The sequence below is a fragment of the Leptodactylus fuscus genome, chromosome 6 (genome assembly GCF_031893055.1).
Source record: "Leptodactylus fuscus isolate aLepFus1 chromosome 6, aLepFus1.hap2, whole genome shotgun sequence".
In the NCBI taxonomy this organism is placed as follows: Eukaryota; Metazoa; Chordata; class Amphibia; order Anura; family Leptodactylidae; genus Leptodactylus; species Leptodactylus fuscus.
This window is the reverse complement of record NC_134270.1, coordinates 9,994,124-10,066,212: the sequence shown is the minus strand read 5'-3', so window position 1 is coordinate 10,066,212 and position 72,089 is coordinate 9,994,124. Positions and strand designations below refer to the sequence as shown.

General features: G+C 42.4%; 2 protein-coding genes across 2 annotated transcripts in view; both read left to right on the top strand.

Moving 5' to 3' along the window:
• Positions 1-16,260: 16,260 nt before the first annotated feature.
• On the top strand, positions 16,261-42,134 carry GPR142 (G protein-coupled receptor 142). The gene is made up of 4 exons (XM_075279346.1): positions 16,261-16,290; positions 34,437-34,495; positions 34,940-35,107; positions 41,251-42,134. The coding sequence occupies exons 3-4, from the start codon at positions 34,963-34,965 to the stop codon at positions 42,126-42,128; spliced, it is 1,023 nt and encodes a 340-aa protein (XP_075135447.1). The 5' UTR covers positions 16,261-16,290; positions 34,437-34,495; positions 34,940-34,962; the 3' UTR covers positions 42,129-42,134.
• Positions 42,135-66,879: 24,745 nt separating this feature from the next.
• GPRC5C (G protein-coupled receptor class C group 5 member C) overlaps positions 66,880-72,089 on the top strand; it is a 13,148-nt gene continuing 7,938 nt past the window's right edge. The window contains exon 1 of the mRNA XM_075279328.1: positions 66,880-66,933. The gene's annotated coding sequence lies outside the window, so the exon portion shown is untranslated. The remainder of the gene's footprint in view (positions 66,934-72,089) is intronic.

Sequence of the window (72,089 nt, the reverse complement as noted above, 5' to 3'; positions counted from 1 at the left end):
ATTAAAGCAATAGTCCTAAGAGAGTCCATTTAATGGTGTATTAACCCAAGTGTATTTATTCCCTGCACTGGACGGGGGATGTTTTTCCTAAATTTTCGAGAAAATAATCAACTTCCTCTAATTCGGAAATGGCTGATAATAGGGAACAAAAGATGGAAGCCATAATATACTCCCCCTACAATAAACCTGTTCTCTTGCACTGCCGGTGTCAGTCTTCACTGCAGTTCTTGCATTCTATTCATAAACCAGGAATATTTGGAAGAAAATCTGCAATATAAAGCAAGACCCCCCCGTCAACACGCAGCAGACAGATGGGGCAGGAAGTAAATCTGTGGACTCCAAATACAATGTCACAGCTAAGAGGCAGCGGATACTGAACCGATACATGGCAGAGAGGGACTTAAAGGGGCAGTCTGCAGGAAACCTAAATACTAGTGCCAGACATGACAGCGGGGTCTGGTTATACCTTAAGATTAAGGCTCCACGCAGCGAATTGCTGCAAGAAAATGCTGTGGTGGAAACGCATTGCGGATTTTTTGGCAATGTTTTTCGCGGAGGTTATAGGTGAAACCACTGGCGATTCTGTAGATCGAATTAACATTCTGTGATTTACAAAAATGCATTTTTGCAATGTGGGGCCTAAAGTGTTATTCCAACCACAAACTTCCCCCCGGACCATATACCAGTTATAATACCAGTGTCTTATGTGGCATAGGAGTTTTGTGCCCCCTCATATCCCAGACTGGGGCATACCCGCTACCTCTGCGCCCCTATAGATAATCCTCCGATGTAGGTGTGATGGATAACATGATAAAATCCTAATCCACGGTGACGGTGCGGGGCACAGCTGTACACAGGAGGCCGCAGCAGATGGAGCTCACACCCCAGGGGGACAATCTGGGTCATCTTAGGATCATTGTCTCCTGGGACTGAGCTCTCCTCACACAGACAGAGCCGGCAGCGTGCTCAGGGTGGCGCCACGTCCCATGTCTCTAGCCAGGGGGAATGTCACACAACGACAGATATTTGCTCTGCCATTAATTCAGCTCTCCGGCGGGGCGTGAAAATGTAATCAATGTCCTCTGCATGAGAGACCGTCATATGTCTGTATATAATATATACTCTCCTGTACTTAAAGGGGAACTCCTGCTTCAGGAAGGGAAGCCATAGAGGCAGACCAGACACATACTAAGCGGTGCTGTGAGCTAGCTGTAAAGTGGTGCGGCCCCCTTTATATAGTACATGATTTGCAAATGAGTTACATCCTGTATTATACTCCAGAGCTGCGCTCACTATTCTGCTGGTACAGTCACTGTGTACATACATTACATTACTTATCCTGTATTATACTCCAGAGCTGCGCTCACTATTCTGCTGGTACAGTCACTGTGTACACACATTACATTACTTATCCTGTATTATACTCCAGAGCTGCGCTCACTATTCTGCTGGTGCAGTCACTGTGTACATACATTACATTACTTATCCTGTACTATACCCCAGAGCTGCGCTCACTATTCTGCTGGTACAGTCCCTGTGTACATACATTACATTACTTATCCTATATTATACTCCAGAGCTGCGCTCACTATTCTGCTGGTGCAGTCACTGCGTACATACATTACATTACTTACCCTGTACTATACTCCAGAGCTGCGCTCACTATTCTGCTGGTGCAGTCACTGCGTACATACATTACATTACTTATCCTGTATTATACTCCAGAGCTGCGCTCACTATTCTGCTGGTACAGTCACTGTGTGCATACATTACATTACTTATCCTGTATTATACTCCAGAGCTGCGCTCACTATTCTGCTGGTACAGTCACTGTGTACATACATTACATTACTTATCCTGTATTATACTCCAGAGCTGCGCTCACTATTCTGCTGGTACAGTCACTGTGTACATACATTACATTACTTATCCTGTATTATACTCCAGAGCTGCGCTCACTATTCTGCTGGTACAGTCACTGTGTACATACATTACATTACTTATCCTGTATTATACTCCAGAGCTGCGCTCACTATTCTGCTGGTGCAGTCACTGTGTACATACATTACATTACTTATCCTGTATTATACTCCAGAGCTGCGCTCACTATTCTGCTGGTGCACTCACTGTGTACATACATTACATTACTTATTCTGTATTATACTCCAGAGCTGCGCTCACTATTCTGCTGGTACAGTCACTGTGTACATGCATTACATTACTTATTCTGTATTATACTCCAGAGCTGCGCTCACTATTCTGCTGGTACAGTCACTGTGTACATGCATTACATTACTTATCCTGTATTATACTCCAGAGCTGCGCTCACTATTCTGCTGGTGCACTCACTGTGTACATACTGTACATTACATTACTTATCCTGTATTATACTCCAGAGCTGCGCTCACTATTCTGCTGGTACAGTCACTGTGTACATGCATTACATTACTTATCCTGTATTATACTCCAGAGCTGCGCTCACTATTCTGCTGGTGCAGTCACTGTGTACATACATTACATTACTTATTCTGTATTATACTCCAGAGCTGCGCTCACTATTCTGCTGGTACAGTCACTGTGTACATACATTACATTACTTATCCTGTATTATACTCCAGAGCTGCGCTCACTATTCTGCTGGTACAGTCACTGTGTACATACATTACATTACTTATCCTGTATTATACTCCAGAGCTGCACTCACTATTCTGCTGGTACAGTCACTGTGTACATACATTACATTACTTATCCTGTATTATACTCCAGAGCTGCGCTCACTATTCTGCTGGTGCAGTCACTGTGTACATACATTACATTACTTATCCTGTATTATACTCCAGAGCTGCGCTCACTATTCTGCTGGTACAGTCACTGTGTGCATACATTACATTACTTATCCTGTATTATACTCCAGAGCTGCGCTCACTATTCTGCTGGTGCAGTCACTGTGTACATACATTACATTACTTATCCTGTATTATACTCCAGAGCTGCGCTCACTATTCTGCTGGTGCACTCACTGTGTACATACATTACATTACTTATCCTGTATTATACTCCAGAGCTGCGCTCACTATTCTGCTGGTGCACTCACTGTGTACATACATTACATTACTTATTCTGTATTATACTCCAGAGCTGCGCTCACTATTCTGCTGGTACAGTCACTGTGTACATGCATTACATTACTTATTCTGTATTATACTCCAGAGCTGCGCTCACTATTCTGCTGGTACAGTCACTGTGTACATGCATTACATTACTTATCCTGTATTATACTCCAGAGCTGCGCTCACTATTCTGCTGGTGCACTCACTGTGTACATACTGTACATTACATTACTTATCCTGTATTATACTCCAGAGCTGCGCTCACTATTCTGCTGGTACAGTCACTGTGTACATACATTACATTACTTATCCTGTATTATACTCCAGAGCTGCGCTCACTATTCTGCTGGTGCAGTCACTGTGTACATACATTACATTACTTATTCTGTATTATACTCCAGAGCTGCGCTCACTATTCTGCTGGTACACTCACTGTGTACATACATTACATTACTTATTCTGTATTATACTCCAGAGCTGCGCTCACTATTCTGCTGGTACAGTCACTGTGTACATACATTACATTACTTATCCTGTATTATACTCCAGAGCTGCGCTCACTATTCTGCTGGTACAGTCACTGTGTACATACATTACATTACTTATCCTGTATTATACTCCAGAGCTGCGCTCACTATTCTGCTGGTGCAGTCACTGTGTACATACATTACATTACTTATCCTGTATTATACTCCAGAGCTGCGCTCACTATTCTGCTGGTACAGTCACTGTGTACATACATTACATTACTTATCCTGTATTATACTCCAGAGCTGCGCTCACTATTCTGCTGTGTTTGGCTTCTGTGCTGCCATGTTGCTTGGGGTTCTGTATGCGCACAGCTCATCAGACTCAGTTTACGGTCAATTTTGCAGTTCAGCCTCATTCAAGTGCAGTCCCAGACACAGCCTGGTGAGAAAAATGGCGCTGTGTTTGTTTGTTTTTTGAACAAGTACAACCCCTTTAAGAAAACATTTTAAGAAGAAAGTAAAGATTATGATTCGTTCTCTATCCCCTCCCTCAAATTTCCTGATTCCTCGTTGGTCTGGTACATGTAAGGGTTAATGGCCTTGTCCTCTGTCGCCCTCCATCGCTGAGTGCTCCATTGATCAGGCGCTGTCAGATGTGGCTGTCCTCCAGGCAGTGTTTGCTATGCCAGCCACAGCTACACAACCCAAAGCAGACAGCTGCTCTCTGTGCCTACATGGCAGCACTTCATAGATGCCAGCTGGTGAGACGGGCGATGGGCAAACCCACCAGTCAGGTAGAGAGACGAGGTGACGTCCAGGGAGATGATAAATGGGGTTCTGTATTGGGGGAGTTAAAGGGGTTTTCTCACAATACCCATACCGGGCAAGTCACCCACTCAAAATCCCCTTAAAGGGAATGTGTCACCAGTACCAGCATATCACCCCAGCCCTGCAGATAGATAGGTTACTGTCACCAGACCAGCATATCACCCCAGCCCTGCAGATAGATAGGTTACTGTCACCAGACCCAGCATATCACCCCAGCCCTGCAGATAGATAGGTTACTGTCACCAGACCCAGCATATCACCCCAGCCCTGCCGATAGATAGTTACTGTCACCAGAACCAGCATATCACCCCAGCCCTGCAGATAGATAGGTTAGTGTCACCAGAACCAGCATATCACCCCAGCCTTGCAGATAGATAGGTTACTATCACCAGAACCAGCATATCACCCCAGCCCTGCAGATAGATAGGTTACTGTCTCCAGAACCAGCATATCACCCCAGCCCTGCAGATAGATAGGTTACTGTCTCCAGAACCAGCATATCACCCGAGCCATGCAGATAGATAGGTTACTGTCATCAGAACCAGCATATCACTCCAGCCCTGCAGATAGATAGGTTACTGTCACCAGACCCAGCATATCACCTCAGCCCTGCAGATAGATAGGTTAGTGTCACCAGAACCAGCATATCACCCCAGCCCTGCAGATAGATAGGTTACTGTCACCAGAACCAGCATATCACCCCAGCCCTGCAGATAGATAGGTTAGTGTCACCAGAACCAGCATATCACCCCAGCCCTGCAGATAGATAGGTTACTGTCACCAGACCCAGCATATCACCCCAGCCCTGCAGATAGATAGGTTAGTGTCACCAGACCCAGCATATCACCCCAGCCCTGCAGATAGATAGGTTAGTGTCACCAGAACCAGAATATCACCCCAGTCCTGCAGATAGATAGGTTACTGTCACCAGACCCAGCATATCACCCCAGCCCTGCAGATAGATAGGTTACTGTCACCAGAACCAGCATATCACCCCAGCCCTGCAGATAGATAGGTTACTGTACCAGAACCAGCATATCACCCCAGCCCCGCAGATAGATAGGTTAGTGTCACCAGACCCAGCATATCACCCCAGTCCTGCAGATAGATAGGTTACTGTTACCAGAACCAGCATATCACCCCAGCCCTGCAGATAGATAGGTTAGTGTCACCAGACCCAGCATATCACCCCAGCCCTGCAGATAGATAGGTTAGTGTCACCAGACCCAGCATATCACCCCAGTCCTGCAGATAGATAGGTTACTGTCACCAGACCCAGCATATCACCCCAGCCCCGCAGATAGATAGGTTACTGTCTCCAGAACCAGCATATCACCCGAGCCATGCAGATAGATAGGTTACTGTCATCAGAATCAGCATATCACTCCAGCCCTGCAGATAGATAGGTTAGTGTCACCAGAACCAGCATATCACCCCAGCCCTGCAGATAGATAGGTTACTGTCACCAGACCCAGCATATCACCCCAGCCCTGCAGATAGATAGGTTACTGTCACCAGACCCAGCATATCACCCCAGCCCTGCAGATAGATAGGTTAGTGTCACCAGAACCAGAATATCACCCCAGTCCTGCAGATAGATAGGTTACTGTCACCAGACCCAGCATATCACCCCAGCCCTGCAGATAGATAGGTTAGTGTCACCAGAACCAGAATATCACCCCAGTCCTGCAGATTGATAGGTTACTGTCACCAGACCCAGCATATCACCCCAGCCCTGCAGATAGATAGGTTAGTGTCACCAGAACCAGCATATCACCCCAGCCCTGCAGATAGATAGGTTACTGTACCAGAACCAGCATATCACCCCAGCCCCGCAGATAGATAGGTTAGTGTCACCAGACCCAGCATATCACCCCAGTCCTGCAGATAGATAGGTTACTGTCACCAGAACCAGCATATCACCCCAGCCCTGCAGATAGATAGGTTAGTGTCACCAGACCCAGCATATCACCCCAGCCCTGCAGATAGATAGGTTACTGTCACCAGAACCAGCATATCACCCCAGCCCTGCAGATAGATAGGTTACTGTCACCAGAACCAGCATATCACCCCAGCCATGCAGATAGATAGGTTACTGTCTCCAGAACCAGCATATCACCCGAGCCATGCAGATAGATAGGTTACTGTCATCAGAACCAGCATATCACTCCAGCCCTGCAGATAGATAGGTTACTGTCACCAGACCCAGCATATCACCTCAGCCCTGCAGATAGATAGGTTAGTGTCACCAGAACCAGCATATCACCCCAGCCCTGCAGATAGATAGGTTACTGTCACCAGACCCAGCATATCACCCCAGCCCTGCAGATAGATAGGTTACTGTCACCAGACCCAGCATATCACCCCAGCCCTGCAGATAGATAGGTTAGTGTCACCAGAACCAGAATATCACCCCAGTCCTGCAGATAGATAGGTTACTGTCACCAGACCCAGCATATCACCCCAGCCCTGCAGATAGATAGGTTAGTGTCACCAGAACCAGCATATCACCCCAGCCCTGCAGATAGATAGGTTACTGTACCAGAACCAGCATATCACCCCAGCCCCGCAGATAGATAGGTTAGTGTCACCAGACCTAGCATATCACCCCAGTCCTGCAGATAGATAGGTTACTGTCACCAGACCCAGCATATCACCCCAGCCCCGCAGATAGATAGGTTAGTGTCACCAGACCCAGCATATCACCCCAGTCCTGCAGATAGATAGGTTACTGTCACCAGACCCAGCATATCACCCCAGCCCCGCAGATAGATAGGTTAGTGTCACCAGACCCAGAATATCACCCCAGTCCTGCAGATAGATAGGTTACTGTCACCAGACCCAGCATATCACCCCAGCCCTGCAGATAGATAGGTTAGTGTCACCAGAACCAGAATATCACCCCAGTCCTGCAGATAGATAGGTTACTGTCACCAGACCCAGCATATCACCCCAGCCCTGCAGATAGATAGGTTAGTGTCACCAGAACCAGCATATCACCCCAGTCCTGCAGATAGATAGGTTAGTGTCACCAGAACCAGCATATCACCCCAGTCCTGCAGATAGATAGGTTAGTGTCACCAGAACCAGCATATCACCCCAGTCCTGCAGATAGATAGGTTAGTGTCACCAGAACCAGCATATCACCCCAGTCCTGCAGATAGATAGGTTACTGTCACCAGGACCAGCATATCATCCCAGCCCTGCAGATAGATAGGTTAGTGTCACCAGAACTAGTGTTTTCCCCTTGTGAATCACTGTCCCGTTGATATAGCCATTTTGTTGATGTGCAAATTAGTTCTGTGGATCAACAATTACTCCAAAGAGCTTATTTGCATATTGACAGAAGTGGCAATATCTTGGCAATGGAGGCAGCAATTCACAAGGGGAAAAGACTGTTTGATTTACGTGCCCCTAACCTATCTATCTACGGTACTGGGGTGATATGCTGGTTCTGGTGACAGTAACCTATCTATCTGCAGGGCTGGGGTGATATGCTGGTTCTGGTGACAGTAACCTATCTATCTGCAGGGCTGGGGTGATATGCTGGTTCTGGTGACAGTAACCTATCTATCTGCAGGGCTGGGGTGATATGCTGGTCTGGTGACAGTAACCTATCTATCTGCAGGGCTGGGGTGATATACTGGGTCTGGTGACAGTAACCTATCTATCTGCAGGGCTGGGGTGATATGCTGGTTCTGGTGACAGTAACCTATCTATCTGCAGGGCTGGGGTGATATGCTGGGTCTGGTGACAGTAACCTATCTATCTGCAGGGCTGGGGTGATATGCTGGGTCTGGTGACAGTAACCTATCTATCTGCAGGGCTGGGATGATATGCTGGTTCTGGTGACACTAACCTATCTATCTGCAGGGCTGGGGTGATATGCTGGTTCTGGTGACAGTAACCTATCTATCTGCAGGGCTGGGATGATATGCTGGTTCTGGTGACAGTAACCTATCTATCTGCAGGGCTGGGGTGATATGCTGGTTCTGGTGACAGTAACCTATCTATCTGCAGGGCTGGGGTGATATACTGGGTCTGGTGACAGTAACCTATCTATTTGCAGGGCTGGGGTGATATGCTGGTTCTGGTGACAGTAACCTATCTATCTGCAGGACTGGGGTGATTTGCTGGGTCTGGTAATCGCCTCCCTTTAAGGGGATTTTAAGTGGGTGACTTGTCACTATAAGACCTGGTAATGGTATTGTGACACAACCCCTTTAAGTCCCCTAAACATAACCTCATATCTCAGCTCCCTGGACCTCTGTGAGTATATTTGGATTTAAACTGGGATTATATGTCAGATTCGGGTGACACTCCCTTTAAGATGGGTTTAGAGCCTTTTAATTGTTGTTCCCCCACTGTTTGTGTATTACAGGAGAGCTCAGTAATGTGACCTGGAGCGCTCAGCAGAATTGGTTGTACATATTAAGAATCCCATCATACAGCGCCCCCTATCTCAGCGTCCAGTCCCACTGTTATGTCCCAATCATAGGAGTCTTCGATCTAGGAATCTTTTCTATAATATATTCACCATATGACCACTAGATGGCAGTAGCTGCTTGGGGAAAATACTGGTGAGGCCTCAGTGGAATATTCCCAGATATTAGAGGGAATTGTAGGAGACGCTTAAAGGGGAAGTGTCAAAAAATCCAAAAATTCTAATCAGTAAATTACCTGGAATTATCCGCGTCTGTAGTGAACGTGTAACCTGTGAACGTCAATGCGGGAAATATGGCTGCAAGAAAAACTGTGCTACAAAAACATTGGTATCAGATTGGGGGGAGTCGACACCCCGGGGGCCCGTCAGTCACCTGGTAAAGAGATCGCTCCACATCTGAGGGGGGCGAAGCATGTGCCAGCAAATTGAGGTATCATAAGGGAGACCTCTAACCCAGACCACTCTGAAACCGCTCATTCCAATCATGTGCCAGCGCACTCTATAGCACCCCAATAGTGGCCGCAACACGGTATCGTACCCTAATGAGGACCCCCATACAATATAATGTCCATCTCACTGTGACCCCCATACTATAATGCTCCACTCACTGTGACCCCCATACTATAATGCTCCACTCATTGTGACCCCCATACTATAATGCTCCACTCATTGTGACCCCTGTACTATAATGCTCCACTCACTGTGACCCCCATACTATAATGTCCCTCTCACTGTGGCCCCCATACTAAAATGTCCTCCCTCCATGTGGTCCCCACAGTATAATGCCGCCCTCCATATGATCCCCGTACTATAATGTCCTCCTCCCTGTGTCCCACATAGTATAATGCCACCTTCCATGTGGTCCCCATACTATAATGTCCACCTCCATGTGGTCACCATAGTATAATGTCCCCCTCCATGTAGTCCCCACAGTATAATGTCCCCCTCGATATGGTCCCAACAGTATAATGCCCCCCTCCATGTAGTCCCCCATAGTATAATGTCCCCCTCCATGTGATCTCCACAGTATAATGCCCCCCTCCATGTGGTCCCCATAGTATAATGTCCCCCTTCATGTGGTCCCCACAGAATAATGCCCCCCTCCATGTGGTCCCCACAGTCTAATGCCCCCCTCCATGTAGTCCCCATAGTATAATGTCCCCCTCCATTTGATCCCCACAGTATAATGCCCCCCTCCATGTGGTCCCCATAGTATAATGTTCCCCTTCATGTGGTCCCCACAGTATAATGCCCTCCTCCATGTGGTCCCCACAGTATAATGCCGCCCTCCATATGATCCCTGTACTATAATGTCCTCCTCCATGTGTCCCACACAGTATAATGTCCCCCTCCATGTTGCCCCCACAGTATAATGTCCCCCTCCATGTGGTCCACACAGTATAATGTCCCCCTCCATGTGGTCCACACAGTATAATGCCCCCCCTCCATGTGGTCCACACAGTATAATGCCCCCCTCCATGTGGTCCCCACAGTATAATGTCCCCCTCCATGTGGTCCATACTGTATAATATCCCCCTCCATGTGGTCCACACAGTATAATGCCCCCCTCCATGTGGTCCACACAGTATAATGTCCCCCTCCATGTGGTCCCCACAGTATAATGCCCCCCTCCATGTGGTCCCCACAGTATAATGCCCCCCTCCATGTGGTCCACACAGTATAATGCCCCCCTCCATGTGGTCCACACAGTATAATATCCCCCTCCATGTGGTCCACACAGTATAATGCCCCCCTCCATGTGGTCCCCACAGTATAATGCTGCCCTCCATGTGGTCCCCACAGTATAATATCCCCCTCTGTGTGGTCCACACAGTATAATGCCCCCCTCCATGTGGTCCCCACAGTATAATGTCCCCCTCCATGTGGTCCCCATACTATAACGCCCTCTCCTGGCTCCTATAAATAAGTACAAGAAATAAATTCCATTTACAGTAATCCTGACATTATTTCTCAGCAGACCGCTCTGTACTTGGCATTGCTGAACTAAGTGGTGACTTTTTTTGCCTAAAGTGAAAGCTTTGTAGATGTAGACGAACGGCCCGAAGCGTTTAGCTGAGGCCGGACACAGCTGCCGACCATACCGCCACAACGTCACATCTGTGTCCCAGGCCCAGAGATGTCACATAAGCCAGATATGGGGACAGCTGAGCCAAAAAGTGAACTACTAAAAAATGCTGGAGGCTTTCCATGAGTCCACCTGACACCAGAGCTCCTGACATACCACCGCTAGCCGTAATATGTGACCACAATGGGGCCGCAAAGAACAACACAGGCGAGTAAATATCATTTCCATCAGGTTTGGTGACCTCTCTGCTGATGACGCGCCGGATCGCGGGGGAGTTATTAAATCTACGGGGGATGAACATGATCTTGTGTTTAACTTGAGTAAACATTTCATTTCTCCCCTCGTTATTGGAGGGTACCACCGCTGTAAGATAATAAATCCTTAAATTGGTCACTTGTGGAATATTCCGGCATAAACCGCATTATCTGTGAGCGGCCCCTGAGTAAAGGAGGCCAAACATGTACAAAACCAATTTTTTTTTTATCACAAAATGATTTGGGGTTGTATGGCGGTATTATTTATGAATTGATATGGCAACTATGCAGTAGTATAATTTAGATGTTGCAGATTATTTGATTATAATAGAGTGGCATTGTGCAGGCTATAAGTAGTAGTAGTATTTTGGCACTCACTAAATGGCGGTATTATGGGGGCATTATGTTGTAGCATTATTTTGGCACTAAATGGCAGTATCATGGGTTTATACGTTGCAGTATTATTTTGGCACTAAATGGCGGTATCATGGGGCTGTATATTGTAATATTATTTTGGCACTCACTAAATGGCGGTATTATGGGGGCTATATGTTGCAGCATTATTTTGGCACTAAATGGCGGTATCATGGGGTTATATGTTGCAGTATTATTTTAGCACTAAATGGCGGTATTATGGGGCTATATATTGTAATATTATTTTGGCACTCTCTAAATGGCGGTATTATGGGGGCTATATTTTGCAGTATTATTTTGGCACTAAATGGCGGTATTATGGGGCTATATGTTGTACTATTATTATGGTACTGAATGGCAGTATCATGGGGTTATATGTTGCAGTATTATTTTGGCACTAAATGGCGGTATCATGGGGCTATATATTGTAATATTATTTTGGCACTCACTAAATGGCGGTATTATGGGGGCTATATGTTGCAGTTTTATTTTGGCACTAAATGGCGGTATCATGGGGCTATATGTTGTACTATTATTATGGTACTGAATGGCAGTATCATGGGGTTATATGTTGCAGTATTATTTTGGCACTACCTGCTGGTATCATGTGAGCTTTATGTGCAGTAATTTGTTGATACTGTCTGCCGGTATTATTTAGGCATTGTAGGGTGGTATTACTTGGATGGCAAATGGTAGTTAGTTGTTTAACAGCAGTATTGTATCACAATGGATGGCAGCATTATGCGGGTACTATATGGTAGTATTTTTTGGATACAGTATTATTTAGGAATTGTATGGCAGCATATGGTATTTTTATTTGACAATAAATGGCAGTGTTATGTGTGCAATATAGGGTAGAATCATTTGCTTACTGTAATACTTAGACATTTGGATACTATTATGTGGCCAATATGTGTCAGTACTACCATGTTATGTGACTTTATTATGTTATTGTAGTATTAGTATTTGGATACCAGATGGCAGTCATATAGCAATAAAAAGATTTATATGGGCAACCTATGACAGTATTACGTGGGCACTGTGTAGTAGTATTATCTGGTTACTGTATTATTTAGGGATTTTATGGCGGTATTATTTGAATAGCAAATGCTAGTTTTATTTGGGCAATAAATAATATTGCACAGGCGATTCATGTCATTGTCACGTGGGCTTTACTGTACTGTAGTATGAGTTGGATTCTATATAAAGGTATTGCTTAGGCATTGTATGACGGTATTATTTGAGGCAATAGATGACGGTATTATGTGGAGATCATTTAGTATTATTCGGTATTGCACTTTTTAACAATGCTTATGTGGGTTTTTTTAGGAGACTGGTTGGAGAACCCTGTGGTAGCCCTAGTTGTGCCATGCTGGTCATAACCCAGCTTTCCAAAGATCGGATATCCCTAAATAACGGCTAATGAAAACCTTAAGTACATGGACATTCTGCCAGCGAAAAATGATGCAGTAAGTGCCTTGTGTGATGGCGGAGACAGAGTTCTCCTGTAATCTCTGATCCACATCTGCGGCCGCACAGATAGCACCGCAGGGATTTACTACATTCATTAACTTGGGGTAGGGGGCGAAAGAGCGGCGTGAAGGTGAGATGTCGTATAGGATGACAAATCCTGCATCTCGGGAAACTATAGAACAACGGGGAGATGAGATTATTCTTACCGCAAGAACAAAACCGTTACACACGTTATGGCGCCCCCCACAGGTCGTTTAATTCCCTCACACCATAATCGAAATGGCTCCCTCCCTTGCATATTTACATAGGTGACCGATATTTTTGTGTCACCAGGTGCAGGGCTAGAACCTACGACGTGAGTGTGATAGCGGTGTTATTTATTAAATTTTTTTTATTTATTTATTTTTTTTTATAATTGTGTCATAATAGATTTTAGAATTTTTTTAGTGGCCGATTTGCCCTGTACCTGGAGCACGTGCGGTCCATCCAGATGTATATAGCTGTTTACTTACATATACTTGGTAGGTATTGAGTTGGGTAGAGCAATCGGGATCGGAAAAGATTGGATCGCAATCGGCGATCGAGCAAATTTCACGATCGCGATCGGGATCGGCTGGAAATCTCAACATCGGCTCATCCCTAAAAGTGACTTTTCCCATAGGAAATCATTGACTAGGGTTGAGCGATCGGGATCGGGAAAGATCGGATCACGATCGGCGATCGAGCAAATTTCATGATCGGGATCGGCTGGAAAATGATTGGAAATCGGATTTTAAAATCAATCCTGAAATCTCAAGATCGGCTCGACCCTAGTGGTGAGAAAGAGTGACTGCGACTGCAGGCCCAGACCTGCTCCGTAGCTGGAGACACAAAACGGTAGATTGCACATGAAGACTTTTGGCCGAGTTCCTTCCTATTTCAGTCCATTTCCTGTGAATCCGGGCGGTGGCGTCTTATCTGGGCCTGTAGTAAAGATGACATTTGCGATTCCTATTAGGAAGGTAATTCCAGATAATTCCGTGTTCATTACACCGCCATCAAGATGATTACCACGACAATGTCAACACAATATCATGGGGGGGGGGGGGATGTGACAGAAATAATACAGATAATAGGGGCTGTGTGCAGATTTTATTGTGTAATTACGGACCGGGAAGTGGACGAATCGCTGCGCTACATGCTAGTTCTGTCATGTGGAGCTTCTCATGTACTTAGCGTGTAGTCTGCTGACACGGTGATGATTTGTGGCCCCCGTAATGGTGCGGCAGATATCAGCACTAAGAATTCGTCTCATTTTGGCTTTGGCCTAAAGATTTTTTTGGGGTCAAGTACGTTTGACATGATCCAGAACTGAAACCTTTAAACTCTCTTGAGACCCCCGAGTGTAACAGGCGGAGGCCCAGAGAAGATGTAAATGATAAAAACAAACAGTTATACTCACCTCCCCTCACCTGCCGGAGTCCTACGCTCTCTGGATCCTCTTCTGGCCTCCTCCAGCCTCCTGAGTGACATCATCTGCTCTGTGGTCTCCATCAAGGCCTGTGATTGGTCCTCAGCCAACTGAGGACCAATCACAGGCCTCAGCAGTGACCACAGAACATGATGTCACCCAGAAAGCCGGAAGAGGCCGGAAGAGGATCCAGAGAGAGCGTAGGACTCCGGCAGGTGAGTATAAATGTTTGTTTGGGATTTTTTACATCACTCCTAGGCCTTCACCTATTATACTCTGGGATCTGAATGATTTCACTTTCGGTGACGAACTCCCAAATTTTTCAGGTTCGGGGCAAACCCAAATTTTTTTTTTCTCACAATGTACATTTTTCCGTATCAGTGTGTCTTTTTTTGAATATGGGATGCAAACAGGGGGAGAACATACCAACTCCTTGCAGATGGTTTTTTTTTTGCCCTTGGCGAGATTTGAACACCTGGACTCCAGCGCTGCAAGGCTGACCACTGAGCCACCGTGAGGCCCCTTCCAATCTGAAATTTTTGGAAAATTTGGATTGCATTTGGTTCGCTCATTTATAGTCGCCACCTTAAATATGGTGCCTGCTCAGAAGACGTGACTATTTAAATTGGCTCCGCCCCCACCGATCCCCCTTCAAGGCAACGATCATCAGCACGATTGAAGGAGTTTTCCACTTTGTACGACATCCAGGAGCCTTCTGAAGGCTCCTAGGCCTATCATAGACACATGTCTGTGGCCGACCTCTACAGTTATGCAGTGATTTTCCCAGAGACTACAAAAGAGGGGATAACAAAAAAATTTCAAAATTAATTTATTTTTTTTAAAAAACCCCACAAAATATAAAAATTCAAGTTAAAATTTCTCGCTTCTCTGTCAGACGTCTGCCCCTCGGACTATAAGGCCTTTTTCCTCCGTTTCTTGTGGTCCTAAAAACCAGTTCCGTTCCCGTCCAAGTCTACTGTTTTAGGTTGTTTTGGTTCAATTTTACAACTTTGACTTAATTTCTCAAAATTTGACAACTTCTGGGAAGGGCTGTTGAGTTTCCTGATACAAAGCTCCAAATCCTCTGCATAGTTATAGAGTTAAATGATATAATTCTGTCACCACAAGAGGGAATCTGGAGTCTACCGCATACATGTATACACTGACCCCAATAATAAATCTGTATACTGAGAGCTCCCCCTAGTGGGAATCCTACACCTGGATGAAAAACTCTACAACTCATGAAGGAGATGGAACATGTAGTAAGATCACAGCTTGTTCTGCTGCCAGGACCACCAGCGTTCACCTGTAGAGACTGGGAAATAAGTATTGAATTTCCCTACAGTGCCTCCTCAGGAGAAATGGGGTATTACACTGATGGTTGTGCTGGGTCCTCCAGAGCTGCGGATGCTGTTTAGGTAGGTACAATTTGGCAATTTGGGGCATCATGATGATATTACAGGGACAACAAAAAATTCTCCACAATTTGACAGGACAGGAGGACTGCGGGCTATTGGGGACTTATAAGATGCGGTGCTTGCTGATCATGGGCTGTGTGTAGCATGTTGTATGAGACCATCCATATGTATAGGGTGTAGGAGCACACCTCCCCGCTGTCACACACCTCTCCTGTCACTACCCCCAGCAGTCACATCCTGCAGCCTCTCTGCTCTCAGCATGCCTGGGAATAATGTGCTCTGACAACCTGCAGCCAGATACAAGCCCATGTCACAGCGGGGATGGAGTGACCCAGGAGGAGAGGTAGGAGGGCAGACAGCGGGGTATCCGGGACCAGGGGGCACAGACTGATCATCGGGTGTCTGTAGATTTATCTATCTCATGTATATCCTATTCTTTCTATATTTATTACAGTACTAATATATATATATACCCTTCAGCTCTCCATCTACTACCGATGTCATGTCCATGTATTATTCCTTCTTTTTCATATCTTTTATGTTTCTATATTCATTTCAAAACTTTATGTGTATGTGAGATCTATCTATCTATCTATTTATCTATCTATCTATCTATCTATCTATCTCCTATCTATCTATCTATCTATCTATCTATTTATCTATCTATCTATCTATCTCATATCTATCTATCTATCTATCTATCTATCTCCTATCTATCTATCTCCTATCTATCTATCTATCTATCTATCTATCTCCTATCTATCTATCTATCTATCTCCTATCTATCTATCTATCTATCTATCTATCTATCTATCTATCTATCTCCTATCTATCTATCTATCTATCTATCTATCTATCATCTATCTATCTATCTATCTATCTATCTATCTCCTATCTATCTATCTATCTATCTATCTATCTATCTATCTATCTATCATCTATCTATCTATCTATCTATCTATCTATCTCCTATCTATCTATCTATCTATCTATCTATCTATCTATCTATCTATCTATCTATCATCTATCTATCTATCTATCTCCTATCTATCTATCTATCTATCTATCTATCTCCTATCTATCTATCTATCTATCTATCTATTGATCTATCTATCTATCTATCTCCTATCTATCTATCTATCTATCTATCTCCTATCTATCTATCTATCTATCTATCTCATATCTATCTATCTATCTATCTATTGATCTATCTATCTATCTATCTATCTATCTCCTATCTATCTATCTATCTATCTATCTCCTATCTATCTATCTATCGATCTCATATCTATCTATCTATCTATCTATCTATCTATCTATCTATTGATCTATCTATCTATCTATCTCCTATCTATCTATCTATCTATCTATCTATCTATCTATCTCATATCTATCTATCTATCTATCTATCTATCTATCTCCTATCTATCTATCTATCTATCTATCTATCTATCTATCATCTATCTATCTATCTATCTATCATCTATCTATCTATCTATTTATCTCCTATCTATCTATCTATCTATCTATCTATCTCCTATCTATCTATCTATCTATCTATCTATCTATCTTCTATCTATCTATCTATCTATCTATCTATCTATCTATCTATCTCCTATCTATCTATTTATCTATCTATCTCCTATCTATCTATCTATCTATCTATCTCATATCTATCTATCTATCTATCTCCTATCTATCTATCTATCTATCTATCTATCTATCTCCTATCTATCTATCTATCTATCTATCTATCTATCTATCATCTATCTATCTATCTATCTATCTATCTATCTATCTATCTATTTATCTCCTATCTATCTATCTATCTATCTATCTATCTATCTCCTATCTATCTATCTATCTATCTCCTATCTATCTATCTATCTATCTATCTATCTATCTCCTATCTATCTATTTATCTATCTATCTCCTATCTATCTATCTATCTATCTATCTATCTATCTATCTCATATCTATCTATCTATCTATCTATCTCCTATCTATCTATCTATCTATCTATCTATCTCCTATCTATCTATCTATCTATCTATCTATCTATCTATCTCCTATCTATCTATCTATCTATCTATCTCCTATCTATCTATCTATCTATCTATCTATCTATCTCCTATCTATCTATCTATCTATCTATCTATCTATCTATCTATCTCCTATCTATCTATCTACAGTCCTATGAAAAAGTTTGGGCACCCCTATTAATCTTAATCATTTTTAGTTCTAAATATTTTGGTGTTTGCAGCAGCCATTTCAGTTTGATATATCTAATAACTGATGGACACAGTAATATTTCAGGATTGAAATGAGGTTTATTGTACTAACAGAAAATGTGCAATATGCATTAAACCAAAATTTGACCAGTGCAAAAATATGGGCACCTCAACAGAAAAGTGACATTAATATTTAGTAGATCCTCCTTTTGCAAAGATAACAGCCTCTAGTCGCTTCCTGTAGCTTTTAATCAGTTCCTGGATCCTGGATGAAGGGATTTTGGACCATTTCTTTCTACAAAACAATTCAAGTTCAGTTAAGTTTGATGGTCGCCGAGCATGGACAGCCCGCTCTCAAATGATCTGAAAACAAAGATTGTTCAACATAGTTGTTCAGGGGAAGGATACAAAACGTTGTCTCAGAGATTTAACCTGTCAGTTTCCACTGTGAGGAACATAGTAAGGAAATGGAAGACCACAGGGACAGTTCTTGTTAAGCCCAGAAGTGGCAGGCCAAGAAAAATATCAGAAAGGCAGAGAAGAAGAATGGTGAGAACAGTCAAGGACAATCCACAGACCACCTCCAAAGAGCTGCAGCATCATCTTGCTGCAGATGGTGTCACTGTGCATCGGTCAACTATACAGCGCACTTTGCACAAATAGAAGCTGTATGGGAGAGTGATGAGAAAGAAGCCGTTTCTGCACGTACGCCACAAATAGAGTTGCCTGAGGTATGATAAAGCACATTTGGACAAGGCAGCTTCATTTTGGAAACAAAAATTGAGTTGTTTGGTTATAAAAAAAGGCGTTATGCATGGCGTCCAAAAAGAAACAGGATTCCAAGAAAAACACATGCTACCCACTGTAAAATTTGGTGGAGGTTCCATCATGCTTTGGGGCTGTGTGGCCAATGCCGGCATCGGGAATCTTGTTACAGTTGAGGGTCGCATGGATTCCACTCAGTATCAGCAGATTCTTGAGAATAATGTTCAAGAATCAGTGACGAAGTTGAAGTTACGCCGGGGATGGATATTTCAGCAAGACAATGATCCAAAACACTGCTCCAAATCCTCAGGCATTCATGCAGAGGAACAATGACAATGTTCTGGAATGGCCATCCCAGTCCCCAGACCTGAATATCATTGAACATCTGTGGGATGATTTGAAGCGGGCTGTCCATGCTCGGCGACCATCTAACTTAACTGAACTTGAATTGTTTGTCCAAAATCCCTTTATCCAGGATCCAGGAACTGATTAAAAGCTACAGGAAGCGACTAGAGGCTGTTATCTGTGCAAAAGGAGGATCTACTAAATATTAATGTCACTTTTCTGTTGAGGTGCCCATACTTTTGCACCGGTCAAATTTTGGTTTAATGCATATTGCGCATTTTCTGTTAGTACAATAAACCTCATTTCAATCCTGAAATATTACTGTGTCCATCAGTTATTAGATATATCAAACTGAAATGGCTGTTATAAACACCAAAATATTTAGAACAAAAAATGATTAAGATTAATAGGGGTGCCCAAACTTTTTCATAGGACTCTATCTATCTATCTATCTATCTATCTCATATCTATCTATTTATCTATCTATCTCCTATCTATCTATCTATCTATCTATCTATCTATCTATCTATCTATCTCATATCTATCTATCTATCTATCTATCTATCTATCTATCTCCTATCTATCTATCTATCTCCTATCTATCTATCTCCTATCTATCTATCTATCTATCTATCTATCTATCTATCTATCTATCTATCTCCTATCTATCTATTTATCTATCTATCTCCTATCTATCTATCTATCTATCTATCTCCTATCTATCTATCTATCTATCTATCTATCTATCTATCTATCTCATATCTATCTATCTATCTATCTCCTATCTATCTATCTATCTATTGATCTATCTATCTATCTATCTCTCTATCTATCTATCTCCTATCTATCTATCTATCTATCTATCTATCTATCTCCTATCTATCTATCTATCTATCTATCTCATATCTATCTATCTATCTATCTATCTCCTATCTATCTATCTATCTATCTATCTATCTATCTATTGATCTATCTATCTATCTATCTATCTCCTATCTATCTATCTCCTATCTATCTATCTATCTATCTATCTCCTATCTATCTATCTATCTATCTATCTCCTATCTATCTATCTATCTATCTCCTATCTATCTATCTATCTATCTATTGATCTATCTATCTATCTATCTATCTATCTATCTATCTATCTCCTATCTATCTATCTATCTATCTATCTATCTATCTCATATCTATCTATCTATCTATCTATCTATCTATCTATCTATCTCCTATCTATCTATCTATCTATCTATCTATTGATCTATCTATCTATCTATCTATCTCCTATCTATCTATCTATCTATCTATCTATCTATCTCCTATCTATCTATCTATCTATCTATCTATCTATCTATCTCCTATCTATCTATCTATCTATCTATCTATCTATCTATCTATCTCCCTCCTATCTATCTATCTATCTATCTATCTCATATCTATCTATCTATCTATCTCCTATCTATCTATCTATCTATTGATCTATCTATCTATCTATCTCTCTATCTATCTATCTCCTATCTATCTATCTATCTATCTATCTATCTATCTATCTATCTCCTATCTATCTATCTATCTATCTATCTATCTCATATCTATCTATCTATCTATCTATCTCCTATCTATCTATCTATCTATCTATCTATCTATCTATTGATCTATCTATCTATCTATCTATCTCCTATCTATCTATCTCCTATCTATCTATCTATCTATCTATCTCCTATCTATCTATCTATCTATCTATCTCCTATCTATCTATCTATCTATCTCCTATCTATCTATCTATCTATCTATCTATTGATCTATCTATCTATCTATCTATCTATCTATCTATCTATCTATCTCCTATCTATCTATCTATCTATCTATCTATCTATCTCATATCTATCTATCTATCTATCTATCTATCTATCTATCTCCTATCTATCTATCTATCTATCTATCTATTGATCTATCTATCTATCTATCTATCTCCTATCTATCTATCTATCTATCTATCTCCTATCTATCTATCTATCTATCTATCTATCTATCTCCTATCTATCTATCTATCTATCTATCTATCTATCTATCTATCTCCCTCCTATCTATCTATCTATCTATCTATCTATCTATCTATCTATCTCCTATCTATCTATCTATTGATCTATCTATCTATCTATCTATCTCCTATCTATCTATCTATCTATCTATCTATTGATCTATCTATCTATCTATCTATCTATCTATCTATCTCCCTCCTATCTATCTATCTATCTATCTATCTCCTATCTATCTATCTATCTATCTATCTATCTATCTATTGATCTATCTATCTATCTATCTCCTATCTATCTATCTATTGATCTATCTATCTATCTATCTATCTCCCTCCTATCTATCTATCTATCTATCTATCTATCTATCTATCATCTCCTATCTATCTATCTATCTATCTATCTCCTATCTATCTATCTATCTATCTATCTATCTATCTATCTATCTCCCTCCTATCTATCTATCTATCTATCTATCTATCTATCTCCCTCCTATCTATCTATCTATCTATCTATCTATCTATCTCCCTCCTATCTATCTATCTATCTATCTATCTCCTATCTATCTATCTATCTATCTATCTATCTATCTATTGATCTATCTATCTATCTATCTATCTATCTATCTATCTATCTCCCTCCTATCTATCTATCTATCTATCTATCTATCTATCTATCTCCCTCCTATCTATCTATCTATCTATCTCCTATCTATCTATCTATCTATCTATCTATCTATCTATCTATCTCATATCTATCTATCTATCTATTTCCTATCTATCTATCTATCTATCTATCTATCTATCATCTTCTATCTATCTATCTATCTATCTATCTATCTATCTATCTATCTCCTATCTATCTATCTATCTATCTCCCTTCTATCTATCTATCTATCTATCTATCTATCTATCTCCTATCTATCTATCTATTGATCTATCTATCTATCTATCTATCTCCTATCTATCTATCTATCTATCTATCTATTGATCTATCTATCTATCTATCTATCTATCTATCTCCCTCCTATCTATCTATCTATCTATCTATCTCCTATCTATCTATCTATCTATCTATCTATCTATCTATCTATTGATCTATCTATCTATCTATCTCCTATCTATCTATCTATTGATCTATCTATCTATCTATCTATCTCCCTCCTATCTATCTATCTATCTATCTATCTATCTATCTATCATCTCCTATCTATCTATCTATCTATCTATCTCCTATCTATCTATCTATCTATCTATCTATCTATCTATCTATCTCCCTCCTATCTATCTATCTATCTATCTATCTATCTCCCTCCTATCTATCTATCTATCTATCTATCTATCTCCCTCCTATCTATCTATCTATCTATCTATCTCCTATCTATCTATCTATCTATCTATCTATCTATCTATTGATCTATCTATCTATCTATCTATCTATCTATCTATCTATCTATCTATCTCCCTCCTATCTATCTATCTATCTATCTATCTATCTATCTATCTATCTATCTCCCTCCTATCTATCTATCTATCTATCTCCTATCTATCTATCTATCTATCTATCTATCTATCTATCTATCTATCTCATATCTATCTATCTATCTATTTCCTATCTATCTATCTATCTATCTATCTATCTATCTATTGATCTATCTATCTATCTATCTATCTATCTCCTATCTATCTATCTATGTCCTATCTATCTATCTATCTATCTATCTATCTATCTATCTTCTATCTATCTATCTATCTATCTATCTATCTATCTATCTATTTATCTATCTATCTCCTATCTATCTATCTATCTATCTATCTATCTATCTATCTCCTATCTATCTATCTATCTATCTATCTATCTATCTATCTATCTCATATCTATCTATCTATCTATCTATCTATCTCCTATCTATCTATCTATCTATCTATCTATCTCCTATCTATCTATCTCCTATCTATCTATCTATCTATCTATCTATCTATCTCCTATCTATCTATCTATGTCCTATCTATCTATCTATCTATCTATCTATCTATCTATCTTCTATCTATCTATCTATCTATCTATCTATCTATCTATCTCCTATCTATCTATCTCCTATCTATCTATCTATCTATCTATGTCCTATCTATCTATCTATCTATCTATCTATCTTCTATCTATCTATCTATCTATCTATCTATCTCCCTCCTATCTATCTATCTATCTATCTATCTATCTATCTATCTATCATCTCCTATCTATCTATCTATCTATCTATCTATCTATCTATCTATCTATCATCTATCTATCTATCTATCTATCTATCTATCTATCATCTTCTATCTATCTATCTATCTATCTATCTATCTATCTATCTATCTCCTATCTATCTATCTATCTATCTCCCTTCTATCTATCTATCTATCTATCTATCTATCTATCTATCTCCTATCTATCTATCTATTGATCTATCTATCTATCTATCTATCTCCTATCTATCTATCTATCTATCTATCTATTGATCTATCTATCTATCTATCTATCTATCTATCTCCCTCCTATCTATCTATCTATCTATCTATCTCCTATCTATCTATCTATCTATCTATCTATCTATCTATTGATCTATCTATCTATCTATCTCCTATCTATCTATCTATTGATCTATCTATCTATCTATCTATCTCCCTCCTATCTATCTATCTATCTATCTATCTATCTATCTATCTATCATCTCCTATCTATCTATCTATCTATCTATCTCCTATCTATCTATCTATCTATCTATCTATCTATCTATCTATCTCCCTCCTATCTATCTATCTATCTATCTATCTATCTATCTCCCTCCTATCTATCTATCTATCTATCTATCTATCTATCTCCCTCCTATCTATCTATCTATCTATCTATCTCCTATCTATCTATCTATCTATCTATCTATCTATCTATTGATCTATCTATCTATCTATCTATCTATCTATCTATCTCCCTCCTATCTATCTATCTATCTATCTATCTATCTATCTCCCTCCTATCTATCTATCTATCTATCTCCTATCTATCTATCTATCTATCTATCTATCTATCTATCTATCTATCTATCTATCTCATATCTATCTATCTATCTATTTCCTATCTATCTATCTATCTATCTATCTATCTATCTATCTATCTATTGATCTATCTATCTATCTATCTATCTATCTCCTATCTATCTATCTATGTCCTATCTATCTATCTATCTATCTATCTATCTATCTATCTCCTATCTATCTATCTATGTCCTATCTATCTATCTATCTATCTATCTATCTATCTATCTATTGATCTATCTATCTATCTATCTATCTATCTATCTCCTATCTATCTATCTATTTCCTATCTATCTATCTATCTATCTATCTATCTATCTATCTATCTATTGATCTATCTATCTATCTATCTATCTATCTATCTATCTCCTATCTATCTATCTATGTCCTATCTATCTATCTATCTATCTATCTATCTATCTATCTATCTATCTCCCTCCTATCTATCTATCTATCTATCTATCTATCTATCTATCTATCTATCATCTCCTATCTATCTATCTATCTATCTATCTCCTATCTATCTATCTATCTATCTATCTATCTATCTATCTCCCTCCTATCTATCTATCTATCTATCTATCTATCTATCTATCTATCTCCTATCTATCTATCTATCTATCTATCTATCTATCTGTCTGTCTGTCTGTCTGTCTGTCTATCTATCTATCATCTATTTATCTATCTATCTATCTCCTATTTTTGTTGACCACTGTATGGCAGTACTTGTTGAGAACTTTACTAGAGCACTGTATTAAGGGGATATTGTCACTCCTTAGGGAGAGACCACCATTTGTTGAGCATTGTATGGCAGTATTTGTTGAGAACTTTACTAGAGCACTGTATGGAAGTATTTGTTGAGCACTATATGGCAGTATTTGATGAGCACTGTATGGCAGTATTTGTTGAGCACTTTACTAGAGCACTATATGGCAGTATTTGTTGAGCACTTTACTAGAACAAGGTAGGGCAGTATTTCTTAAACATTTTCATAGGCACCCTGAAAAGCAGTATTTTACTGTGTACAGTTACTTTAGTACTGTATGACGGTATTATTTAGGTACTCTTACTTGAGTACTTCATGGTAAATTATTTATGTCAGGACTACTTTAGTCGAGTGTTTTTCAATGTTTCTCAGACAAGTATCCTCTGTACAAATAAATTACATAAAAGTCCCCCAATGCTATTATCATAACTGTAGAGGATAGCAGAGGTATTACATGCAGACAGTTTGGTTACCCCCTAGAAACGTATCGTGTATGTCCTGGGGTAACATGTACCTCTATTACTTAGCATGTTATGTCAGTATTCATTAGTCACAACTACTTCAGCCCTCTATGGCAGTACTTTAGTCACTGTTATTTGAGCACTGTATGGTAGGATTATTTAGAGCACTTTATAGCACTTTATTTAAGTACTTGATACTAATATTTTTGGCACTGCTACTTGAGCACTGAATGGCAGAATTATTTAAAATAGTTCATTTTTAGCCCTTTTGGGCTGTGCTGCTAAGTAATTTCAACTTGAGCACTACATAACAGGATATTATGATACTTGAGCACTTTATTGCAGTATTATTTAGAAAATGTGACTTGAACACGACATGACAGGGTTATTTAAGCACAGTTACGCAGGCACTGTATGATACAATATATTTAGTACAGTATGATTTAGGATATGTTCCTAGAGCACCATATTACAGTATTATTTAGGCACTAGAGCACTTTATAGCGGTTTAATTGAGAGGTTTATGGTAGTATTGCTGAATTATTTACAGCACTTTATTGCAATATGAGTTAGCACCATATTCCAGGCGCCTTATTGAAGGACTATAGATGTACTATTAGATGAGCAATTGATGTCAGTTTTATTTAGTCCTTGTTATTAGAGCACTGCATAACAGGATTATTAGGACACTATTATCTGAGAAATATATGGCAGTATTATTTAGTAATTGTTACTTACACTAGATAGCGGGGTTATTTAAGCACTTTTTCTTCGGACATGTTCCTCAAAAACACCATACCACGGTATTATTTAGGCACTGGAGCATTTGATGGCAGTATCAGGCAATTATGTAGAGCACTTTATGGCGATAGGAATTAGCACCATTTTCAGGCACTATATAGCAGCATTGATGTGCAACTGGTGTCAGTATTATTTAGACCTTGTTCAGAGCATTGTATAGCAGTATTATCTAGGTATTTTGGTGTCAGTATTATTTAGACCTTGTTTAGAGCACTGTATGGCGGGATTATCTAGGCATTATGGTGTCAGTATTATTTAGACCTTGTTTAGAGCACTGTATTGCGGCATTATCTAGGCATTACGGTGTCAGTATTATTTAGACCTTGTTTAGAGCACTGTATGGCAGGATTATCTAGGCATTATGGTGTCAGCATTATTTAGACCTTGTTTAGAGCACTGTATGGCGGGATTATCTAGGCATTATGGTGTCAGTATTATTTAGACCTTGTTTAGAGCACTGTATGGCGGAATTATCTAGGCATTATGGTGTCAGTATTATTTAGACCTTGTTTAGTGCACTGTATGGCGGAATTATCTAGGCATTACGGTGTCAGTATTGTTTAGACCTTGTTTAGTGCACTGTATGGCGGAATTATCTAGGCATTACGGTGTCAGTATTGTTTAGACCTTGTTTAGTGCACTGTATGGCGGAATTATCTAGGCATTATGGTGTCAGCATTATTTAGACCTTGTTTAGAGCACTGTATGGCAGAATTATCTAGGCATTATGGTGTCAGCATTATTTAGACCTTGTTTAGTGCACTGTATGGCGGAATTATCTAGGCATTATGGTGTCAGCATTATTTAGTCCTTGTTTAGAGCACTGTATGGCAGCATTATCTAGGTATTATGGTGTCAGTATTATTTACACCTTGTTCAGAGCATTGTATAGCGGTATTATGTAGGTATTTTGGTGTCAGTATTATTTAGACCTTGTTCAGAGCACTGTATGGCAGGATTATCTAGGCATTATGGTGTCAGTGTTAATTAGACCTTGTTTAGAGCACTGTATGGCGGAATTATCTAGGCATTATGGTGTCAGTATTATTTAGACCTTGTTTAGAGCACTGTATGGCGGAATTATCTAGGCATTACGGTGTCAGTATTATTTAGACCTTGTTTAGTGCACTGTATGGCGGAATTATCTAGGCATTATGGTGTTAGCATTATTTACACCTTGTTCAGAGCATTGTATAGCGGTATTATCTAGGTATTTTGGTGTCAGTATTATTTAGACCTTGTTCAGAGCACTGTATGGCAGGATTATCTAGGCATTATGGTGTCAGTATTATTTAGACCTTGTTTAGAGCACTGTATGGCGGCATTATCTAGGCATTATGGTGTCAGTATTATTTAGACCTTGTTTAGAGCACTGTATGGCGGAATTATCTAGGCATTACGGTGTCAGTATTATTTAGACCTTGTTTAGAGCACTGTATGGCGGGATTATGTAGGCATTATGGTGTCAGTATTATTTAGAGCACTGTATGGTGGCATTATCTAGGCATTATGGTGTCAGTCAGTACCTTATAGCAGTCATTTTTATTTTCCTGGGTCTAGTCCCCATACAAAGTTTTGCTGAGGTCCCTCCACAGTTCGGTACACTATATACGTGTTTCTGCACCATGGCGGGCAGATCAATGCTATGGATCGATGTGGATTCTTGTCAGGGAGGAGTAGTTAGGGTTTCGATGGAGGATTCGTCGCGAGTGTATATAAAATTTCATGGAACATCAGCTCTCGGAGATATGTGAGCGGAGTCTATTCCTGCACACTCGGCATTTCATGAGAGTATATATGGCGGCTGTGACAGGAGATATATCATTAACCTCTGCTCTGCCGCACAGCTGGGAATAGGGGGCGACATGGCGGGGTACAGGAGGATGATGAATGGACATTGTAGAATTGCAGCTTTAACACTCTCCGATCTTTCATCACTTGGTTATATCCGTCTCTAGGAAAGCTTGGTGACAACCAGTACATTCATTATCAGATGCCCATAGGGGTTGTCACTCAGCTTTTCTTAATCCTTAATGACAAATCGTGTTGCATATAAGGTAATATATCCTCTGTTCTTGCATAAATAGAAATATTTGCCATTCAGGAGGCTGGGAAAGCTTGGTGGCGTCCAGTATGGTCATTATCATAAATCTATAGGGGTTGTCATACAACTTTTCTTAATCCTGAATGACAAAGTTGGTTGTATATACAGTAATATATCCCCAGTGTTTGCATAACTAGAAATATTTGCATTTCAGGAGCCCGGGAAAGCTTGGTGTTAACTAGTATGATCATTATTACATGTCGATAGGGGTTGTCACACAACTTTTCTTAATTCTGAATGACAAGGCTGGTTCAATATACAGTATTATATCCTCCGTTGTTGCATAACTTAGTCACGTTTGCCATTCAGGAGGCTGGGAAAGCTGGGTGACAGCCAAACTAATGATTGTTACAAGTCCCAAAGGTGATGTCCTGCATGTTTTCCTACTCATGAATGACAAACCTGACAGAATGTGCAGTCCTATATTTCTTGATGTTACATTACTAGGCTATTTGTCATTCAGCAGTCTGGGAAAGCTGGGTGACAACAAATAGGGGCAAAATCGTAAGTTCTGAATGGTGTCACATAGCTTTTCTTTCTCCTGAATGACAAACCTGGGTGAAAATTTAGTAATAAATTCCCTGTTCCTACATAACCAGGTATGTTTGCCATTCAGGGTTATAGAAAAGCTGAGTGACAACCCACATAGGCCTTATAATAGGTCCAATAAGGGTCGCCATGGCTTATTCCTGGCTGAATATTCAGTAACACTTTCCCTATTACTCTTTAACCAAGCAACTCTTCTGTTCAGCATTCTGGGAAAGCTGGGTGGTAGTTTTGATCGATGCCATTCAGCTTAGCAAGGAAACTTTCAGGTGACTTTAGGCTGTACATAGGCATGTCACCCAATGTGTACCAATACTACCTTACAGTATATATATATATATATATATATATATATATATATGATAATGCTACACAGTGCCCACACAATACTGCCATACTGTGCATATATAATAGTGATATACAGTGCCCAAAATTACTACCATACCATACATGTGCAATAAGGTGCACAGACAATACTGCCATACCATGCATATATAATAGTGATATACAGTGCACAGACAATACTGCCATACCATGCATATATAATAATGCTATACAGTGCCCAGACAATACTGCCATACCGTGCATATATAATAATGCTATACAGTGCCCAGACAATACTGCCATACCGTGCATATATAATAGTGATATACAGTGCCCAGACAATACTGCCATACCGTGCATATATAATAATGCTATACAGTGCCCAGACAATACTGCCATACCATGCATATATAATAGTGATATACAGTGCCCAAAATTACTACCATACCATACATGTGCAATAAGGTGCCCAGACAATACTGCCATACCATGCATATATAATAGTGATATACAGTGCCCAGACAATACTGCCATACCGTGCATATATAATAGTGATATACAGTGCCCAGACAATACTGCCATACCATGCATATATAATAGTGATATACAGTGCCCAGACAATACTGCCATACCGTGCATATATAATAATGCTATACAGTGCCCAGACAATACTGCCATACCATGCATATATAATAGTGATATACAGTGCCCAGACAATACTGCCATACCGTGCATATATAATAATGCTATACAGTGCCCAGACAATACTGCCATACCGTGCATATATAATAGTGATATACAGTGCCCAAAAATTACTACCATACCATACATGTGCAATAAGGTACACAGACAATCCTGCCATACCGTGCATATATAATAATGCTATACAGTGCCCAGACAATACTGCCATACCGTGCATATATAATAGTGATATACAGTGCCCAAAAAATACTACCATACTGTACATGTACAATGATGGACACCGGCAATCCTGCCATACCATGCATGTATAATAATGCTATACAGTGCCCACACAATACTGCCATACCATGCATATATAACAGTGATATACAGTGCCCAAAAATTACTACCATACCATACATGTGCAATAAGGTACACAGACAATCCTGCCATTCTGTGCATATATAATAATAACATACAGTGCCCAAAAAATACTACCATACTGTACATGTACAATGATGTACACCGGCAATCCTGCCATACCGTGCATGTATAATAATGATATACAGTGCCCAGACAATATTGCCATACCATGCATATACAGTATAATAATAATAATACTGCTATAGATTTCTTAAATAATACCGTAACAGGCCCCACAATGTATGGTTAGGGGTAGGTTGGTGTATGTTGTCCCATTCTGTTCATCGTAACAAAGAATGGGGGGGGGGGACTTTCCCTGTTATGGCCCCCTATTACCCAACGTCCCGCTATTGGCGGTATTATTTAGGATCTATTTTTCCACATGATGGCGGTATTTTATTTGATAAAACATCCCCCCATCATATCTCAGCTTGTAGACCAGGTAGAACCGGTTTAAGAAAGAGTTAACGGCCCACCCAGATCCTGATCACACATAGGAAACATGAAATCTATTGCGTGTCCCCCACCATGGGCGGCTTCTGGAGCGGAGAACACACATATTAACAGCATCAATTATTGCTAATGTCTTTATTTACTCCGAGCGGTCGATAATAATTTGTGTTTGGGCTTTAATGAGATCAGTGGAGTGCGCTGCGGTGTGGCGGAGTTAACCCCTTCTTCACTGTCGGATATAGCTACAAGTTATCTGAGCAATTGTGGTATCTCACGGTCAGGACATGATATCCCAAATCCAGCGGGACAGTCCCAGATTCCGGGTACAGTCCCACCATCCCGATCGGCAGGAGTTATGTCCCAGATTCAAGTCTTCTGCTTCTGGAGAAGATGCAGGTGAGTTGTATACAGTGGTGAAGCAGGAGTGGACAGCCCCTACCTTACTACTGTGCCCCCTGTGTGCTCCGGCCCGGGGAGCTGTAGGCGCAATGTGATGATGTCACTCACATCGCGCCTGCACCTCCCTGAACACTCCAGAACAAGAAGGGGAGCGAGGAGAGGGGAGGAACTGTGGTTTTTATGTTAAACTTTGGCAGATGAAGAGGGACATTAAACTGTGGGGCAGATGGAGGGGGCATTAAACTGGGTGCATATGAGTGGAACATTAAACAGGGAGGGCAAATAGAGGGGTCATTAAACTATGAGGGCAGATGAAGAAGGACATTAAATTGGGGGCTGCTGGAGGGTGACATTAGACTGTTCCTGCACCAGGAGAGAGACTTGATACTTTGGGATCAATTTGAGGAGAACATTATAATGTGGGGGCATATAATATTAGGGTGACTGTAGGAACATTATCAGAATGCACCCTGACCTACAGTATCAGCAATATCAGACATATTGTGCACTTCCTACAATGTCAAGTCTAGTGTGCCCCCATACAATGCCACCGTAGTGTGCCCATTATTCAGTGCCAGCTATCAGCAACCCCCCTACCATACCTTCCTGTGCCAGAAACCATATGGAGAGACTCTATAAGCAGAGAGTGACACATAGGAGCCTGATTTTAACATCAGCAGATGGAGGTCCTAGCTTCAGATCTGACGTCATGTCATGAAAGTCTACTTTGTGGAAACCCATTTAAAGGGGATCTCTCACATTGCTGATATCTCCCTATCATGTGATAGAGCAGGAGGAGCTGAGTTCATAGATATATAACTTTATAGGAAAATATTAAGAATCACTTGTAATCCATTCATTTCAGTTTATAAATCTGGAGGGCGGAGTCATTCATAACGCGACAACTGTCAATCTGTAGGACCACCCTCCAGACTCAGGGTAAACTCGAATTTTCATCAATGAATGACAAGTTGTTCTGAATCTTTTCCTATAAAACTATATATCGTTACGCTCAGCTCTTCCTGCTCTACAAGATGGTACCATCAGATGGGGCAATATCTTCTACATGACCGACCCCCTTTAAGAGGAACCTGAAGTATTTTTCACCATAGAACTTAATTATAATGTAGAATATTCTCCTTATGTTTTCCCGCAGTGTATACATCAGGATTTCCAGCGCTGCCTCTCATACCTAAACACTCTTAGTCGGACTCATCTTTCTAAGCTTGTTATAGCACAGTCATGCTATCTGGTCAGTCATGTGAACATCCCTTTAATGAGGATAATAAGCTTCCTCTCCGTTCACTCCCCATGGTAGGACCCACCACCAGAGAACGTAACGTAGAACTATAGAAAAATGAGGCTTAATTAGAAGACTTGAGGAAATTAACCATCATCTTAAGACTTTCTATGATCTCCTCTTCCACATAATGAGCAATTCCTACATGGAGGAAAGGAATTTAAAGCTGCATGGGGGCAGTCCGTGCGATGGGGGAGATGGTCTCAAATTACGGAAATGTGCGGCAGAATCTTCAAGAACTTTGTTAATTGGTAATATCTTCTGTTCTCTGAAAACTTATTTGGGCCTACAACACTTGAGATCGTAAGTATGGCAAAGTACAATGAAATCTCTTTGAGATGACCACCCAAAATTTGAAAAAAAACATGGTCTTCTAGAGAGGTGGTCTTCTCAAAGAGGTGGCCTTTTTGAGTTGGCCCACTATATCTGGTCTGTCCACATGGTATCAATCATCCTGAGCCTTGGTTCACCAGATTAAGTATGAAGTCCCTCAAGAAATTTGCTCTAGAATTGTCCCTACGATTGAAAATGGAACTGGAAGTGGTAACTATTGTCTGCCATTTTGGAGATCTGGAGTTGAGTGGTTGTCAGTCTTGTAGTTCTGTTTTTGTTCCTTCGAGAGATGACCACACAAGGTCCTTCTACCTTGATGTTCTGACATAATGGAATCAAGTGGGTTGTGGTGGTACCTTAAGTTCTACCTGGGTTTAGAGTTTCATAATCATGGATGAACCTGTAATATGTCACCTACCCAAAGAGTTGGGCTTTCTCAAACCATGATGGTCAAGAAATGGTCCAGTTTGGTGAGTCTTGTAGGACCTCTCGGATTATCAGAGGATCACTGGCTTGAGGGTTGTGGTGACGTAAACCCTACAACCTGATGGATGAATCTCTCTGGCCAAAGAAGGTTAAATTAAGGCAAGCTGGTCAAACATGATCATGATAAAAAGTTTGCTATAGTTTTGACAATGAGGAGCAGAAGGTCTTGAGATGGGCTTTATGGACGAGAAGGTTGTCCATAGCTACCAACTTTAGGAGAACCTTATGAATTTTGTTCGTACAAGGCTTCCCAGATTAATTTTTACACATCTCCATCGTTTGTCCTCTCCCCCATTGAGAACACGCACACTCAGCCAAGTTTATCTGGCTCTATTATGGGTATCACATGATGGGGGGGCAATGAGGGCAATGTGACCTTCCAACCATACTATACGTTGGTTGGCAGGATCTCCAGTATTGCCTTTATCTGTACATTGAGCGGTATAATTCGGAGTAAAGTGGCGGTTATATTTACTGCGATATCTCTAGATTTCTACCTTTAGTCCACTTGTAATTTGAGGGATGGATGGAGGCGAGCCAATTATGTAATCGCTTCTTGTAGTGTGAAGATAGCGTGAAACAGGCAAGCGGTGGATGAAATGCAAACACTATTAGGGCAACGTACGGGACTCTGCGCTCTATGGGTCTGAGAAATGATAAGTTAAAACGGGAATTTCCACTGATTAGAGATGTGGGAATAGAGATGGAGGAACCTGTTTCCCGGTTTTGGTGGTGGAGGGGTGGTCAATCGTGTGTGGTTACATCGAAGTCAAGGGAGCTCCAAACATCTACTGACCACCTAAAGGTGATTCTAAACACACACGACCACTTCTCCATCCATATTCCCAATGTGGTGCCTCAGAGGTCCCAAAGTTGGAACTCTTACGTCATGTTTTTGGCAAGTTGTTGAGATAATGCCGAAGACTGTTGTGCTTAAATTTTTGTTTTGTGCTTACAGGACTAGGAAAAATATCCTTCAAGATGTGACTGCAGATCTCCAGTACTCAAGATTAAATGGTACGAGAGCTAGTAGGTTGTCGCAAACATTCTGGAGAACATGTCCAAGTTCTTCTACACTTTGGCCTTCTCACTTGCTTCTATCTCTGGAAGATCAGAGGTCGGTGGAGGCCACATCATTATCTTTTCTATCAACCTAGTCCTTTCCGACCTTGGCCATTCTTCATCAACCCTTGTCTAGTTTTTCATGGTTTAGCTTCCACGTGAAATTCTGTCTTCACAAGTCTTCCATGAAAACCTTCTGACAAGACTTCTCTAGACTGTAGATGGTTGTGCTTGGAATCTTGCTCTATCAAATTTGATAGCCAACCAGATTTATGGCTGTACTAGCCTGGATGTTGGTGCTGATCCTCTTCCACCAAGCACCATCGTGAAGCTAAGATACTGTATCAGTCATACATTTTGTGGACTATGATGCCAATCTATCCACTTTTGTCTTCTCAGAGCGGTTCCTATAATGTCTGAGGATGATCCCTTTACAAAATACCAGCGAAAACAAAACATCCTTATTGGCAGCCGAAGAGGAAGGCCAAAAATCAGACCCTTCACCGTGTGTTCTTGGCTATATACCGATTATATATTATAGCATCCTACTTGGTCTTGGCTTACCAGGTGAGTGTACGCGCTAGTGACGCATATACTAACATCTTCTACTCCATGGTCTTCTACACACTGATGTCCTTGATGGGTGGAAGAGGTTGGTATTGTTTGCAAAGGTATCAACCGAGGAGAAACCTACTGACCTAAACTTTATCACAGCAAGAACCTCACCGAAAGAGTAGTAGGGTCTTCTTCACCCACGTCAAAAACATGGAGGTTGTTGAGGCCCTCTTGTCAAAGGCTGTCGAAAGTCTCTAACCAACATTCCCAAGCGGTGACGTGGTCTTGGTGGATCTTCATGTCAGTCATGTTGTATCTTATATACATCTTAACTCCATTGGTGAGATGTATTCAACTATGTCTTTTTCCCATTCCTTCCTTCTTGTTCTCTCTTCTCTTCCGTTTTCTTTCTTCTCTTCCTTTCTTCTCTTTCTCTTCCTTTCTTTTTCTTTATCTTCTTTATTTTGTCTTCCCTTTTCTTAGTCTTCTGTTTTCTCCTTCATCTTCTTCTCTGTGTCTTTTTCATGGCTTCTATTTCTTCATCCTTCTTTCTTCCCTTCCGTTTTATTTTTCCTTTTCTTCTTCACCTTCTTCTCATTCTTCACGTCCTTTCTTCTTCTTTCTTTTCACCTATTCTTCCTCACATCACAAGTTCACCCCCCATTCCACATGCCTACTGCAGTAAGTTGGTGTTGTTGCTGTAAACAGAGCTTCCGGTGTACGTGGGATAGGTTTGTATAATTGACCATTAATGCCGCTCGGCTCCATTGCCGGGGTAACACGCGGCTGGTTACGTGAGGGCGCCTGATAATTAGCACATTATACATAATTCCTTTATTAAACGCCTGTAAAATGTTTCAGGGTAAGGGGCAAAGTATATGTGACATATTATTTGTCAATTTATACAGGAAGCGCAGACCAATGGCTGCAGCCTTGTTAACTCCTCTCAGAGTGGTAATAAGGGGCACTTAACCTTCCATCTGAGCGCACAATGAGTGTAAGGTTCACAACTGCGGTAACCAATCTCTACCACGCCTTGTACGTGCCCGACATGTACAATGGTCAGATATATGCAACAGATAACATTAAAATGTGTTACATGAACTGATGTCAAATCTTCCTACAGCCCCTGACGATTCTGTGTCTGTCGAGATGGTGATGGTTTGAACAATACATTGTTTGTACCAGGCACTGTAGGGTTAATTCTCATGCTTGGCTCCGACTTCATACGTCCCTGACAGTTCAGTGTCTGTACGGATGTTACTCTGATGGTATCGTGCCAGGTACTGAAGGGGTTAATTGTTACCCTTAGGGTTAGGCTCACATCTCTCTGCAGCCCCTGATGGTTCAGTGTTTTCACAGTACAGATGTCAGGAACTATATAATGAATATACATCCTTTGCTCTGAGTTCACATCTCTCTGCAGCCCCTGATGGTTCAGCGTTTTCACAGTGTATATATATATATATATATATATATATATATATATATATATATATATATATATAATATTCACAGTCAGGAACTATATAATGAATATGCATAGGTTAAATTCTCATCCTTTGCTCTGAGCTCACATCTCTCTGCAGCCCCTGATGGTTCAGTATCTCTATAGATGGTGCTTTATTTATTGCATAGATGGGTCACTGTACTATACTCATAGTATAACTACTTCTAACCTATAATTGTAGGTTTAATTCTCATCCTCAGCTCTGACTTCACATCTCACTGCAGTCCCTGATGGTTCTATGTCTGTACACATTATGTTTTTCTGATACCTCCGATATCATGTTGATGTCCAGTACTGTATGACACATAGCAGAACTTCTCTCAGATCTATATTGTATGTTCATTTTTCACCCTTAGCTCTGACCTCACATCTCTGTGCAGGCCCTGATGGTTCAGTATCTTTACAGATGTGCTTTGTCGATTTGACTCATGTAGTATTTAGGTTGGACACTTTATTGCACATTTGGTATTACTATGTTTGTTAGTCACAGGTTTGGTTCTCATCCTTTGATCTGAGCTTGGATCTCTCTGCAGCCCCTGATGGTTCAGTTTCTGTAAAGCTGATGCATTATTAGTGTTTTTGTCAGACACTTTCATATACGTATATAGTATAACTACTTTTGGCTTTAAATTGAAACTTTAAAGGGGATGCCCAAGATATACAGTTTTTCGCAAGGAGGCCAGGGTAGGTGGGAAAAAAACCACACTCACTTGTCCCCGCTGCTCTGGTATCTCTCACCGCGGTCCATCCTGATTCTCCCGGGGTCTTGTCCCATTGCATTTGACTAGTGAGGACAATCAGTGGCCTAAGGAAAGGAACCGGGACGTCACAGATAACGTATATGACTGACGTCCCCTGTACTTTCCTTAGGCTACTGAGTTCTTAGCTCTGACCTCGTACTTCTTTGTAGGCCCTAACAGTTCAGTGTCTGTATAGATTATGCCTTGATGATTCTAGGACTGCAGTGTTTATCCCAGTTACAACATGTACAGCGTAGATCTACTTTGCTGCGGATTCACTTCTAGTTTTAGATCCCTGCTTTTCCCAGCTCTGACTTCACAGCTCCTCGCAGGCCCTGCTGGTTCGGCGTCTGCACAGCTTGTAAGAACCGTATTCTACTGTTCCTATTCTGCATTCTGGATTGTAATATGTCCCTTTATAGTTATTAGATCTAGATAGGTCGGACCCATTCCAATTTTTTGGAATACAAAAAATGTAAGTACTTAGCATAGGACTTGCAGATACCGCTGATGCTTCTTATAAGTTCAGGCTTACTGTAACCCCTGTGACCACGACCGTCTCATATCATACACCTATATCTTTTGCTCATCATATTTGCAGCTGTCTTGATAAATCTCGAAGCTGTGCTCAGACACACAAATCTACTTACGTATAAGAACAGCACAAGCCTTAGGCACTGTGATCCAAGACACGGGTTTGTTGTCTAGGTACGAGGCATAACCGGTACGCTATGCGTTTCTTACTGATTCACTTTGCTCCTGTAATGCAGTTATATGACGCAGCACTGACAGCTCTCCAATATATTCCATACATTGGCCGTGACATGTGGGGCGAATATATCTGCCCCGAGGCTAGTAACAAAGCCAACCTATATTCCGCTTATAGCTGTAAGGCCGTTCCTATGTTTCTCCTATAATCTATGTGCAAGCGTCATCCTACACGTACATGCCATTACGCCATTAGGAGTGTGTCATGAGAAAACAGACGATAAACTGTCAATGGCGGATCGTTTGTATAGGAATTTGCATTGTTAGCTTGCAGGCACGATGTGGGCTGTCATGTGGCCTCTGTATAGGAGTGTATAGAAATAGGTGTATAAAGCGCGATGATGCGACTGTATGAGTAACATGATGAGAAGGGAAGAGGTGAAGTGTCTAGTCACACTTGTGAGTAATTGGGTGACCTAAGGCGACTTTCCAATATATGCCGCCTTGTAAAAAAATGCAGAGTATCATGGCTACCGTGCCTTAGGGCTAGTGATGGGCGAAGCTCACGAGAATCATTCTGCAAATATTTTTGAGGTTGGTCCATAAGTTTCTGTTCTGTAAATGCATTGGAGGGTTGCATAGTATAATAGGAAGAGGCCCGGGGTCGGTCCGGACATTGATGTCCACCATTCCTTACCTCTCCTGGGCCTCTGGTCTTCCCCTGCAGGATCTTGCACCTTCTTCCAGGGTCTTCTCCTATGTCACGTTTCCCAGGCTGAAGCTTGCAATGGTCACATGGTCATCATTACCCATCGGACCTGAAATTTTCGGAAAATTTGTACCAAACCCAACTCATTACGAACCAGTTTGCTCACCTCGACCAACGACACTCAAATAATACCACTCAATACCAAGAGAAATTTGGAGAAGAAATCCACTGTATTAAAAACGCAACAAAATCTGCACCAAAAAAAAGCTGCGTTTCCACAACGTGGGGCCTTAGCCTAAGGGTATGTTGACATGGAGTTTTTGCAGGTTGATTTTGAGGTGGAATCCGCCTTACAATCCGCCTCGAAAAACGCCTCCCATTCATTTCAATGGGAACCAGTAGCGATGTGACTTATCTTCAAGCGGATTCCCATAGAAATCAATGGGAAAGGAAAAAAATGCAATACATTTTTTTTACGTGTTTTTTTAAAGGGAAGTTTCCAGGTCTTCTTCAGGTAACAGAGAGGAGAGATAGTGGGCAGAAACGCCCCATAGATCCCCCCCCAGACCTATGTGCCTGTCCCTCATTTATGTTCATGAGAGAGGGTGTTCATCATCCTAAGGCCCATCCACATAACGGAATCAGATTCTGGGGGCGGATTGTTTTCAATGAGAGGCAGCGATCAGAGCAAGATCCGGAAAAAAATCAGCGTCTGGCTCGATCTTGTCTCGGAATCGGCGGCTCGCAACTCCTCACTGAGTAGGCCCTTCATCTGCCCTGATGGAATTGCCGAAGCTCGGAATGTTCGACTCAAAGGATTCCAATATGGAAGTCACAATGTGTCACTAGTTTCAGTGAAAAATGGTCTTCTAGTGAGTAAGGCTTGGTTCACACTAGTGCTGGGCTCTCTATCATTCAGGTCCACAAATGAAGGAGGGCCTGCTGTTAAAACAGCGGATACCCATGGATCCTATAGACCATAATGGGGTCCATTGGGTGTCCGTCGGGTTTCAGTATAACACTGGTGCAGAGAAAATTTCGATTGTCATCGGAGACTCCAACACAGATGTGAACCAAGCCTAAATAAAATGGTGATCTACTCAAAGAGGTGGCCTTTTAGGCCTCTGCTGATGGCTTAGTATTTCTAGTCTCCTTGTTCTTTAGATCTATGGGGGTCCTGGTGGTCAAACCTCACCTATCATAACACAGTACTAGTAAGAAGAGTGATGTCCGGGCCATCTCAAATTTTGGCAAAGAGAGGCGTAACTTGAGGAGGTGCAATGGATGCCATGACACCTGGGCCCAGAAGCCTTAGGTGTTTCTTCCCAATACAAGAAGACTAGTACTATAAGCAGTACATTATAGTTTGGGGCCCGGGCGCTTCATGTTATACCTCTGGTCAAGGGCGCAAATCGGAAGTCAATTGTCTGCCATGGGCCGCCCCTGTTTTTCTCAACATTCATCAGTACTAGGGACCTCCGTAGTATATGGACACGCGGCTTATAAATGTAATTTTCCATCGAGTAGAAGTAAGAAGTAAAGCAAGCCCTAATGTGTGTACGATCCAGCCAAGTGTGCGCAAATGTCCTCAAGCTGTTTGCCATCTTTACATGGGCACCTGGTCTTGGACATTGGTTATCACTGTGCGTATTTACTTTACAAGATGTCCGGGCCGGCCCATAGCTGTATCTCCATAGTGAATGGTGCAGACGTGACAGCGGTCACAGTGCCGACAGATGCTCTGTGTTACCTCAGTGTATCGACGCCACCATGGTGGACAGGAGGAAATGGATGTTGGATGGATGGAGACTGGATGTTAATGCTTGGACACACTAACACAGTAATGTGCACCTCGCCTGACTACTAGACTAGATCAACAGCAAGACCGCAGAAATTCCTAAAAACATAGACTTGATCCTGACATATAATAAAGACTATATGGTCAGATATTGGGGATTAATACGTGTACGGCTATGGGATCATAAACCGTTACCACCTCCAACCCATTTTCCGTTGGTTCAATTGGTAAGAGAAAAACCTCCCATTGACAATAATGGGGGGCCGTGGATGGGCCATGGATCTAAACCGTTAGGATGTAAGTAAAATATTGTCCGCTACTTTTTGGAATAATCCGATAGGTAATGTAAGGAGTTTTTTTCCCGAAACTGAGCTGCCAAACCATGGACAACACATGGACGCACCACATGGTTTAGCAGATCCGTTTTGGAGCAAAAACCACTCATTTTGATCATCCTGGAGAACCTCTTTAGATATTTGGGATGTCCTGAGGCCTGGTTCACATCTGCGTTCGGTAATCCGTTCGGGGAGTCTCCATGCGGAACAGATTACCAAATGCAGATGTGAACCAGGCCTCACACAGTTGGTTTCCAAGAGTTGACCACTGGGAAAGTTGCCTTAATACCACATGTAAGGAATTGACTTGCAGACTAGATTTTTTCATGATGGCCATGTTCTTCTCTTCCAACAGTGAACATCCTAACGGCTTTCGCCCTCTCAAAGCTGGCATCCAGGACCAAGAAATCCTCCTACTTCTACCTCCTGGCCCTCACCACTTCTGACATCTTGACTCAGATTTTTATCATCTTTGTAGGCTTCATTCTTCAGACAGCCATCCTCCACCGCAAGGTGCCCAACTCTTTCATCCATATGGTCAGTGTCCTTGAGTTCTCCTCCAACCACGCTTCCATCTGGATCACTGTCATCCTAACCATGGACCGATACGTAGCCTTGTGTCTTCCCTTACAATATCGCTCCCTCTCCTACCCAGAACGTACACGTAGGATTATTGTAAGCGTCTTTCTAGCATCATTTGTGACCGGCATCCCTTTCTACTGGTGGAGTGATGTTTGGAGGGACCCGCGAACACCAGGTTTGCTAGACCGTGTCCTTAAATGGGTCCATTGCTTCATAATTTACTTCATTCCTTGCACCTTCTTTTTCCTCATCAACTCCATCATCATCCTTAGGCTTAGAAAGAAGTCCAAGATGAAGAGGTACAAGCTTCGGATTGGCAAAACCACAGCCATACTCATAGGCATCACAACTGTATTTGCTGTTCTATGGGCTCCCCGGACCATTGTCATCATCATTCACATGTATGTATCCTCCGTCCACAAGGACTGGAAGGTCCACTTGGCCATGGACATTGGAAATATGTTGGCTTTACTCAACACTGCTGTCAATTTCTTCTTGTATTGCTTCGTAAGTAGAAGATTCCGGGATACAGTGAAGGAGATTCTTGGGATGCAACAACCTTGTCGCACAATTGAGGTGAAGAAATCCCAAAGTGACAACTTTTCAGACTCGTTGAAGCCCATGGAGGTCCCACAGGCAACATCGATATGAGTCACGAATGGCTTGTCCACCTAGTACGTACCATGATGATGTCAACCAGGATCTGATCACATGCATGCCATAACAGTGTAAGAGCGCTATACATTGAAGACATATATGATGCTGAATGTATCTAGGTAGCGATGTATGTACGTGGTACGGGAAGAAGGTCGGCCACAAAAATATGGTGTCAATGTAAGAACAAATAAAGGAAACCATGAGACAAAAGTGACCTGTCCTGAAGGTGTGGTGTAGTCTAAAGTGGAGAAGACATTCTAAGGCCATGGGAACCCATAGGTTAAATGTGTGTGTCATGTGATTGTAAGATTTGGTCCTGTGATTCCGAGTCTTACATAGGTCGAGACATCAAGCAAGTAGAAACATCTACGGAAGATAAAACTATCCACATGGGCCATTGTGGCCAATTCCTGACCCAAGTCAAACTTATCCCTCCTTTATACTCGCATATTTTTAGGCAGGGGGTAACTGTAGGGGAATCAGAGGTGGTATGAGGGACTCAGTGGCCCTTCTGATGTATAAGAAGACTCCAGTATTATTAATGGTATGTGTGGGGAGTTACAGATTTTGCATTGAAGTCCAGGAAGAGGTTTATACATCTGACCCTGAAAGTTGACAGTTCTAGATAAGAGTCCGGTTCATCTGGTTTAAGGAGCTGCAGGACTGAGAAAGTGAACTTTTATACTAATGCCGTTCCCGCAAGTGCCCCTAAGGCCGCCCCTAGCGCTTAAGTGCTCCCAGCTCTCTGCAATAAGTAATGGCTTCTCCTCCTTCCTGAGTGATGGCCGTAGTAAGGTCATGGTCGGATACAAGGCAGAGGGGAGGGATTGTACTGAGGACAGCCGAGGGCACTCTGTGCAGGGGTCACCCCGGACCAGACCAGCAAACAGAAGGCAAAATAAGTTCCAGACCCCAGACCAGACCCATAAATAAATATAGACCCCAAACCAGACCTCTAAACTAATACAGACCCCAAACCAGACCTCTAAACTAATACAGACCCCAGACCAGACCTCTAAACTAATACAGACCCCAGACCAGACCCCCTAAACTAATACAGACCCCAGACCAGACCTCTAAACTAATACAGACCCCAGACCAGACCCCTAAACTAATACAGACCCAGACCAGACCTCTAAACTAATACAGACCCCAGACCAGACCCCTAAACTAATACAGACCCCAGACCAGACCCCTAAACTAATACAGACTCCAGACCAGACCTCTAAACTAATACAGACCCCAGACCAGACCCCTAAACTAATACAGACCCCAGACCAGACCCCTAAACTAATACAGACCCCAGACCAGACCTCTAATCTAATACAGACCCCAGACCAGACCCCTAAACTAATACAGACCCCAGACCAGACCCCTAAACTAATACAGACCCCAGACCAGACCTCTAATCTAATACAGACCCCAGACCAGACCCCTAAACTAATACAGACCCCAGACCAGACCCCTAAACTAATACAGACCCCAGACCAGACCCCTAAACTAATACAGACCCCAGACCAGACCCCTAAACTAATACAGACCCCAGACCAGACCTCTAAACTAATACAGACCCCAGACCAGACCCCTAAACTAATACAGACTCCAGACCAGACCCCTAAACTAATACAGACCCCAGACCAGACCCCTAAACTAATACAGACCCAGACCAGACCTCTAAACTAATACAGACCCCAGACCAGACCCCTAAACTAATACAGACCCCAGACCAGACCCCTAAACTAATACAGACCCCAGACCAGACCCCTAAACTAATACAGACTCCAGACCAGACCTCTAAACTAATACAGACCCCAGACCAGACCCCTAAACTAATACAGACCCCAGACCAGACCCCTAATCTAATACAGACTCCAGACCAGACCTCTAAACTAATACAGACCCCTGACCAGACCCCTAAACTAATACAGACCTCAGACAAGACCCCTAAACTAATACAGACCCCACACCAGACCTCTAAACTAATACAGACCCCAGACCAGACCCCTAAACTAATACAGACCCAGACCAGACCTCTAAACTAATACAGACCCCAGACCAGACCCCTAAACTAATACAGACCCCAGACCAGACCCCTAAACTAATACAGACTCCAGACCAGACCTCTAAACTAATACAGACCCCAGACCAGACCCCTAAACTAATACAGACCCCAGACCAGACCCCTAAACTAATACAGACCCCAGACCAGACCTCTAATCTAATACAGACCCCAGACCAGACCCCTAAACTAATACAGACCCCAGACCAGACCCCTAAACTAATACAGACCCCAGACCAGACCTCTAATCTAATACAGACCCCCAACCAGAGCCCTAAACTAATACAGACCCCAGACCAGACCCCTAAACTAATACAGACCCCAGACCAGACCCCTAAACTAATACAGACCCCAGACCAGACCCCTAAACTAATACAGACCCCCAACCAGAGCCCTAAACTAATACAGACCCCAGACCAGACCCCTAAACTAATACAGACCCCAGACCAGACCTCTAAACTAATACAGACCCCAGACCAGACCCCTAAACTAATACAGACCCCAGACCAGACCCCTAAACTAATACAGACCCCAGACCAGACCCCTAAACTAATACAGACCCCAGACCAGACCTCTAATCTAATACAGACCCCCAACCAGAGCCCTAAACTAATACAGACCCCAGACCAGACCCCTAAACTAATACAGACCCCAGACCAGACCCCTAAACTAATACAGACCCCAGACCAGACCCCTAAACTAATACAGACCCCCAACCAGAGCCCTAAACTAATACAGACCCCAGACCAGACCCCTAAACTAATACAGACCCCAGACCAGACCTCTAAACTAATACAGACCCCAGACCAGACCCCTAAACTAATACAGACCCCAGACCAGACCCCTAAACTAATACAGACCCCAGACCAGACCCCTAAACTAATACAGACCCCAGACCAGACCTCTAAACTAATACAGACCCCAGACCAGACCCCTAAACTAATACAGACTCCAGACCAGACCCCTAAACTAATACAGACCCCAGACCAGACCCCTAAACTAATACAGACCCAGACCAGACCTCTAAACTAATACAGACCCCAGACCAGACCTCTAAACTAATACAGACCCCAGACCAGACCCCTAAACTAATACAGACCCCAGACCAGACCCCTAAACTAATACAGACTCCAGACCAGACCTCTAAACTAATACAGACCCCAGACCAGACCCCTAAACTAATACAGACCCCAGACCAGACCCCTAATCTAATACAGACTCCAGACCAGACCTCTAAACTAATACAGACCCCAGACCAGACCCCTAAACTAATACAGACCCCTGACCAGACCCCTAAACTAATACAGACCTCAGACAAGACCCCTAAACTAATACAGACCCCACACCAGACCCCTAAACTAATACAGACCTCAGACCAGACCCCTAAACTAATACAGACCCCTGACCAGACCCCTAAACTAATACAGACCTCAGACAAGACCCCTAAACTAATACAGACCCCACACCAGACCTCTAAACTAATACAGACCCCAGACCAGACCCCTAAACTAATACAGACCCCAGACCAGACCTCTAAACTAATACAGACCCCAGACCAGCCCCCTAAACTAATACAGACCCCAGACCAGTCCCCTAAACTAATACAGACCCCAGACCAGACCTCTAAACTAATACAGACCCCAGACCAGACCCCTAAACTAATACAGACCCCAGACCAGACCCCTAAACTAATACAGACCCCAGACCAGACCCCTAAACTAATACAGACCCCAGACCAGACCCCTAAACTAATACAGACCCCAGACCAGACCCCTAAACTAATACAGACCCCAGACCAGACCCCTAAACTAATACAGACCCCAGACCAGACCTCTAAACTAATACAGACCCCAGACCAGACCCCTAAACTAATACAGACCCCAGACCAGACCTCTAAACTAATACAGACCCCAGACCAGACCCCTAAACTAATACAGACCCCAGACCAGACCCCTAAACTAATACAGACCCCAGACCAGACCTCTAAACTAATACAGACCCCAGACCAGACCCCTAAACTAATACAGACCCCAGACCAGACCCCTAAACTAATACAGACCCCAGACCAGACCTCTAAACTAATACAGACCCCAGACCAGACCCCTTAAAATACACATCCCAGACCCCAAACCTAAATATATTTAGACCCCAGAACGGAACCCAAAGTTAATCGAAACCTTAGTCCAAATCCCTAAAACAATTCGCACCCCAGCTCAGATCTGTTTATTACTGCAGACCCCGATTCCTCTTCAGTTCCAGGTGCCCCCCGCTCATAGCCAGGGTGCCAAGGCTCGCAGTATTGGGGTGTTTTGTGCCCATCGGATCTGAAGGCTGAGAATGAAGGTAAGTATTATCAGCCTTATGGTTGGGATAAATCCAATAGTCAGAAGCCAATTTTTAAGGTCATTGCAGTTTTTAGGGGCAATTGCCTCCATCGTCCCCCTTCCCTAGAGGTCTCTTACAAGGCCCAGAGGGTAAGGGAGGCCACTCTGGACCAAGTCTGATTTTTCCTTTATATTAGCCCCTTGCATCTTCGTTCCCCTCCTGTATATTTTATTCTATTTGGATCTCAGCATGTCTACTTAAACATCACCAGTAGGGGGCACACTAAACACAGACATGACTACTGAATCCTAGCACTAACACATCTGAAAACTGAGGAGCTTTCTGCATGAAGATCTCACTACCGCCATGTGCAGCGACATTACAGAGAACTCAGGCTCTATCATCCAACTTTCCCATACTCCTGATGAACAAATCGACTTATGCAGAAACTTTCTAAGGTCAGAAAATCAGCCATGATGTAACTTATTGTGGCCGGGATACCTTCTGATACATGTAGTGTCCCTGCCTGATAACCCGGCTACAATAAGAAAATCATAGCTGGTTCCTGACAAGTCCCAGACCAGAGAAAGTTTCTGCATTAGTGGTCATATCCATTGTCAACCGATCAAGACAACAGACTGTCACCACTAAGAAAGAGAAAATCTTTAAAACTCTGCAGAATTTTTAACTACTTATAAATGCAAAAATGTTTAACTTTTAATTATCTACAAATATAGATATGATTATGTACATGGGAGACCCCTTTAAGGGCGCCCCTCAGGGGTGTAACTAGGGTGGGACTGAGGTGTCATGTGACCATGAGGAGCAGCAAAAGGACAGAGAACTGCATTATTATCCAAGGTGTAGGACACATAGCAGCCACTGGGGGGCCCAACAACTGAGGGGCCCATATCTACTGAGACCACGGATGTAATTCATAATGATAAAGGAGGACGTGAAAAACTTACCACATTACTTACTGTGATGTCATAGTTGTCATAACCCCGGAAAAGTAACATCACTGTGTGTATTATCTCTGTACTGTGACATCACTGTGTGTATTATCTCTGTACTGTGACATCACTGTGTGTATTATCCTGTACTGTGACATCACTGTGTGTATTATCCCTGTACTGTGACATCACTGTGTGTATTATCCCTGTACTGTGACATCACTGTGTGTATTATCTCTGTACTGTGACATCACTGTGTGTATTATCCCTGTACTGTGACATCACTGTGTGTATTATCTCTGTACTGTGACATCACTGTGTGTATTATCCTGTACTGTGACATCACTGTGTGTATTATCCTGTACTGTGACATCACTGTGTGTATTATCTCTGTACTGTGACATCACTGTGTGTATTATCCTGTACTGTGACATCACTGTGTGTATTATCCTGTACTGTGACATCACTGTGTGTATTATCTCTGTACTGTAACATCACTGTGTGTATTATCTCTGTACTGTGACATCACTGTGTGTATTATCCCTGTACTGTGACATCACTGTGTGTATTATCCCTGTACTGTGACATCACTGTGTGTATTATTCCTGTACTGTGACATCACAGTGTGTATTATCTCTGTACTGTGACATCACTGTGTGTATTATCTCTGTACTGTGACATCACTGTGTGTATTATCCTGTACTGTGACATCACTGTGTGTATTATCTCTGTACTGTGACATCACTGTGTGTATTATCTCTGTACTGTGACATCACTGTGTGTATTATCCTGTACTGTGACATCATTGTGTGTATTATCTCTGTACTGTGACATCACTGTGTGTATTATCCCTGTACTGTGACATCACTGTGTGTATTATCCTGTACTGTGACATCACTGTGTGTATTATCCTGTACTGTGACATCACTGTGTGTATTATCTCTGTACTGTGACATCACTGTGTGTATTATCTCTGTACTGTGACATCACTGTGTGTATTATCTCTGTACTGTGACATCACTGTGTGTATTATCCCTGTACTGTGACATCACTGTGTGTATTATCCTGTACTGTGACATCACTGTGTGTATTATCCCTGTACTGTGACATCACTGTGTGTATTATCTCTGTACTGTGACATCACTGTGTGTATTATCTCTGTACTGTGACATCACTGTGTGTATTATCTCTGTACTGTGACATCACTGTGTGTATTATCCTGTACTGTGACATCACTGTGTGTATTATATCGGTACTGCGACATCACTGTGTGTATTATCTCTGTACTGTGACATCACTGTGTGTATTATCCCTGTACTGTGACATCACTGTGTGTATTATCTCTGTACTGTGACATCACTGTGTGTATTATCCCTGTACTGTGACATCACTGTGTGTATTATCTCTGTACTGTGACATCACTGTGTGTATTATCTCTGTACTGTGACATCACTGTGTGTATTATCCCTGTACTGTGACATCACTGTGTGTATTATCTCTGTACTGTGACATCACTGTGTGTATTATCCTGTACTGTGACATCACTGTGTGTATTATCTCTGTACTGTGACATCACTGTGTGTATTATCTCTGTACTGTGACATCACTGTGTGTATTATCCTGTACTGTGACATCACTGTGTGTATTATCCCTGTACTGTGACATCACTGTGTGTATTATCCCTGTACTGTGACATCACTGTGTGTATTATCTCTGTACTGTGACATCACTGTGTGTATTATCCTGTACTGTGACATCACTGTGTGTATTATCCCTGTACTGTGACATCACTGTGTGTATTATCCTGTACTGTGACATCACTGTGAGTATTATCCCTGTACTGTGACATCACTGTGTGTATTATCTCTGTACTGTGACATCACTGTGTGTATTATTCCTGTACTGTGACATCACTGTGTGTATTATCCCTGTACTGTGACATCACTGTGTGTATTATCTCTGTACTGTGATATCACTGTGTATATTATCCCTGTACTGTGACATCACTGTGTGTATTATCCCTGTACTGTGACATCACTGTGTGTATTATCCCTGTACTGTGACATCACTGTGTGTATTATCCTGTACTGTGACATCACTGTGTGTATTATCCCTGTACTGTGACATCACTGTGTGTATTATCCTGTACTGTGACATCACTGTGTGTATTATCTCTGTACTGTGACATCACTGTGTGTATTATCCCTGTACTGTGACATCACTGTGTGTATTATCTCTGTACTGTGACATCACTGTGTGTATTATCCTGTACTGTGACATCACTGTGTGTATTATCCCTGTACTGTGACATCACTGTGTGTATTATCCCTGTACTGTGACATCACTGTGTGTATTATCTATGTACTGTGACATCACTGTGTGTATTATCCCTGTACTGTGACATCACTGTGTGTATTATCTCTGTACTGTGACATCACTGTGTGTATTATCCCTGTACTGTGACATCACTGTGTGTATTATCCCTGTACTGTGACATCACTGTGTGTATTATCTCTGTACTGTGACATCACTGTGTGTATTATCTCTGTACTGTGACATCACTGTGTGTATTATCTCTGTACTGTGACATCACTGTGTGTATTATCCTGTACTGTGACATCACTGTGTGTATTATATCGGTACTGTGACATCACTGTGTGTATTATCTCTGTACTGTGACATCACTGTGTGTATTATCTCTGTACTGTGACATCACTGTGTGTATTATCCCTGTACTGTGATATCACTGTGTGTATTATCTCTGTACTGTGACATCACTGTGTGTATTATCCCTGTACTGTGACATCACTGTGTGTATTATCCCTGTACTGTGACATCACTGTGTGTATTATCTCTGTACTGTGACATCACTGTGTGTATTATCCCTGTACTGTGACATCACTGTGTGTATTATCCCTGTACTGTGACATCACTGTGTGTATTATCTCTGTACTGTGACATCACTGTGTGTATTATCCTGTACTGTGACATCACTGTGTGTATTATCCCTGTACTGTGACATCACTGTGTGTATTATCCCTGTACTGTGACATCACTGTGTGTATTATCCCTGTACTGTGACATCACTGTGTGTATTATCCCTGTACTGTGACATCACTGTGTGTATTATCTCTGTACTGTGACATCACTGTGTGCATTATCCCTGTACTGTGACATCACTGTGTGTATTATCTCTGTACTGTAACATCACTGTGTGTATTATCCCTGTACTGTGACATCACTGTGTGTATTATCCCTGTACTGTGACATCACTGTGAGTATTATCTATGTACTGTGACATCACTGTGTGTATTATCTCTGTACTGTGACATCACTGTGTGTATTATCCCTGTACTGTGACATCACTGTGTGTATTATCCTGTACTGTGACATCACTGTGTGTATTATCCCTGTACTGTGACATCACTGTGTGTATTATCTCTGTACTGTGACATCACTGTGTGTATTATCTCTGTACTGTGACATCACTGTGTGTATTATCCTGTACTGTGACATCACTGTGTGTATTATCTCTGTACTGTGACATCACTGTGTGTATTATCTCTGTACTGTGACATCACTGTGTGTATTATCCTGTACTGTGACATCACTGTGTGTATTATCCTGTACTGTGACATCACTGTGTGTATTATCTCTGTACTGTGACATCACTGTGTGTATTATCCTGTACTGTGACATCACTGTGTGCATTATCTCTGTACTGTGACATCACTGTGTGTATTATCTCTGTACTGTGACATCACTGTGTGTATTATCTCGTACTGTGACATCACTGTGTGTATTATCCTGTACTGTGACATCACTGTGTGTATTATATCGGTACTGTGACATCACTGTGTGTATTATCTCTGTACTGTGACATCACTGTGTGTATTATCTCTGTACTGTGACATCACTGTGTGTATTATATCGGTACTGTGACATCACTGTGTGTATTATCCTGTACTGTGACATCACTGTGTGTATTATCTCTGTACTGTGACATCACTGTGTGTATTATCCCTGTACTGTGACATCACTGTGTGTATTATCCCTGTACTGTGACATCACTGTGTGTATTATCCTGTACTGTGACATCACTGTGTGTATTATCCTGTACTGTGACATCACTGTGTGTATTATCCTGTACTGTGACATCACTGTGTGTATTATCTCTGTACTGTGACATCACTGTGTGTATTATCTCTGTACTGTGACATCACTGTGTGTATTATCCTGTACTGTGACATCATTGTGAGTATTATCTCTGTACTGTGACATCACTGTGTGTATTATCTCTGTACTGTGACATCACTGTGTGTATTATCCTGTACTGTGACATCACTGTGAGTATTATCCCTGTACTGTGACATCACTGTGTGTATTATCTCTGTACTGTGACATCACTGTGTGTATTATCCTGTACTGTGACATCACTGTGTGTATTATCCTGTACTGTGACATCACTGTGAGTATTATCTCTGTACTGTGACATCACTGTGTGTATTATCCCTGTACTGTGACATCACCGTCTGTATAATCCTGTACTGTGACATCACCGTGTGTATTATCTCTGTACTGTGACATCACCGTGTGTATTATCTCTGTACTGTGACATCACTGTGTGTATTATCCCTGTACTGTGACATCACTGTGTGTATTATCTCTGTACTGTGACATCACTGTGTGTATTATCCCTGTACTGTGACATCACTGTGTGTATTATCCTGTACTGTGACATCACTGTGTGTATTATCCCTGTACTGTGACATCACTGTGTGTATTATCCCTGTACTGTGACATCACTGTGTGTATTATCTCTGTACTGTGACATCACTGTGTGTATTATCCCTGTACTGTGACATCACTGTGTGTATTATCCCTGTACTGTGACATCACTGTGTGTATTATCCTGTACTGTGACATCACTGTGAGTATTATCCCTGTACTGTGACATCACTGTGTGTATTATCCCTGTACTGTGACATCACTGTGTGTATTATCTCTGTACTGTGACATCACTGTGTGTATTATCCTGTACTGTGACATCACTGTGTGTATTATCTCTGTACTGTGACATCACTGTGTGTATTATCCCTGTACTGTGACATCACTGTGTGTATTATCTCTGTACTGTGACATCACTGTGTGTATTATCCTGTACTGTGACATCACTGTGTGTATTATCCTGTACTGTGACATCACTGTGTGTATTATCCCTGTACTGTGACATCACTGTGTGTATTATCCTGTACTGTGACATCACTGTGTGTATTATCTCTGTACTGTGACATCACTGTGTATATTATCCCTGTACTGTGACATCACCGTGTGTATTATCCTGTACTGTGACATCACTGTGTGTATTATCCCTGTACTGTGACATCACCGTCTGTATAATCCTGTACTGTGACATCACCGTGTGTATTATCCCTGTACTGTGACATCACCGTGTGTATTATCCCTGTACTGTGACATCACTGTGTGTATTATCTCTGTACTGTGACATCACTGTGTGTATTATCCCTGTACTGTGACATCACCGTCTGTATAATCCTGTACTGTGACATCACCGTGTGTATTATCCCTGTACTGTGACATCACCGTGTGTATTATCCCTGTACTGTGACATCACTGTGTGTATTATCCCTGTACTGTGACATCACTGTGTGTATTATCTCTGTACTGTGACATCACTGTGTGTATTATCTCTGTACTGTGACATCACTGTGAGTATTATCTCTGTACTGTGACATCACTGTGTGTATTATCTCTGTACTGTGACATCACTGTGTGTATTATCTCTGTACTGTGACATCACTGTGTGTATTATCCTGTACTGTGACATCACTGTGTGTATTATCCCTGTACTGTGACATCACTGTGTGTATTATCTCTGTACTGTGATATCACTGTGTGTATTATCCCTGTACTGTGACATCACTGTGTGTATTATCCTGTACTGTGACATCACTGTGTGTATTATCCTGTACTGTGACATCACTGTGTGTATTATCTCTGTACTGTGACATCACTGTGTGCATTATCTCTGTACTGTGACATCACTGTGTGCATTATCCCTGTACTGTGACATCACTGTGTGTATTATCTCTGTACTGTAACATCACTGTGTGTATTATCCCTGTACTGTGACATCACTGTGTGTATTATCCCTGTACTGTGACATCACTGTGAGTATTATCTATGTACTGTGACATCACTGTGTGTATTATCTCTGTACTGTGACATCACTGTGTGTATTATCCCTGTACTGTGACATCACTGTGTGTATTATCCTGTACTGTGACATCACTGTGTGTATTATCCCTGTACTGTGACATCACTGTGTGTATTATCTCTGTACTGTGACATCACTGTGTGTATTATCTCTGTACTGTGACATCACTGTGTGTATTATCCTGTACTGTGACATCACTGTGTGTATTATCTCTGTACTGTGACATCACTGTGTGTATTATCTCTGTACTGTGACATCACTGTGTGTATTATCCTGTACTGTGACATCACTGTGTGTATTATCCTGTACTGTGACATCACTGTGTGTATTATCTCTGTACTGTGACATCACTGTGTGTATTATCTCTGTACTGTGACATCACTGTGTGTATTATCCATGTACTGTGACATCACTGTGTGTATTATCCCTGTACTGTGACATCACTGTGTGCATTATCCTGTACTGTGACATCACTGTGTGTATTATCCTGTACTGTGACATCACTGTGTGTATTATGTCTGTACTGTGACATCACTGTGTGTATTATCTCTGTACTGTGACATCACTGTGTGTATTATCCTGTATTGTGACATCACTGTGTGTATTATCCCTGTACTGTGACATCACTGTGTGTATTATCTCTGTACTGTGACATCACTGTGTGTATTATCCTGTACTGTGACATCACTGTGTGTATTATCCTGTACTGTGACATCACTGTGCGTATCATGCTTATACTTACACAGTGCTTTGGAGGACCTGACATATCCATTCATTACATGGACAGTCCATTGATTTCAATGGCCATCTTGTAATACTTTGATTCTCCAGTGGTGGAGCTGTAGGCAGATAGAGCAGTCAGGTCACAGCTGATCGCTGGAGATCTCAGTATCGGGACAACCTGTGACCAGCTCATGATCAGGGATTGTATAATGCAGAGAACTTATTTTCAATAGTTTTTGGGGCTGCCCTTGAGGTCATGAATACAAACAGTCTGGAGGAAGTTTCTGTTCTTCATCTATTTGAAGGACGTTTTAGTGGTCAGGTGACCCTGTGTCACGTGTCATAGTCTCAATGGTTTTGCACTTCACGTGGTGAGACTTGCCGCGTGTGATGCTGACGTTATAGTATGGGGGATGATCTTGAAGGATTGTACTTGTTCCCATAACAGCCTGATGAGTGATTGTACATGAACACTCCCCTGACTTGTAGACATCTTACAGCCTTGACTTCCCCTCACCGCACCTTAAAGGGGTTTTCCAGTGAAGTCACATTATCGTAAACGGGTCCTAATATAAAGTTAATACTTGCCGATCCAGCGCTTAACGTTGCCTAGAAATCGCTGTTCCTGCTGTCTCTTGACACACAAGAAATGCGTAGAGTTGCCCAATGGGCCGGAATAGAGAAGTGGCCCGCCTGTGTGGTCATGTCGCACCAGGACAGCAGCGTAGACCCGGGCAGAAGGGGATCGGTTGGATGAGTTAGTATCATGGTTAGCGTAAAATGAAGTTAATGGACAACCAAGTTGGAGATTGGACGTCAACAAGATCGTGTCAGAGACTTTGGTCACCCCGCCTGTACAAGTGGAGTCTCCCTTCCCTCACACGGTACTCACTGTGCTCTATTGCGACCATCTCCTCTTCATAGTTGCTATCCACCGCCTGCCTGGTCCTGAGCTACCAACGCTCACTCCTACATGGTCAAGCCCCTCTTTTTTAGGACTCTTCCCACCCCCAATGTCCAGTCTCTGCTCGGACCAGCCTCCAGGTTGACTCCTGATCTTTGACCGCCTGAGCTGCAAATGTGCGGCCTGATCAATTCGTCCATTAATCTTCTCTTCCCAGACCTGTAAGACTTATTATATGTGATATATGGACCTGTTCTCCATCACACAGGGGTGTGGCATAACAAAACAAAAAGTTTTAGAATCGGCTGATCTAATCCCACCCACGTTGAGTCGCTCAGCATTGTCAACAATGGGCACAACATAATTTTCATGAGGTCTGACAGATCCTTCTATTGGTTGACATGAACAACATGGTAGACCGTACCGAAGTCTAGAGGTCGTCTGATGTCTACAGACTGCTATGGGTAATAACATCATACTGCCCTATAGATGCCCTATAGAGGAAATACCAACCAAATAACTACACCCCATTCTATATAATAAGTGACCTCGCCACCCGGAGGTCACAGTGCCACCCCGCCATCTATAGCTCTAACCAACAATGGCGGCACAATGCGCAGATATTGGAATGTATTGTTCTCTAGAAGAATCTCTATGCCAGGTATGCCAAGTGAATAACGCCAGCCGCTCCCTGCCCGATCCCCAGTGCCTCATGTTAGAGAGCTATGACCTCAGGTAAGTTTACACAATAAGACACACCTTGTACTTACACAGTGGAGAAAGCATCACAAAGGTGTCTGTATGTGCCAAGACGTGCGCTATAAATAGAGGATGAGGATGTCGCCTAAAAGTGGCCTCTGAGTAATACCTGAGAGTTATGAGTACAATTTATTCCGATGAGTATATATATATATATATAGATATATATAGATATATATATAGATATATATATATATATATATATATAGATATACTGCACTTATGTATATGCAGAATGACTTATCACCTATAACCCAGGAGGCGAAATCTGGTTATCACTAGAGGTAACAGGATGAGCGGGAAGACTGGGTAATATATATACTACTGAGCAAGGGGCATAATAATGTATACACCACTGATCGCCAGGGACTATAGCAAACATTCCTCTGACTTTGTCACACTCGGACTAGTTTTGACACCTATGTATTTTTAGTGAAATACAACACCTGTAGCCTCCAGCACTAGCTGTCTAGTAAACCGTGTGAAAGGGGATTTGAACCCTTGGTGGTGATGTTATAGACTTAGGTTCTAATCCCGGGTGTGCTGAATAAAGTCTACCTGAAATCTTGGGTGTGCAAAGTTCTCATAAACTTTATAGAAACGGATTTGACTGATTCCCTGCACGTAGAACCCATAAAGACCTCAGTAACCGACGTGAAGGAAGCGTCATTGCGGTTTAGAGAAGGAGCCAAGAATTTAAAGGTGCCGGCTGGAATCTTGAGGATTGCAACGAAGATTGACACCACAAACTTGTTTTGTCTGAATTTTTACCAATACTTTCATACTTCCTATCCCAAAATCAATATTTTTGCGATTTCATGTCAGATATTTTGCTGATTGGGGGAATTTACGTGATTTCAGTTGATTTCAAATCAGTTGGGATGATTTTAACTGATTTTGTCTGATTTCAACAAAACAATGAAATAAACCAGGACAGGCTTATTCCCCCACCAGTCCTGTTATTATTATTGTCCTCTCCTTAAAATCATGAAAAACTAAACAGGGCTGGTCAGCGAGTCGTGGAAGGTAAACAGTTTACTGAAAGCCCGTCCTGGTTTATTCGCCTTATTTGATGAAATCGGTGCCAATGATTTGAAATCAGACAAAATCACCTGAAATCAGTAAAATTCACCAATATCAGGCAGAATCAAAAAATCATGAAAAATCAACCAAATTACAAAAATTCTAAGGAAATTAATAAGAAGATTACAGATTTTTTCTTTAGTTTAGATAAGCGTACACAATAATCTATTGGATGGACGGGATTTGAACCGGTAATTCTACTTTGTCTAGAACATCGTTGACATTTGTATATCGGTGGAATTTCTGGAGGATGTTTTTGTAAAATTTTTGACTTGAAGGTTCTAAAATGTATGTGATGATCAAACACACCCAGAATTGTAGAAGAAACACTATCAAACCTGCCCAAGGCTAGAACCGAGGACACTAGGTCCAAATGCTGGTTAGGTAAGCTATCGGTCCAATCCACCAACTTGGACAAAGACAAGCTTAGTTTTTTTGGCACTGTGTCTTGCTAGATGTCTACATGACATAAATAATATGACACCCCTTTACTTGACAAGATCTCAAGATGATCATCAATTGGTTTAGGACTCGAACCTGGGTTTCCAGAACCACAGCCCAGTCTGCTACATATTAGCCCACCATACCAGCTCATACTTGGTTGTCTTGGTGTGTAATGTTCTTATGAGGTCTTCAAGGTGATGAAAGGAACCTTAGTCGGTAATTTGGGCCATTACACATTTGACTAGCAGGCCAATATTAGGACCATCTTATATCTACCTCTTTACAGACAGGTTGCCAACAAATGTTGGCTAAAAAATTTCCATAAGATGATCACCACCACCTAAGGACAATCTTGAGATGACTGCTAACTCTCTCGAGACTAGAACCAAGAGCTTCAGATTGATCTGAGAGCCTGTAGTCGACTCCACTTCAGCAGGGCCTACACAACTGCTAATAGCCATGGTGTTCAGCTACAAGGTCTTCAAGATGGCGTTGACTTGATCCCATCATAGATGGTCCATCTATGTTCTTGAAACATCTCAGATCAATCATAAACCGCACCTGGGTCACAGACTAATGGGTTGCCCCTTATCCCACCTACCCAGCTTCAAAACAGACATCTTTACATGTCAGTAAGTCTACTTATATATCTGAAAGGGGGTAAATTGGGTTCTTCTTGTGATGCGAAGCTTTCAGCATAGCAGAAAGGTCATTAGATAAGTTCTCAGGGACAGGAGCGCAGATACCATGATGTCAGGCTTTTCAAATAATATGGGAAAGAAGTTTGATGCTCGGTTAGGGTGACCTTATTTCATAGGAACCTACTTTTTAATTTTTTTTTTACACTTGATGGTTACAGCTCTCATATCGGGCACTGAAGCTTGGTGGTCGGAGTACACTACAAGTAGCCCTTCCACCAGCGAACAAGCCCTCATTGGCCTCCACTTCATTGACCAAGCCACCACAACCTTCTCCATCCCACAGGCCTCGACTCCACATTTGGACCGGGGGTGAACCTACCTTTTCTGCCCCGCCCGAGGCGGACGACAGAAAGCTGCCCCACCCATTCGCTCAGCCCCGCCCCTCCGCCCCGCCCTGTCCCCTCCTCCCGGGGGGAGCGGCGTTAGCAGGCAGAGAGCAGGCAGGTAGAGGACCTGCTCTCTGCCTGAGCGTGAGGGGAGGCCGCTGGAGCAGCGCTGCGTTCACGCGGCCTCCCCAATCCACCGCTCCGTGACGGTGACGCTAAGCCAGTCCAGGACAGCTTGTCTTGGACTGGCTTAGGTAAACAAAAATGCCGCCCTCCCCGGGGCATCTGTAAGGTGCCAAGATACTCCTCTTTCTTAGCTCCTCTCTACTCCGTCCCATTGTGTTGTGGTGAAGCACGCCAACGTCTCCATGCTCACGCCCAACGTCAGGCTCTTCTTGGGCCTACACTGATGCCGTCACGTCAGCTACTGTACCAGGTCATGGTGGACCTACAAATATCCCAAGCTGCCAGTCCAGTAATATAACAAGGCAGTTATACGGTGCGCTAAGTACATGATAGTCACATGACGCACATCGAATGGCAGCAATAAAGCAATAAACTCATTTAATGGAAAACAATCGATCTCTTAAATGAGGCAAACAAATAAAACAAGCAGCCGGGAGGGGTGTAAAGCTATTAGATGGACATTGACTGAACCCTCGTATTTACAAGGGGTGCCCTCACTCACCCCCATGTCAGAGGTTAGCGAATTGGACATATTGGATCTCCTACAATCTCAGGGGTCGTCGTCACAGATTCTGCCTCCCTTTTTGTTTTCAATGAAAGGCCAAGAAAAAAATAATCCTCCTGCTCGATCTTGCTTCGGATTCCACAGATGGAGACTCTCTACTGATCAGGCCCATTCATCTGCCTGGCCTTGACATCCCGTCACGGGTGTTTCCAAAAATGACCTAGTTTTTATGTTAAACATATTTCTTAAGATTTTATTTTGATTGTTTGATTTTTAATTTTCCATGTCTATTAAAAAAAAAAGTTTTCTACTGCAATTTTCACTCTAACCACAAAGCTCAATAATAGGCTGACACTTGCCAATTCTGTAGGGGTTTTCTTTGCAGAATTCACCACATTTACATTACAGACGGTATTACAATAGAAGATAACACCTCTATAGATAACAGCTCTGAGCCATCATTACATCACTACAGACCATAGATGATGTCACGGTTTATCTCCTTGCCTTTCCAGCACAAAACACCCCCATAGATCTCAATGAGTCGGCTCCGGTCTATTGCTGCCTATGACCATGACTATGCTGTAAAGCAGATCACTAAATGCTGTTAACAGAGCAAAGGAGGAGCTCTGGCAAGATGGCCGCCCCTTTAATTATGTACAGAGAATAGAATAAGAAAATCTACAATTGGAAAATTTAAAAGAATTTAAAAAAAATTGATCCATTCTGATTTTAATAACTAAATTTACAGATTGGTGACACCTTCATTGTCCATTGCCTATAGGTGAGTGTATAAAGAGAATGTCGCCGGGTGCGTGATATGGCACAAAGGCCGCCGTTATCGATACGGGGTATATAGATGTCATTATGTATCCGCCATGTTGTAGAATTTACAGATATAGTCTCCATGTAAATATTTCTTTAAGATTTAGTATGGAGATATCAAACACCTACGTCAAGCGGCCATTATCTCAGCGGCCAGGCAGCTCCCTACTGCACCCTGCGACACCCCCTCCGCGTGCTATAAAGGGAGCATTCTTGTGTCACCGCCGCTGACTAATGTTATCTGTCCCTCTTATTGTCCTCGTATGAATAACCTGAAAGCTTTATAGCCACATGACTTACAAGGGAGACAAAAGCGTCAGGTGCGCCCTCCTGCAACATTAGCGCTTTTATCATAGAGATGGATATCAAGGGGGACACAGGAGAGAACGGCAATTTGCGTATTGTGGACAATGTGCCTATGCCTTTAATAGATAGGCGTGCCAATGCTGCCCCTTCAGTGGTCGCCACCCAGCTTTCCCAGATTCCAGAATGGCAATTCTATAGTAGGTTATTATGGATACTAAATTTATAGGTGAAGTGGCACGGAGACCCCGAATGGTGACGTAACGCAGGTATCAGGAGGTGATAACAATGGTGGAAAATCCTTGGGTGGGTCCTAATGGGAGCGTCACCCAGACAATAGAGGGCGCAGGATTACACGTCTACATGGCAGGATTAGGGGGGGGGGGGGGGGGCACAAACTAAAAAAATCACACAGGGCTTTATGATCCAGATCTCATGATAAGTATTAACAGGCCAGGATTGTCCACCAGTCTGATCTCTGCTGGCTGTCAGTGAATGGGAATATTCTTATCTTTATCCACACAAGCCAAAGAGGGGGCTGATGGGGGACACCTGAGATCCCCAAAGTTATGGAGACCCCCCTCTATGTCCACCCAGACTAGGTAATCCGATGAGATGAACAGTCCGGCAGGCTGATACCTGTTACCTGCACTGACACACTGCACCAAACTAATAGGGCAGGAGACATCCGTACAGCTGTGATGGGCAGAGCAGAGAGGATCAGATGTGACCGAAGCAAAATCCCAGCTGGGAAAATCCCACATTACTTAAAGGGATTGTCCACAAATACAACACATCCCCTAACCACAGGAAAGGGTGCAATAGATAGATAGATAGATAGATAGATAGATAGATAGATAGATAGATAGATAGATAGATAGAGCGATAGATAGATAGATAGATAGATAGATAGATAGATAGATAGATAGATAGATAGATAGATAGATAGATAAATAGATAGATAGATAGATAGATATTAGATAGATAGATAGATAGATAGATAGATAGGAGATAGATAGATAGATAGATAGATAGATGATAGATAGATAGATAGATAGATAGATAGATAGATAGATAGGAGATAGATAGATAGATAGATAGATAGATAGGAGATAGATAGATAGATAGATAGATAGATAGATAGATGATAGATAGATAGATAGATAGATAGATAGGAGATAGATAGATAGATAGATAGATAGATAGATAGGAGATAGATAGATAGATAGATAGATAGATAGATAGATAGATAGGAGATAGATAGATAGATAGGAGATAGATAGATAGATAGATAGATAGATAGATAGGAGATAGATAGATAGATGATAGATAGAGCGATAGATAGATAGATAGATAGATAGATAGATAGGAGATAGATAGATAGATAGGAGATAGATAGATAGATAGATAGATAGACAGATAGATAGATAGGAGATAGATAGATAGATAGATAGATAGATAGATAGATAGGAGATAGATAGATAGATAGATAGATAGATAGATAGATAGATAGATAATTATACTGTCCTGTACTATGATCACTATGGGTCAGTATATTGCTGGGAGGACTCCGACCCTCATAGATATTTCTACTACTCGGAGTCTCTCCCGCCATACTGTACAGGCTGGTAAATCCGTCTCACACATGGACCGAGTTTCACGTGTGAATGGGTCGCATTACATTCAGTGTCAGTGTATGGGGGCTATCAGGGGGCTATTGGGGGCTATCACATGTTCTATCTTTGTCTGTTTTTGTACAGCCGCCCCCTGACTACATAACAGCTGTGATAAATGGCCATTTTGGCTGTTTTGCACCTGTATGATATGACTATGGCTTTAGTCACACACGACTCCTGTCTCGCTATAACATTACCCTGAACTCTTCCAGCGTCTTCAGACGTTGCGGCATCTCGAGGCGTTGCGTTCTAGAAGTTTCCCAGCATGGCCGCTCCATCCGCCATGAATCAGACTATTGTAAACAAATTAGTCAAGTACAGAGACAGGTCAATATTTAAGGAGAGAGTGAGCGGAGCGGTGCGGCGAGGTGCGGCCCCCGCTCTACCACCGGCGGTTACCAGGCGGCTTCTATAAATATTTTATCCTGCCCCGGGGCATTACTTTAATTACCCACATTCTCTCCGCAGCACTTCACTAGTCAATGGATAACAGAGAGGCGGGTACACCGAATGCCAATGATGCCACCCAGCAAAACAACAAGAACACGCCATGTACAATATAATCTAAACAGAGGCCGAATGATCAGATATTCTGGATTATCCGACACAATGACCCCCCTAACACTCTCAGCTTCTCACCAGTTTCAGGATCTCTGTTTGCTGTGAGTGAATGAGAACATTATTGTTTTCATCCAGACGCTAAACATCCTTACAGATACCAGAGTTCTCACAGCTGAGGGTTTGGTACAATTGTATCCAGTGTAGACAATCTTCTAATAGATTAGAAAATCTCTCACATCTCATGAGGTTTCGGTGCAATGTATCAGCGCAGGAAAGAGCCCCTGTATTTAGCAGGGCTGCGTGTATGTAGTACAGAGCTATCCACATATCAACCGTCATATCGAGCCTCGTAGGGTACTCGCATGATGGGACGTAGGGCTGTAAACGTAATGTGGTTATCAGGCCACCAGAAGAGAAGCTGGACCTGTAGTTATCAGGCCACTAAAGGAGAAGCTGGACCTGTAGTTATCAGGCCACTAAAGGAGAAGCTGGACCTGTGGTTATCTGGCCACCAAATCAGAAACCAGACCTGCGGTTATCAGGCCACCAGAGCAGAAGTCGGACCTGTGGTTATCAGGCCACCAAAGCAGAAGTCAGACGTGTGATTATCAGGCCACCAGAGCAGAAGTTGGACCTGTAGTTATCAGGACACCAGAGCAAGTCAGACATGTGGATATCAGGCCACTAGAGCAGAACTTGAACCTGTGGTTATCAGGCCACCAGAGCAGAGGTCAGACGTCAGGCCACTTGAACAGAGATTGGACCTGTGGTTATCAGGCCACCAGAGCAAGTCAGACGTGGTTATCAGGCCACTAAAGGTGAAGCCTGAGATGTGGTTATCAGGCCACCAGACCAGAAGCTGGACATGTATGTGCATATCAGGCCACCAAAACAAAAGCCGAACATGAGGTTATCTGGCCACCAGAGCAGAAGCCAGACCTGTGGTTAATCGGCCACCAGAACAGAAGCCGAACATGTGGTTATCTGGCCACCATAGGAGAACCCGGACCTGTGGTTATCAGGCCACTAAAGCAGAAGCCGGACCTGTGGTTATCAGGCCACGAGAACAGAAGTTTAACCTGTAGTTATCAGGCCACTAGAGTAGAATTCAGATGTGTAGTTATCGGGCCACCAAAGCAGAAACTGGACCTGTGGTTACCAGGCTACATGAGCAGAAGTCGGACCTATGGTTATCGGGCCACCAAAGCAGAAGTCGGACCTATGGTTATCAGGCCACCAAAGCAGAAGTCGGACCTGTGGTTATCAGGCCACCAAAGCAGAAGTCGGACCTGTGGTTATCAGGCCACCAAAGCAGAAGTTGGACCTGTGGTTATCAGGCCACATGAGCAAACGCTAATCCCATATCACTGTATAACTAGGCATAATTTGCCATTCCGATGTGTAGGAAAGCTGGGTGATAACTCCTTGGGGATACCGCCAGATCTTCTACCTAGCTCCCTTTGATCAGCACCACCACCCTTGGTGATATCACCGGGATGTACCGATAGCCACATTCCGCACGTCTTATGTTACAGTCACACGTAATTGTTTCTCAAGGAAGATGTGACTCTGAGGTTACTGAAAAGCACCTGGACCCCCCCCCCCCCCCCCCCCCCCCGCACCATAAACCCCCGGCCAGATTTACTGCCGGAATCACCTCAGGGGAAACTAGTAAAGATCTGCAGAGAGAGGACAAGTCCCCAGCATAGAAAGTCTATAAAACCAAAGGAGAAAGAGGTAAAAAACAGGCAAATAGCAGATGATGTAATATGCCCAGTGTGTACAATGCCAAACAACCAAACAACTCACTGTGACTCTGTATACCTCCTATCTATCTATCTATCTATCTATCTATCTATCTATCTATCTATCTATTATCTATCGCCTATCTATCTATCTATCTATCTATCTATCTATCTCCTATCTATCTATCTATCTATCTATTATCTATCTATCGCCTATCTATCTATCTATCTATCTCCTATCTATCTATCTATCTATCTATCTATCTATCTATCTATCTCCTATCTATCTATCTATCTATCTCCTATCTATCTATCTATCTATCTATCTATATATCTATCTCCTATCTATCTATCTATCTATCTATCTATCTATCTATCTATCTATCTATCTATCTTTCTATCTATCTCCTATCTATCTATCATCTATCTATCTATCTATCTATCTATCTATCTCCTATCTATCTATCTATCTATCTATCTATCTATCTATCTATCTCCTATCTATCTATCTATCTATCTATCTATCTATCTATCTATCTCTCTCCTATCTATCTATCTATCTATCTATCTATCTATCTATCTCCTATCTATCTATCTATCTATCTATCTATCTATCTATCTATCTATCTATCTATCTCCTATCTATCTATGTCTTATCTATCTATCTCCTATCTATCTATCTATCTATCTATCTATCTATCTATCTATCTATCTATCTCCTATCTATCTATCTATCTATCTATCTATCTATCTATCATCTATCTATCTATCTATCTATCTATCTATCTATCTATCTATCTATCTATCTATCTTATACATCTACGTATTACCTATCAGGTTTGCTCCTTACACTTCCAGCTACATTCCCTCATTTATTATCACTTATGCAGCTGCTTAGGTTTATTGTATAGAGGAGAGCAGGGTGTCTATGGCGCCGCTGATCTCTATACACTCAGTGTGTGCCCATTAGGTATATATAAGGTCTGACAGAACATCAGGGACCAGTTCATGACCCGGTGACTTTATTCCAGTCTCCACTATAACAACATATCTGATGACATTGAATGCAAACTCCATCTTGCCTGCTTTGCCTCCGCGCCTCTGTAGAACTCCTTCTCCGCTTCTCATCATAGAATTTGTCAGCAAATATTTGCAAAAGAAAATGTGACACCTGGACCTGGCCCCTGTATACTTTTGGGGGGTTTTATGTAGATCATGAGCCCCTTATAGGGATCACAATGTACATTTTTCCCCTATCAGTATGTCTTTGAGGAATGGAGGAAATCCACAGAAACACGGGGGGAACATACAAACTCCTTGCAGATGTTGTTCCTGGCGGGATTCAAACCCAGGACTCCAGTGCTAACCACTGAGCCACCATGTTGCCCCCTCTATATACTGTATATGTATATCATTGCTCCCAGTCTCCAATATACAAATACATAACAAGTATCTAGGATCTCACCTATTCCTAGAATGAAGGGCCCAGGGGCCCTCTAATAGGGGGTGAATATCATCTGCAGCCCTCACCGTTCCCATCTAATCATTACTGTTAATCTCAGCACCCAATATGCTAATTAGGCTCTCTACTGTCAGGTGGGCGGTCCTTGATGCTCTGCCCCTGCTTAGGACCACCGACCTGAGTTTAGCCTTTTTGGTATATTGGGTGCAGCACCAATTACTCAGGAATGGTGGGGGCTAGAGAAGACATTCCAACTGTATCAGAATCAGTGAAGTCAAAGAGGTGGAGTTAGTGGAGGTGGTGAAAGGAACTTAACCTTCATACATGTCCACCTATTCAAGCACAGTTAGAATTTCTCTCTAGCCCCCACCATCCCTGAGCAATCCATACTGTTAGTTTCAGCACCCAATAAGCTAATTAATCTCTGTACGGTCAAGTGGGCGGTCCTTGACTCTCTGCTCTAGCACCTGACAATAGAGAGTCTTACTGCATGCAACACCGATTGCTCAGGGACGGTGCGGGCTGGAGAAAAAATTCCAACTGTGCCAGAATGAGCGAAGCCTCCGTCTAAGGAGTCTTAAAAGTGAATTAAAGGGGTTGTCCATATTACACAATTGCAGGTATCCCTGTAACTAGAGGGTCACAAGGTCTCTTAGTACCTTGTTATTGACCGCATCTAACCAAGACAATCTCCAGAAACTTTCTAGAAGTCCGGTGACAGCAAAGGGTTAAAGCTCATTGAAACTTCTCCAGGGTGTGTGTGCTGTGCCGCCCTCCGCTATGTGGGGTTAATGTGGAGGAAGGAGTGGCTGTGTACCTGTAAGGTCCTGAGGGGAGTCATCATGATGTCACTGTGATGTCAGCCAGCTTGTGCAACCTCAGGAGGAGGAGGAGGAGGAGAAGTCAGAGGAACTAGCAGATTAGCCGCAAGTCCTCCAGCTGCAGCAGCAGAACCCCCTGCCCAGCAGAGGAATACAGAGCTCCTTGTGTCCTGGAGGAGATCTACCCCAAAAAGTGACAGGTAGGTGCAATGTGTGACCTGCTGCAAATGTCCCTGTGGATTGGCATAGGCAGAGTGCTAGAGGAGGGGAAAGAGTTAAATGTGCATTATTTTACCTGCTATGGAGTGTGTCTAGTGATCCGTATACCTGTATATACTGCCCTGCAAAATCTCTCTGGCAGGCAATGGGTTAATCTTACTTATTTTTGCACAGGACGTTTGCCGTGTGATTCTCCGTGCAGGAATATGGAGTAACGGTGCATCAGGGGTTAACTATATAGTGTATGTTCTGCACCTGTAAAGGAAAGGGTTAAGACCGCCTTATATTTGGGTTATATGGGGAGAGGTTCTGCTTGTAGTTCTGACGCTGTCTTGTGCGCTTTCTTCGCCGGTTTCACTACCTCTGCTTGCTGTCATTGGAAGGATTAGGGTTTCCAGCTGAGGGTTTGTTACAATGTAGAAGCGCATCAGTAGTGTAAATGTCTCCGCCATGTTGTGTCTGTGTGTACGATGGTGTTCTTATTCATTGACATCAAGCAGAGGTCTTGTAGATGGTGCATCATGGAAATGCATAATGTTATTATAGGCAGAATGGGTTAATTAGAGGTGGGAAAGGGTTAAGCAGGCTTGGTGGTCATAGATTCATATGTAGCATCGCAGGCTGGCGGTATATATATATATACTGTACTTGGGGGTCATAGATTCATATTTAGAGTGGCAGGTGGTAAATACATACTGTACTTAGGGGTCATAGGTTCACACGTAGGGTGTTAGGCAGGCGGTATATACATACTTAGGGGTCATATTTTCAGTAACATATGAGGCAGGCAGTATATGTATAAGTTTGGGTGAGGCAGGCGGTATATTCTTACTTGGGGGTTATATATTTGTAGATAGAGTGTTAGGCAGGCGGTATATTCCTAATATACTGTTGGGATGAAGGAGGTAATATATGTGCCCTTAAAGGTCAATGGGTTAATCAAGCGGAATATTGTGTACCGGTTATTGTGTGCAGGTTATACACTATATACAGGTTATACACTATATACAGGCTATACGCTATATACTTCATGGGGTTCAGCAGGCAGTATGGAGATATAAGCAGGTAAACTATTTGTAGAGCAGTGTAACCCCCCCCCCCCCCCCCTGGGGATAAGCAGGCAGTATATGTGTGGAGGGGAAGGGGTTAAGCGGGCACCAGCGGTCGGGTTTATTATGTAGATCTGGCATCCCGGGCAGTACAGAGCGCTATAGTGCTGACTATTTATGTTTCTCCTCATTGCCTGCTCAGAGCTTCAAACATATCCCAATAATTCCCAGCAGACCCGTATACAAGCACGCAACGTGTCCGCACCAGCGGCAGCCAGGGGAGAATTTTCCACAGAGGTAGAAGATGTCTGCAAAACGAATATAGAGGAACTACACCTAGCAGAGGCGGGGGTGCCCACTGTGATCAATGGGTATAGGGAGGTGCCCACTGTGATCAATGGGTATAGGGAGGTGCCCACTGTGATATATGGGTATAGGCAGGGGGTGCCCACTGTGATATATGGGTATAGGGAGGTGCCCACTGTGATATATGGGTATAGGGAGGTGCCCACTGTGATATATGGGTATAGGGAGGTGCCCACTGTGCTCGATGGGTATAGGGAAGTGGAGGTGCCCACTGTGGTATATGGGTATTAAGAGGAGGGGAGGCGGAGGTGCCCACTGTGATCGATGGGTATAGGGAGGTGCCCACTGAAATATATGTGTATAGGGAGGTGCCCACTGTGATATATGGGTATTAGGAGGAGTGGAGGTGCCCACTGTAATATATGGGTATAGGGAGGTGCCCACTGTGATATATGGGTATTAGCAGGAGGTGAGGTGGAGGTGCCCACTGTGATCGATGGGTATAGGGAGGTGCCCACTGTGATCGATGGGTATAGGGAGGTGCCCACTGTGATCGATGGGTATAGGGAGGTGCCCACTGTGATACATGGGTATAGGGAGGTGGAGGTGCCCACTGTGATATATGGGTATTAAGAGGAGCGGAGGCGGAGGTGCCCGCTATGACACATGGGTATTAGGAGGTGGACGTGGGCCTCTGTTACAAATAGCCCTTGAGGTCTCTTGTCTCCAGTCCCTTGGATCTCGGATGATGGCTGCCCTCTGGCCACAGCTTTGGACTCCTTTCCATTAGGTCGCCATATTAAGTCAATGAACTCTTACATGTCCACAGAGGACGCTCTAGGGTTAAATACCGAGTGACCTCTGACTTCACTTGTTCTTTAGTTTGTTTTCTGTAAACACAGCAACCAAAAACACGGACGGCCCCTTGTAGACCTGGGCGTCCTGCTAATGTGAACAAGGCCCCAGGCGTCATCACTTCAGGTTGGGTTGAGTGTTGTACTTGGGCGACTCCATATGTGGGCCTGACCTAGAGCACGACCACGGACCTAAGTCACGCCATGAGCTATACGGCCCACAATGTGTACGGCCATGATGACAAGACGGTGTCGCCCGGCCCTGGCTCTATGGGACCTTGGTGGATTATCAGATTGTCATTGAAGTTTTGTGACATTTGCCTCCATTGTTTCCATTGTTCCTATGTCTTGTGTAGAACTCCTATACAACCTATTGTATTACAATGGCAACAGACTACAACCCCTGAGTAGTCTGATCCTGTAGTCATGTGCTACTCCATTTCCTCTACTCTCTCGTCTTGATCACTTAGCAGTAGTGGGTATACGGTACGTCTACAGGGTTGTATACAGATACATAGATCAGCATAGGAGCTGTATACCCAAAACGGTAGTGGATTTAATTTATTGTAATTGTAATGGAACAATAAAAAAAAAGTGGACACACCCTTTAAGATTTCGTGCGCCTTGCTTTAGGCCGGCTGGGTACCACAATGAAGCTGGGATAGGCCGCTCTACATTCCTTTGAAGTCAGCTTATCTCCACTTGTTAGGTCAAAGACAATCTAAAACAATCTGAACAATCTAAAGCATTCTGAATGTTCTAACAAAGCAGCGTCATAAACACAATGAGACAATAGTAATAGACAACCCCAGCCGCTAGTTCAGGGACCTTCTTTCGAAGAGTTTTACTCAGCTGCCCCTTTAAATGTATGGCCACACCCCCGATAGTAATCAAGTAGTCATAAAATTCCCCCCTACCCAACCTAGGGTCACCCACTTTTTAGTCACCTCCTATGACTTTCTCGGGGGTGTGTTGCAAAGGAACGGACCAATCGCTAGTGAACCATTATGGCCGTGGTGGAGTTGCCCTTTAAATAAAATGTTGGCACTCTAGGCATTGCAATAGGCAATTTGGCATGGCCTAAATGTAGGTCTGTAGGACCTTGGGCAAACCTTGTAAAGGGTGATCAAAAATAAGGCCAAAACAGTACCCAGATAACAGGTATAGGGTGCAGAAATAATACCGCCATACAGTGTCCAGGCAACCGTGCTCAGATAAAGCATTGATTTCCCAATATCGGAGACTTTTAGTTAATGTGACAAGTCTTTAAGATATTGGAAGGGTCTCTTAGATGGTGGAAGCCGCAGGGCGGTGTAGAATCGGCCCACCAGAGACTAACCAGAGGACCATAATGATGGTCCAGCAGAAAACAACCCAATTTAAAGGGTACTATGGTCTATTTCAATCCCAATCTTCTCACTCATCTCTAGTAACAGGGCTCAGATTGTGGTTTTAGTTTTTAGGACCCCTGTCTAAACAGCCCATGGATACGTTGATGATGTTCTGGATCCATGGATGATCTGAAGTATCTGGAGACTGATTAGACTTAGATGGTGTTCAGTAGTTGCCTTGTCCAGTCCTGGGGGATTTCATGGGGATAAAAGGTGATGATCCGCACGCCTGTACGTTAACCCTTCTCCTCTGCGTACTCATTATACGGACACCCAACACGAGCTCGTTACCTTCACTCGTCACATCCTTCCTGTTTCCCATGGCCTACTCTAATTCTAATTACCGGCTGTTAACAAGTCCGACCTGTTGACTTTTCTCACTGAATGGCCTAGATGTGGTCTGGTCGGCCTGGGCGTGGGCCGCAGCTCATTATAGATCCTCACGCTGATTTGGGTACAACAAATATGGCCACCATTGTAGACATTGTCTTCTCAGTATGGACATCCTTCCTGGCTTGAATAGTGGTGTATACATGTCAACCCTGACTGGTTTCGGGGACAGCTGGGTGGGGATCACTATAGGTACCATCGGGCTCACGCACATATTATTTGCGGTGTTTTTGTTTTTTTTTTGGGGGGGGGGGACAGAGTCCAGATATTAGTCTATAGTCACATACGTTGCATTTTGTCACGGTTTGGGACATAATCCAGAATCTGGGGCACGAAAGGGTTTGGGGTCCCATGCCGTTATATGGGGCAGATATAAAATAAAAAGTCAGTCTTCCCCCCTCATTGTAGAGTCGCTCCTCCCTTCTTTAAGGCGGCGTTTCCCCTTAAATAAAACAATATGTTTTCTATATATAGGTTTTAAGAGAAAAATAAAAAGTTATTGCTCCCTATTTTGGTTCCTTCTGACAGGGCAAGGCCAGCGCGGGCAATTGTCAGAGGCGTAAATGGCCATTGGGTGGGGTAAAGGTAAACTTAAAGGAACACCTGAGATAAAAGTTTTGCTTCCTAGGTAACCGATTGCAGTAAACACGACTTTGACAAAAGCCGCATTGTTAGACTTTCGCTTGGCCGGCCGGATCAATGGGTGCATAGTGGGCTCCCCTGTGTGTTTTACGTAAATGCCCCTTTGTAATGCTCCGCCTAATCTGGCCTCTAATCTTCTTACAATGTAATAAAATTGTTCAACAAAAATGATTGGTAAAAAATGGGGCGGGGCTTAAAGGGGAACTCCATCGATAATAAATTTTAAAACTTTTTGTGCAGAGTCCATTGGACTCTTTAATAAATAGTTCCTACAAAAACAGAGTGAGATAGCTGGAAGCCCAAACACGTTATGGTGGTCCTTAGTCAGCTGTAGACTGCCTGGGTGACCACCTGGACCTCTATGACAAATAGAGCGCAGACTTGTGTCTTGGGGGTGTGGCTTGTATTGAACTAAGCTGCAGTACCAGTTACAGCCATTAGGGTTGCACTGCTTTGGAAATCTCTGATAAACCCTTTAATTTTATATCTCATACTATGTAGGATT

Excerpts from the sequence above, each read along its gene's own strand:
- GPR142 (XM_075279346.1), top strand. The coding sequence starts at position 34,963 with ATGATCCCTTTACAAAATACCAGCGAAAACAAAACATCCTTATTGGCA. Across the intron at positions 35,108-41,250 it reads ACTTGGTCTTGGCTTACCAG|TGAACATCCTAACGGCTTTC; the intron begins GTGAGTGTACGC and ends CTCTTCCAACAG.